Genomic DNA, 72,089 nt, shown 5'->3' on the forward strand with positions numbered 1-72,089 from the left:
GAGAAGGAGTTTAATTCTGATAAATCTGAGATGCTGCATTTTTGGAAAGCAAATCTTAGCAGGACTTATACACTTAATGGTAAGGTCCCAGGGAGTGTTGCTGAACAAAGAGACCTTGGGGTGCAGGTTAATAGCTCATTGAAAGTGGAGTCACAGATAGATAGGCTAGTGAAGAAGGCGTTCAGTATGCTTTCCTTTATTGGTCAGAGTATTGAGTACAGGAGTTGGGAAGTCATGTTGCGGCTGTACAGGACATTGGTTAGGCCACTGTGGAATATTGTGTGCAATTCTGGTCTCCTTCCTATCAGAAAGATGTTCTGAAACTTGAAAGGGTTCAGAAAAGACTTACAAAGATGTTGCCAGGGTTGAAGGATTTGAGCTACCAGGAGAGGCTGAACAGGCTGGGGCTGTTTTCCCTGGAGGCTAAGGGGTGACCTTATAGAGGTTTACAAAATTATGAGGGGCATGGATAGGATAAATAGACAAAGTCTTTTCCCTGGGATCGGGGAGTCAAGAACTAGAGGGCATAGGTTTAAGGTGAGAGGGAAAAGATATAAAGAGACCTAAGGGGCAACTTTTTTCACGCAGAGGGTGGTACGTGTATGGAATGCCAGAGGATGTGGTAGAGGCTGGTACAATTGTAACATTTAAGAGGCATTTGGATGGATATATGAATAGGAAGGGTTTGGAGAGATATGGGCCGGGCGCTGGCAGGTGGGACTAGATTGAGTTGGGATATCTGGTCGTTGTGGACAGGTTGGACCAAAGGGTCTGTTTCCATGCTGTACATCTCTATGACTCTATGACTCTATCCATCTACACATCCCTCCCTTCAGTGCCTTTTCATTATTTTTATATTTGTGTTCATTTTTCCTCTGAAAATGCAACAACCACTCAAATTCAATCTCACCACCGTCTTCTCAAGGGCAACTAGGATGGGCAAAAAATGTTGGCCGAGCCAACATCACACAAGTGATGAAATAAAAAACTCCTTTAAGCCTGACAAAATGTCTTGTTGGGATTATTTGTTGAGGACTGACAGCAGCAAAGTATTCAGGCTGAATGGGGAGGTGGTGCCGGATGGGTAGGGGGGCAGCTGAGCAAGATGTCAGTTCTCTTTTCAGCAGCTTCAGTACTGTACTATTGCATAAGCAAGCCCTAATTGATCCCATGATCACTCTCAGCTCACTGACACTGCCATAAAGATTTTCATTAAGACTGGAGGCTACTTGATTTCAAGGAAAAATGTACCGGCATCACTTGTCATCATAGGATTTATGTACTCTAACACACGAATGTGCATTCACTTTCCGAAAGCAATGCTTTCTCATCTCCCATAGAGAAAGATGGCAGGCATCCGCTGCTGGAATATTCAGACTAAAATGTTTGAACTTGCTTGAAAAGCAAGCTCTGCAATTCATAGGCAGGTGAGTCAAAGAAAAGATATCAAAGCGCAAACTTGGTGTTTGCTTCTCCTGGCTTCCATCCTGGACACCAGTCACCAACATCTCAGGGCATGCTCCAAGGGCAGGTATGTCATAAACCCCACCTCCGCGTGCCTTGATATTGGACACATGTGAGCTTCCTTGCGTTCTCATGCCACATCTCCAATCTACTTACAACAAAATGTTATATTTCAATGCTGTACTTTGCAATGCAGTGGCACCTATTTCATTGCAAAGCTACTGTCAAGACCCTTTGGGCATCAGGACCAGATTGCAACTGAAAGATTGAACCATGCTACATCTCAGGGAGCCTCACTTGCTTTCTTGGTGCTCACTTACTGTCCACCTGTTCAGATACTCACAGCATCTCTACCTTGTCCTGCCTTGTCTTGCCTCAACCACTGTTTAAAGGCTCAGAGGGTGTCTGTCTTGTCTTTAAGGGCAGACACCCCATGAGGCAGCTTGTCATGGGGTCAGCAGTGATCAGTCAAAGCAGTGGACATGTTGTTGTCCAACATTGTGCTACATTAATCTCATTTTTACACCATGTGGGTAGAAGCCTTTGCAGCAAACACATTCCATTTGCTTCAACCAAATGTCCATGCCCCAGTGTTTAAGGGGAGCAGTTCTCAGGCAGCGTAGGGGCTGCGCAGGGTTACTGTTTTTGCTGGGGGAAAGTGGTGTTGGTTGTTGGGGTGGCTGAGAGTGGGTGAGGGAAGATGTTGCAATTGAGACCAGTAGAACATAAGCCTTGGTGGGAGGTGTGTGTGTAGTAGAAGATTTAGAGTAAGCGCGAGGTGACAGAAAACAAGGATAGTATTACCTTCCCTTGCAGAGCAAGGAAGGTCATTGACCTTCTCCCTATATTGCTGGGCATTCCTCCTAACCAAGGAAACAACACCTGTTTGGGTGGCAAGTTCATACCAGGCTGGCATCACCTGGTGACATGGTCTCCTCTGCCAGTCCTGAGGCAAGAGGTCAGCATCCTCTGCACCTTCCCAACTATCTTGACATCCTGGTCCTTTTCAACAAAGCTGAGTGCCAACCTCCTTATGTCTGATGCATCGAGGTCAGTTGACAGGAATCATGCAGGGCAACTCTGGCCTGACAGCAGCTAACCTGGTGGACAGTTGGGCTTTACAAAAGCACTCCGAAGCCAAGGAGGTCCTGGCAGTGGCAAGTATCCTCACCTGCAATGGGTGAGAGGATATAACATGTGGACATCTTGGAGTGTGGTGCCTTGGTAATGAGGCAAGTCTAGGCTGGTAACATGAGGTAACCTCTTAGAGTTTCAACACAGAGAAATTCACTAAAATTGACAGTTAGCCACATTCTGATACAATTCAACCTTCAGTTTCCAGCTTTCTTGAACAGAGGAGTTACACTTGTTGCCTTGTAGTCTGCTGCAACATTTCCAGAATTGAACAAACATTGAAAAAGTCAACTTCAACATGTCTACTACTTTATTAGTAATCTGTTTCAAGGCCTTGGGATGGAGACCATCAGAGTCCAGAGACTTGATAGACCACAGCTGTACCAATTTTTCAATACCACTACCCTAGTAACTGTAATTTCACCAGTTCCTTTCTCCCTTCAACTTCCTCATTTACAATGGTTACCGGGTACTTTTTGTGTCCATCTGAATTTCACAGCCATGTGAAGATGGAAACAATTTACTTTTGTCCCACTTTCCAGCACTTGACCCATAGCTTTAAATATTTTACACACTCATCCAAGGACTTTTTAAAGATTGTGAGGTTTCTCGCCTTAATACACTCCCAGGTTCCCACACACGCTTGGCGAATTTTCGTTTCTTCGAATCCCTTCTAAATCTCCTCCCTTTCTCCTGAATATTTTGTCTGCTTGTTATTGAGCCTTCAGCTAAGGGGAACAGCTGCTTTCTTTCACCATGTCCATGTCCCTTATAATCTTATACACCTCCATCTGGTCCACACTCAGCTTTCTCTGTGCTAAAAAAAACCCCAAGCTTATCCATAATCTCTTCATAGCTAAACTGCTCCATCTCAGGTAACATCCTGGTGACTCTCCTCTGCACCCTCTCCAGTGCAATCACATCCTTTCTCTATTGCAGTGTTCAGAACTGCACACTGTACTCCAGCTGAGGCTTAACCAGTTTCAGCAGAACCTCCCTGCTCTTAAAATCTGATAAAGACAGGAATCTTGTATGCCTTCTTAACTACCCTACTAACCTGTCCTGCTCAAGTCAGGAATTTGCAGACAAGCCCCTGAAAATCCCTTTGCTCTTCCAAGCTTCCTTGCGTGCTCTCATTTATTGAATACTCCCTTGCCTTGTTGCTTCTTCCAAAGTGCATCATCTCACATTTTTAAGGTTTAAATTTCAACTACCACTGACATGCCTCTCTGACCAATCCATTTATATCCTCCTGTAATCTAAGACCTTCTTCCTCCACATCAATCACATGGCCAATCTTCATGTTATCTGCAGACTAACTCATCATTCCCCACACATTTCCTACTATATAGTTTCTAGAAATCACAAACAACAAGGGACCCAACACTGGTCCCTATAGTACACCAATGAAAACCAGCCTCCAGTCACACTTTTCTTAACTTCTTTAATTTAAGCATGGGTAGTGTAGTAATTAGATTGAGTTCTAACATGTGGATCTCATTGAATATGGGCTCTTTGAATGACTCTGTTAACCTGGTCCAATCAGGGAGTCCTGGCTGACAGATATAAACAGAAGCGTCAAGGGTTCTGCTCACTCTAGGAGCCAGCACTGTGCCAGCTGGGTCTATATCATGTACTATGTATATATAAATAAAAGGTGACTTAGTGATGGGATACTGACTTTCATGGAGTTATTTCATGTAATGTGTGCTCCTCTTAAAACCTTTCTTTATATAGATATATCTATTTCAAATAGTTTGAAATATCCCCTTACATGCTCCTCTGTTGATCTATTCTCTAGCTTGTTAAGCCAATTAATTCAGCCAGCTCACTTTTCATGCTCACACAATTACCGTTATTTAGGTTTAAAATGCTAACTTTAGGCACACTCTTCTCTCTTTAAAACTAAATGTAGAACATGATACAAAGAACAAAGAAGAACAAAGAAAATTACAGTCCAGGAACAAGCCCTTCGGCCCTCCAAGCCTGAGCCGATCCAAATCTACTGTCTAAACTTGTCACCCAATTCCTATCCATCTGTATCCATCTGCTCCCCACCTACTCATCCATCTGTCCAGACACATCTTAAATGAATTGACTGGAGGGCGCAGCAATGATAACTAATGGTGCTTTAGAATGGCAGCTAATGGTGGGCTGGTCGGTGAAGATGAGGCAAAAAATTATCGCTGTTGTGGGAGGGAAGAGAGGAGATGAAGGCAGGAAATGGGTCAGACATTGTTGAGGTACTTAGTTAGAGCTGCTGAATTTAATTTTTTTCTTTGTAGAGTTAAAGTTGACTGTTAATTATGCATATCAAATCAAAACAGATACAATTCTTTGACACAGGTTTTCCAGCAGTTTTATATATCCTTCAGGTCATTAAAATCATTTTGCTGTAAGCAGCAGACTTAAGTTTTTATCATCTCATCAACAGAAACTCAAACTAAACTGTTTAAAAGGATGGATAAGACAAATCTCTGAACAGTTATTTCAGCAGTAGTTTCCGTGATGAGGTGGGGTCCTCAGGTGGCTGTGTGGTGTCTTTGGCAGCGTGGTGGTCCGGCCCAGGATTCCAATGGCCCGAGATACAGCAGGCTTCGATATTGGCTCTCTGCAGTGTTGTAAAATTGTGGGTCCTTGACCTTAGCAACCCATGAGCCATGATTTAAATAAAGATGGACATTGTCTTAATTTTTTTAATATATGACTTCTGTTATCAATATAGATGCCAGAGCATGAAAACTTAAACACTTTTCATGATATTTTTGTAAAAAATACAAGTGAAAGTAATTTACTGTTCTGCATTCTATTCTATTCTAAAACTAAAACAAAACCTAAAAGTTAGTCAATTATCAAAACTTTGGGCATGAATCTAGTAACCATGGATCCCACAAGAGAATGGCTGCAGGAAACTGATATGACAGCTGTATCCTTTGATAAGAATTGTTTCTGGTCTCTAAATCTCTAGGGGACATGTAACAATCTCATATTATTACAGATTAAAAGTGCAGTCAAATAAACAATACGTATGATGGGTGATAAACAAATAAAGTTTAGCCACAGAGAGCTGAGGAGAAAGTGAGGACTGCAGATGCTGGAGATCAGAGCTGAAAATGTGTTGCTGGAAAAGCGCAGCAGGTCAGGCAGCATCCAAGGAACAGGAGAATCGACGTTTCGGGCATAAGCCCTTCTTCAGAGAGCTGAGTTTTACTTTCTTTAAACCATAACACGTAGGAGCAAAATTAGGTCATTTGGCCCACCAAGTCTGCTCCCCCATTCAATCATGGCTTCTCAATGTCATTCTACTGCCTTTATGGAGAAATCCCCTTACCAATCAAGAGTCTATATATCTCTGTCTTAAATACAGTCAATGACTTGGCTTCCAGAGCCTTCTGTGGCAATAATTTCCGCAGATTCGCCACCCTCTGGCTGAAGAAATTCCTCTCCTCTCAGTTCGAAAGGGTCATCCCTTCAATCTGATTTTGTGCCTTCAAGTTTAGTCTCTCTGAATAGTGGAAACATCTTCTCCACATCCACTCCATCCAGGCCTCTCGGCATTCTGTAAGTTTCAATAAGATCTCCCTTCATCCTTCCAAACTCAATTGAGCATAAACCCAGAGTCCTCCTCTGCTCCTCATATGACAAACACTTCAAGCCTAGGATCATTCTTGCAAACCTCTTATGGACCTCCTCCAGGGCCAATGCATTCTTTCTTAGATCCAGGATCCAAAATTGCTGACTATATTCCAAATGGGGCCTGAAGAAAGTTTTGTACAGTCTCAGCAATACATCGCTGCTCTTCTAGACTAGCTTTCTGGAAATGATTGTTAACATTGCATTCGCCTTCCTGACTGTCAACTAAATCTGCATGTTAGCTTTAAAAGAATCCTAAACCCAGACTCTCGATTCCCTTCTGTTTCAGATTTCTTAAGACTTTCCCCGTTTAGAAAACAGTCTATTTTCTGCTGCCTCGTGAGGGAAGTTGGCAGTTTATTTGACTGCGCTGATTCACAAGGCAAGGCAGGGATGCCAGAAGCATGCAGGTAGGCAGTAGATGGGTGAGCACAAAGAAATCAAATGAGCAGCCCTGAGATGCAGCCTGGTCTAAAAGGTGAGCTGGGTACCTGTCCCTATGAGCAAAGTGTCACGGCATCAGCCATTCATGCTAGTTGCTGCTACCCTTCACAATGCAGTTCTATGTTTTCTAATGGAGCAGAGATGTGCCATGATGACCCTGGGAGGTTCTCAACTACTGGATGCTAAAGCAAATGCAGCTCCACCTACATCCACCCCCAGTCCCGAAGAAGGGCTAAACGCGAAACATTGACTTCTCCACCTTTTGATATTGCCTGGCTTGTTGTGTTCTCCCAGCCTCCTGCCTGTCTAGTTTAAAGTCCATGAATGAGACATGCGTGTGATTGGTGCCCATGGAATGTGCTCTGAGATATTGATTCATGCTGAGCATCTTGAAGACTAAGTCACAGCCAATGGAAAATTGAAGTTGCCATGTACCCATTCTGACTTCTTATCAAGAAATCTCGATGTTTAGTGTGTTGGATATGTTTGGAAGGTAGCAAGCTGAATGTTATAGAAGCAAGCTGTGCAATTGATAAGGCCTTTAACAAACAATAATCCTCCTAAATAGACAATTTGCTACTGCCTAATGAAAAGTCTAATCTGATATCTGGCAGAGGCATGAAAGATGCAATAAGTTGCTTTGAGTATTGAGAAGGTCTCTGTAGTGATTGGAATGAGTGGCAGGTGGATCTCTTTGACTATGGGATCCTTGATTGGATTGTTAAACTGGATCAAATAGGGAGCCCTGGCTGATAGATTGAGATTGAAATGGTCTCCTCATTATAGGGATTGGCTTTGAGCTGGTTGGTCAGCATGTATGTACTGTGTACATGTATATAGGGGATTAAAATGGAGTTGGATGTTGACAGTGATAATGAAGGAACAAATCCTTTGCAATATAGGAATTTATAAATGTGTGGAGAGGCAGGACAGTTAAGTATTAAGTGACTAAATTTGAAGTGCCAATTTTCATGTCACAAATATAAAATTAGAAATATGACTTCAGTCAATTTTAAAATATTCATGCCTCATTGTTGACTTCATTTTATTGCTGTTGGCTGCAGAAATGATTAAACCAATATGACACTAATAACATTATGAAAAGATTCTGGCTGATATGACTTGAATTGTAGCCAATAACATTGCCATTTGATGCAAAAATATCTGTCTTGTTTTAATCCAGTTTATCACGTAATAATCAGCTTTGTTCACAAATTATTTCACAGTAATTCCACTTGCATTAGTTAATGTGTTCATGTAATGTTACTTTGTATGTTTAGTGATGCAATCATCAAATTGTCTCGAATTAAACTGACTAACGATTGTTAAGGAGATATTCAACAATAATCTTATTTCAACTAATTATCAAATATCCCATTTTCCCCCAAAGATATAAATCCCTTAAATTAATGATGTAATGTTTGTGAATTTGTAATTCAAGACACGAGAGATAAAATATATTAGAATTTCCCATGCTATGAATCAACAGTAATGTTATTGCACAAATGTTTGTGGCATCTTTGTTTTTTGAAGTTAAGATTCACAGTGAGCCTCCAAAAGGAAATGGCTGGTGTACGTGATCGTATGAACAGTTTGTCAATTAGAGTGTTACCACATGTTCTCCTTTCCAGATTGTTAGCACATGGAGACAGACAGCCAAACCAAATCAGGACAGTAAAATTAAAACTTCAAAAACCCCCAAAACTGACCCCAAGAGTTCATTCCCAGGCTTTTGAATAACCAACCCTAGACTTTGTGAATAATCAATTTTAGATACTGGTTAATACCTTAAACAAAATATTTAGCAATTTATTAGCAATACAATAGCAGACCAAAGTGAAATGACAAAGTAAGCTAATTGATCTATACTATAAGAACAGAAACCTTTGTTTTCAGGTCCACTCACATATTTGACATACAAACAAACATAACTAAAGGATAAATAAAAGAAAATAACAAAGCTGATTGCACAATGGGTTGTTCTACAGGCAAAGTTGATAGTTTCTTGGTTGATTTACTGAAGATGTTGACTCAGGTCACCTTTGATGTTCAATCAAATAAAGGCAGTAGTACTTTTATTTAGTTTTAAATTCTCTGTTAGAAGGTTAGGCAGCAAACTTCATGCTGTAAAACCAACAGCCAAATTCCTTTTTTCTGGAAACACAGTCCAAAACCCAGTTCAAACTCTGACCACTCCCTGGCAAAGTGACCATGTCTTCCAGAGGTCCCCAGTTATCATTCAACATCTGCCATCTGCTTGAGCACAAGGGCGTCTCCAGACTTGTTGGAACTAATTCCCTTGTACTGACGGCTTTAATAGTCAACTTCTGACATCATGCTCTTCCCCAGTGACAATGTGCCTGAAGAACCTTTTGATCAGTAGGCAATGTACAATTAAGTTCTAGCCTGGCATCATGAATGGGTGATCCGCTGATGGGTGAGTCCCGAATCAGAGGACACAGTTTAAAAATAAGGGGTAGACCATTTAGAACAGAGTTGAGGAAAACTTCTTCACCCAGAGAGTGGTGGGTGTATGGAATGCTCTGCCCAGAAGGCTGTGGAGGCCAAGTCTCTGAATACTTTCAAGAAAGAGTTGGATAGAGCTCTTAAGGATAGTGGAATCAAGGGTTATGGAGAAAAGGCAGGAACAGGATGATCAGCTATGATCATAATGAATGGTGGTGCTGGCTCAAAGGGCAGAATGGCTTACTCCTGCACCTATTGTCTATTGTCTATAAACAAAAGCTTGTCTGTTCTGTTATTATTTTATTACAAACTGTTACCCACAGTTTGAAAGTCATCTTTAGCTCAGTTCCTAGTTCAAAGCTCCAAATCAAAATTGATGAAAGAATAAAATAAAACTAATGAAAAATTAATCAGGGCTTCAATAATATTGAATCTAAGGACCTGTTTGCTTATCAGCTGTAGAGGATGACACAATTGTGAATCTTAACAAGTCGAGACATTTGCCTGTTCAATATAATATAGACTATTATATATTAGCAATCAGAATGGTTAGACTGGGATCTTTAGCTCGACTCCTTGATTCTCTACCCAGCAGCATGTGACATTAATAAATTGGTTGAGCCCAATACAATCTCGAGCATTAATCATTCTAGACTCATGACCTAGTACAAACACAGCACGTGAAAATACTTCAGGTACAAACTTTGGATGTGTAATGTCTCCTTTCTGGGTGCTGTTGGTACTTCAAAAGATCCAAAGTGGTGCCCATGTAACACACTTCTGGTGTGAGTCACTGTGGACACTGCATTAATGAAGGTGTTATCAGGCTTTGTAAAAACCCAGCAGCATGCAATTCTGATTTTGAATTTGGTGCTGGTAGTTTAGAATTCTGTTAATGCTCTCTCTTAAATTCAGGCAGAGGACAACCACTTCAACTGCAAGTTGTAACATTTCCACTTAAACCTCTGTCTCCAGCACTATTTAAACATATCTTCAGCCACCTCCAATTTACTTGCTGATTGATTGCTATTCAATGTTGCAATGAGTGAGTAAGTAAGTACAATGAGTAGAATGGCAGGTATTGTAACACTAGGTGCTGACTTTAAGGTTTCTGCACAATTGAGTTCTTCCAGGTCTGAATGCAGAAGTAAATGTTTGCCTGGAATACAGCATGACTGAGACCATCAGCATGATGAGGAGAACTCATGCAGAGCAGAACAATCTGCTAAAAATAAACATGGGGAGACAAAGGAAGAGTATTAGAGAAGGGCTCTCTCCAGGACACCATATTCAGCTGGGCATTCAAGAAGGAATTCATCTAACTGAACCTGACAAAACTCCACAGAGGCCAGTATCCCATCACCAAGTCACTATTTATTTACACATGGAAGTCCTTGACAGCCAGCTCTCTCAGAGTGAAAAGGATGTTTGATACTCCTGTTCTTTTCTTTTCTTTTTTTTAATATTAACCCCCACACTCCTGCCTAATTGCGGTAGTGCTTATTTTTTCCCCAGCACCCATGTTGTGTGTGTGCAAGTGTGAGACACAGTGAAAGACACAAGGTGCACGAATCTTTATTCAGTTTCCACCACCAGGAAGATAGGAAAACACCCGAGTGGTCAGTGACAAGCAGTGCCCTTCACAAAAGGCAATGCTGTGTGATCATTTTATATACATTTTTTCATATTCCCTACAGTATGGAAACAGGCCATTTGGCCCAACAAGGCCACACTGACCCTCCGTACAGTAACCCACCAAATCCCATTCCCCCACCCTATATTTACCCCTCACTAATGTACATAACACTATAGGTAACTTAGCGTGGCCAATTCACCTGACCTCTACATCTTTGGATTGTGGGAGGAAAATGGAACACCCAGAAGAAACCCATACAGACACAGGGAGAATGTGCAAGCTACACACGGAGAGTCACCCGAGGCTGGAATCAAACCTGGATCCGTGGCACTATGAGGCAGCAGTGCTAACCACTAAGCCACCATGCCAGCCTGACACTCCTGTTCTTATCTGTCAGCCAGGGCTCCCTGATTGGACCAGATTAACAGTCCCAATCAGGGAACTCATATTCTATGAAGTCCACCTGGCTGACCTCATCACAATCACTACAGAACTCCAGTGACAAACCATGTGTGGGCTTTTACTTTTAGCATTTTTGCACTTCAGTAAATAAGCCCTCACTGAAATCAATCACATACTGCAAACAAACAGGAAAACTCAGAACAGAGGGACAACCGCTTTGTTGAAGTCACAGAGGCCATTTTTTTTATGTATTGGCCTTTTCCAGTGCAGGACCAGTACAGAGTTGCAACAATGTCACAGTTTGCTGTCCACTGTTATGTAAGGAAAGTTACTATCTGAAGAGGGCAAACAAGATTTCATTCCATTATGATAGGGTTTTAAAAGAATTGCCAGCTTCCTTACACTGGCAGAATTTCAGTGTCTGCTCACATTTTACTTTGTATATGTTGCATGTACCATAACTGAATGAGATTCCAAAGCCCGGCCAGCGATGGACCATACTCAGTGCATCAGACACCATGTCATCTCGATTTGAGCCACCATTGCAAATTGATAAGTGGTAATTTGGTAGAAAGATCTATTCACAGATGGCATTACTGATGATTCCAATGTGAAACCCATGCACATGTAGGCAGAGAGCATTCAATGAAACATATATTGTCACATGAGATGTGATAGAGCAGAGAGAACATTGGCATGCTGAAATGAAACATCCACTGCCTGAACCTCTCTAGCGGAGCCCTGCAATATCTGATGTCAGGATATGCTGCACACTGCATAGAAAGGCTGAGAGACTTGGGTCTGTTCTCATTGGAAAGAAGAAGGCTAAGAGGGGATTTGATAGAGACATACAAGATGATCAGAGGATTAGATAGTGAAAGTTTTCTTCCTAGGATGACAATGTCAGCTTGTATGAGGGGGCATAACTACAAATTGAGGAGTTAAGACAGATGTCAGAGGTGTGTTCTTTACTCAAAGAGTGGTAAGGGTGTGGAATGCCCTACCTGCCAATGTAGTTAACTCAGCCTCATTGGGGAGATTTAAACAATCCTTGGATTAGCACATGGATGATGATGGGGTAGTGTAGGGGGACGAGCTGAGAATAGTTCACAGGTCGGTGCAACACTGAGGGCCGAAGGGTTTGTTCTGCGCTGCATTGTTCTATGTTCTAACCTCACCCTCATTGTGCCATTGTCCTGACAAGCAGCTATACGATAATCGGTTGACAGGCAGAGAGAGGAGGGACCAGAGGATAAAGGAAGTAAGTAGTCTAGACACTGTCTTTCTGACACATCCAACCGTGAAGAACTTATCAAACCGTGAAAGCAATGAACTCAATCTGAATTCCCTCTTCCCATATGCAACCTTCCCTTTCTGTCACTGACCATCACAGAATCTGCGTGGCCACAATGCAAGACTAAAATACACCTCAAAATAGACACTCCTAATTAAATTTATAAACTTCAACATGCCATATTCCTTACAAACAGAACTTAATCACTCCTGTGTGTTCAGTGGCTATCTTCCATTTGCCTTTGTGGGTCTTAGTGCTCCAGTGCCAAGCTAACCCAAAGACTGCAGCATGGTTGGTGACAGGCTGCCAGCTTTAATTGGGGGGAGATTACATTTAGCTCTGGAGAATGCCCCTGAGTAGCTGTGGGTTCAGCAGGGCGAGCTTCAGACTGACCATTTTGATGCAGGTGTCTGCAGTCTGACTGCTATCTATGTCACCCACCAATTCAGTATCTGAGCTGGTGGATGGGTGCGCTTTTTAACATCAATTCTTTTTTATGGCTTTTCTACCACTGTCCCGCCAGTTGTCAGCTCTAGAGAAACAAAAATGAGCAAGGCCTGGTAGAAGTGTTGTAGTGAGAGAAGGAAATGGTACAAGTGGAAGCTTGTAAATCAGAAATAATGGTGGAATGAGGAGGATGGATCTTACTTATAAGCACATTGTCATGTTCAGTGCTTTCAGTCCTGCTGCAGGCTATGACTACCTCCTTGATCACCAAGTCCCATCGCATCGTATCAACAGGGCTTAGCACATGCAAGTGTACCTGTCCCTTACAGGTAGCTCCTGGTCTTGCCTGAGATGAGCATGTCCTATAAGTGAGAAGAAAGTATGTCAGTCAATACAATGCCACACATTCAGTTGATAAGGCTGTCAACATGGCTCAAGATGGAGTCATATCAGGCCTTTATTACTTGGACCATTGGGCTTTGGGGGTCGGTCTTCTCATTTTGGGGTGGGACCTCTCTGCTCAAGTCGGGGAACATAGCCATTGGTGTACGTCTGGAAAAGGGCCACTGTGCTCAGCTTGGGAGCTGAGGAGCAGGGGCCTGTGTCAGGAGTAGCATGAGTCTTCGCGATTTCCATCCTGACTGTCAAAAGGAATGATTTTTGAGGTGAGCAGGCTGGTGTGGTTGGAATGCTTGCAATGGTGCTAAGTATGTATAGGTGAAGTATACCCATAATTGCGAGTGACAGAGATCTTTGACTGTCTGAAGTGTGTTGCATTGAATAATGCCTGAAGCTAGTCATGCTTTTCGTGGGATTTGGAATTTTAAGTTGAATTCCCTATCCTTAACTACTTGTGGGATGCTATTAAACTTTTGTAGCATCATATTTAGCTCTTTAGGTTTGTTGAAACATATGGCAGCCTCTCATGGTTTTACAGCATCTGTGCAGTTACTCAACAGGCTGAGTAGCATTACTGTATGATGCAAGCTTGGTAATAATTAGGTTCAGGAAGGAATCTCCAAGCTGCCTGTATCAGTGAATAGAGTGGAGTATTCACACCCTTCACCTGCTTCCGGGAGCTATTAGATTTAGTTGCTTTTCTTGCTGATATTACACAACTTATTAAACTTTCAAATCTTAATTTTCCAAGATAATCTACCCATTCAAATTGACTCTAAAAGCTACAGGGACTTTCCATGTTTTGGAGATATATTTAGACTAAACTGTTTATATCATTGATCAAAAAAAGCATCTTACTCTTTACCACTGTACAAATATTCATTTATCTGGACTTTCCCAGATTATCCAGTTAAACTTGCAGATCCAGTCTTACTTTGAAGCTGTTTTGGGCTGATTAAATTACCTTTTCATTCTTTCATCTCAGGCAAGGCCAGTATTTATTGCCCAGCCTATTGCCCTTGGGTATTAAGACGAGTAATCATAGAGCACCAGGACCCAATGACTGAAAATGAAAGAAATGGAACAAACAGCCAATTACTTTCCCTGCTAAACTTTGACTTCTAAAGTGTTCCTCTGGTCAATAATTGATTAAAATTTCAGCTTATCTCTTAAGGTGCTGTTCATACAGCAAGCTGTCAAAAAACGTTTTGAAATAAAAACTGAAATAGAAAGTGTGAGTAGGATTGATGTGGGTGAGGTGCGGCTGAGGTGAAGAATTAGTATTTGACTTAAGTTTCGATCAAAGAGATTTTTATGTGAGATATATGGTGAAGCATAAAGGGCCTATTATTTACTGGGGTATGATTTCCAAATGGGATGGATGGGTCTGAGTTATGGTCAACAGTCCAGATTTTTGGGCTCCCCTGAATTTTTCCTGTGCGTTGTGTGTGTTTTCAAGAAAGGTTAACAGCACCTTTCTCCCCAGAAGCTAGTTTGATTGTCAGAGGATAGGAGTAAATTACTGCAGATGCTAGAATCTCTACCAAAAACATAAAATGCTGGAAATCACAGCAGGTCAGGTAGCACCCACAGAGAGAGGGCTCTGATAAATGAGTCATCCGGACTTGAAACATTAGTTTGAACGATAGACTTGGCTCCCTATTGCTGTAGTCGAAGAGTGTGGTGCTGGAAAAGCACAGCAGGTCAGGTAGCATCTGAGGAGCAGGAGAGTCAACATTTTGGGCATAAGCCCTTCATCAGGAATATTGCTGCAGAGGAGTCTCCTGCCAAGGAGCAATTATGTTTGATAGTGCTGGGGGGACGAAACCACCAGAGTAAAGGTGGATATCAGTGCAGTTAGATGGACTGGTGGTGTTCTGAGAGAGATCAGATGCACAGATGGTATTCATGGAGAGATCAGTGGATCAGATGCAGGGTTTAGGATGTATGCTGAGGTCAGATTTATAGGTCAGTGATCAACATAGATGGGCTCAATGACCAGGAATGTGTAGGGAAGTCAGAAATTTATTGGAAGGGTAATTCTGTTTATGTGTGAATCCAACCTCAGCAAGAGTTCCAACAAAAGATCTTCTTCAGTTGGAATCTAACATTATCAGATGGTAAGATTCCCAATTATATAGCACAATGTTAGTTCTCAGAGGAATCATCTACATGTCAACACTGCATCATTGGAACGGTCAAGCTCTGCTTAGTATTTAAGAAACCAACACTTTAGCGTGTTCAGCTGGCTGCTAACATTCATCATTCTCCTCCTATGAAACAGTGCTGAAATTGACCTTTCAGATAGAATCATCCCTTCTCACCCATTCAGCTGATTGAGCCCTGGGACACAGAAATATCTGCACAGCAGTTATATCCTATCACCTAGTCACCTTTTATTTACACATGAGCAGTCCTTCACAATAGCACTGCCTCGTACAGAGCCATGTGCCAGAGTGACAGCATCTCTGACACTGACCTTTTTATCTGTCAGTGAGGGCTTCCTGATTGGACCAGATTAACAGCCCCAGTTAGGGAACTCATATTCCAAGATCCAGTTGGCTGACCTTGTTAAAAAGCACTACAGTCACCAAGATAAAGTGATTCAAAAGCAGGAACACTGTTAGTGAAGGCACATAGTTTCCTTAAAAGATTCAAATTGCCAAACCATGCCACTTGTCTGGTTCTCATGACACCTCTGCTAAAACTTGAACTGAAAAATTTCACTTCCTGCTTCAATGTTATTTGATACTGAAATAACTCCACAGAGACTGGTATCTGGTCACCAAGGCACCATTTATTTACATGTTAATAGTACCTGACACTGGTCTGGTTTTCTCAAAACTGACCTCAGACTGAACAGAACCTCTGACAATCCTGCTTATTTTGTCAGCCAGGGCTCCCTGACTGGATCAGGTTAATAGCCTCAACCATGGAACTCATATTCTATGACCTGTCTGACCTTGTTAAAATGACTACAAATATTTTAACTTACCTCCCCTTTTTGATGGGTTCACATTGTCCCAAAGTACTTTTGCTTCATTATTAACAGTCATGACTTTACCTGCTTTGCCTACATGCATCAACATTCTCTGCATCGTCCCTCTGCCTCATCACTGTTCACTCCTTCCATAAAAAACACCTCTTAAAACCTACCTGTCTGCTTTCTATTCTATTTTCATATAACAGCACAGTTTTCCTGTAAATGTTCCTTGCGTTATAAAGAAATATCACTTTTGTTTTAATGTCATGCAGACAGTTAATTATTCACATTGTCAATTATGTCCATGACCTTGTGTCCTTCCCTTCTGGATGCATGCCAAAGAATACAATTTTACTTCTCCTGTATTTGAACTTTTAGACAATCTTAAGTGAGTGCTTTCTAAGGTCTCAATATATTCCTCTTAATGTTCAAATCCTGACAAGAATTACTACCACAGAATCATATAATGACTTTCTCCAGATCCTTCTAATCTTTCTTCAGTGCTCAAATATCCAGTGGCTACTAGCTCCATCCACCAGACCTATCTTTCCAGAATACACAGCTGTCTAATTTCTCTCTGGACTTACAGCCTGCAGATTTGTTCAATCTGTCCTTTGGTTGCCCAGTTACTTTTTTCTGTGATACATTTCTCCTATGCATAACAAAGCAATTTCTGGAAATATTATTTTTCATTCCTACATGAGCATCACTGACAAGGCCAGAATTTATTATCTATCTATAACTCCCCTTGAACTCACAAGCATGCAAGACCATTTCAGAGGATGGCTCCAATAAAATAAAAGTGCAGAAAACAGATAATAAGATATTGGAGCAGAATTAGGCCATGCAGCTTATTGAAGCTGCTCTCCATTCAATCATTGCTGATATGTTTCTCAATCCCATTCTCCTGCCATCTCCCGTTACTGTTGATCCCCTCACTAATCAAGAACCTAGCTGTCCCTGTCTTAAGTATACTCAATAACTTGGTCTCCTCAACCATCTACGCCAATAAATTCCAGATTCATCACCCCCTGGCTGAAGAAATTCCTCCTCATCTCAGTTCTCAAGAGTTGTGCCTTCACTGAGGTTGGGCCCTCATGTCCTAGTCTGTCATACTAGTGGAAACACCTTCTCCATACCCACTCTATCCAGACCTCTCATATTCTGTAAATTTCAGAGATCTGTTTTTGGTGGCACAGTGGCTCAGTGGTTAGCACTGCTGCCTCACAGCACCAGGGTCCCAGGTTCAATTCCAGCTTCGGACGACTGTCTGTGTGGAGTTTGCACATTCTCCCTGTGTCTGCGTGGGTTTCCTCCGGGTGCTCCGGTTTCCTCCCACAGTCCAAAGATGTGCAGGTCAGGTGAATTGGCAATGCTAAATTGCCCATAGTGTTAGGTGCATTAGTCAGAGGGGAATGGGTCTGGGTGGGTTACTCTTTGGACTTGTTGGGCCAAAGACCCTGTTTCCACACTGTAGACAATCTAATCTAATCTCCCCTCATCCCTCTAAGCTTCATCGTCATCATTCTCTCATCACATGACAAACCCTTTATCCCAAGATGAAGCAGCCTCTCACTGTTACAGCTAAAACAAACTGAACTGGGAGAACTGGCTCCTCCACTGCCATTGTTAAATCCATCTCTTTACAGATCTCTCAGCACCTCTGCCTTGATGACCTCACTTAAAAAGTCCCAAGGACAAAATAATCTTGTTAAAGTGACAGCATTGTCACATTATTTAATGAAACAAAGAGCAGAAGATTCAATGGGAAATGTTATGATGGACTATGGCGAATCTGATGCCATGAATCTGACTTGAAAAAACCACTTTGCCAAAAGATGGGAAAATTCATCTCATCGTATTTGAATAGGTTCTAAATGCTGCAACCCTGATGAAGTGTCAAATTTTGGTACGGTGGACTGTAAAAGATAAATTTATATTTTGCTCAATTACATTTTGGATTAGTGAAAGATCCTATTCCATCAAAAAGCTCCAAGTGTGTATGGCCAGTAAGTGTGTGTGAATTCGGAAAGTAGCTCATTCTCTTGGTTGAGATGTCATGAAAACAAGTTTGCATTCGCCTGAAGAAGTAAAACTACAATTTTATTATTTCATTCTCTCATACTATGGGAAAGGCAGTAGAGGTATTTGACTGGTTATTGGAACCGCAGCTGTTGGAGCATAGCCAAGTAATGCTTACTGTTTATGTCAGTCACAAGTTCCATTCCCCGAGAGACTACTTAATGACCGACATTGTCTCTGGACCAAGCAATATTTTGTTTTTAAGATTCTGTTCCCTGTTTTCAAACCTTTTCGTGATCTTGAACTTTCATATTTACAATCATTTTGAAGTCTACAAGCCAGTTTGAAGTCTACAATCATTTTGAAGTCTACAGCCCCCGTGTCTAGGAGCTGAGAGTTCGCCTCCTAAGCATCTCTGCCTCTCGTGAAACCCTAACTCTTTGATTCAGTCTTCAATCATTTGATACATTACCTTACAGGACTGCTTGTCAAATATTGTTTAATAATTCTCCTTTCAAGTGATTTGGCATGTTTTATTACCTTTAGGATGCTGAATAAAATTTAACCTATGTTTGTTAATTGTGAATGTACATTGTAACCATGACCTTGGAAGAGCACTTTCCACCCCAATGCTCTACCCCCATCAATGCTGCTGGTATTTTCAGAACTGAATTTCTGAAGAAGGGTCACTGAACTTGAAACATTAAGCCTGCTTTCTCTTCACAAATGCTGCCAGACCTGTTGAGTTTCAGAAGCAATTTCAATTTTTGTTTCAGATTTCCAAAATCCGCAGTTCTTCCTTTCACATTACATTAATGGATTTTCTGACACCAAATTCAATTCAAAAGGGCTTATGTGAGAAAATACTGGAGGATGGGATAAACTGAATTGTTCAGAAAGGGCCGACACGCAGTTGATAAGACAGAGAGCATTGTCTGTACCATTCTGCTATCTGTAGGCTGACTCCACCACCAAAGTGATATTTCCCTCCCCATCTCTGCTGCTTTTTGCAAGGACCATTCCCCCCCGTGACTCCTCTGCTAGGTCCATACTCCCCACCAACCCCCTCCTCCACGTCTGGCACTTTCCCCGGTGGCTGCAGGAAGTACAAAACCTGCCCCCACAGCTCCCCCCTCACCTCCATCCAAGACCCCAAAGAATCATTCCAAGTCTGGCAGAGATTCACAAGCATATCCTTTAACCTGATTTATTGCATCTGTTGCTCCCAATGTGGTTTCCTCCACATGGGAGAGACAGAGTGCAAAGTCGGGAACCGGTTCAGGGAACATTTATGGTCTGTATGCTCCAATTGACCCCACCTTCCAACGGCCATACATTTCAACTCCCCCTCCCACTCCCTGATGTTAAGTCTATCCTGGGCCTCCTCCATCATCAACACAAGGTCGCATGCAAACTGGAGAAAGAACACTTCATCTTCTGCCATGGGAGCTTATTACCATACGGCCTTAACATAGAATTCAACAGCTTCCAAATCTCCCCACCACCCCTCACCTCATCCCAGGCCCAACTCTCCCTGATTCAGTTTCTGGGCCTGATAATGCAGCATGGAAGCGTGACAAGATAATCTTTCAGTCTCGACATCACATCTTGTACCTTCACAGCCAAACACAGTTCCTATTTTTTTTTAAACAGCTAATACAGTTTGGAATTTTGCTACTGACATTTACTTTATCACTGGACATCCTTTTGTCCCATGGCCCCTTTCGCTTATTTTCAGAATCACACTTTGTCTTTTAACGACTCCTGCCTTCCATATTATCACTGCTGCCTCACAGTGCCAGGGACCTGGGTTCAATTCCATCTTCTGCTGACTGTCTGTGTGGAGTTTGCACATGCTGCTGTGTCTGCGTGGATTTCCTCTGGGTGCTCCGGTTTCCTCCCACTGTCCAAAGATGTGTAGGTCAGGTGAATAGGCCATGCTAAATTGCCCAGTGTGCAGGGATGTGCAGGTTAGGTGGATCAGCCTTGGGGAATGCAGAGGTAGCAGGATAGGATAGGGAGGTGAGTTTGGGTGGGAAGCTGTTCTGAGAATTGGTGTGGACTTATTGGGCCGAATGTCCTGTGTCCACACTGTAGAGATTTTATGATTCAAGCAATCTTTATTATTTCTTCACTATGACCCACATGCTTTCCTTGCAGCATTTTTACTTGATTTTTAAACCCTGCTAGGGTCCGTAACCCTTAAATAGCTTTGAGCTTCTTTTAGTACTTATCAGTGTAAACATCTTTCAACAAAGCTACCTGACTGGTTGAATTTTCCATCATTTGTTTATTTTCATTTTTGGCGAGAGAAAGGATGATTTCTAGCCAAACCAGTATTTTCTTAACATATGAAAGCTATTAGTTTGTGTGCACTTCTTATGCAAACGTATTATTTGGCAACCTTTTGTGCCAATGACTGCTTACGGGGATTGGTGCAAGTATTTAGAACAGCATCATTAAACTGGGATAATCTGTTGGGTTTTCAGACAGGTTAGGTTAATCTATATTCTGTTCTCTTTTTTTGTGTTTCTTTCAGTAATCTGCTAAAAACAAACAAACCAAACCAAAGAAAAGCTGGCCACTCCCCTTTCATTGTACAAGTGTTTTTTTTTAATTTGAAAGCATTCTCAAGTACATCAAACCCAGACATTTCAGAGTCTGGGTCTTTAGGACCTCTTGAAAAAACAAACTAAGCACAACCTAAACTTGTTAAAGGAGCAGCAGCGTCATTCTTTTGACAACTGCCTTCTAGTTTTCTGTATCAATGTCCAGCATCTTAATATCTCACTTGCAGGTTTTCTTGTAGGAATGTTTGCTGAGCTGGTTGTGACCTAGTGTTCTGTTCATTGTACAGAAGGCGTTTGGTTATATGGCTATCATCATGAATGTGGCTGAGTCAATCATTGGTTGAGTAATTCATCTACCCTGATGAAATTGGCATGCTCCATGACCTCTGAGTTGATGATCTTGTACTGTCAAGATATACTGAGGATACAGTTGAGACTGTGCAGGAGAATACAATGCAACTTTTCTCTCACCACCAAGTGTTGTCTCAATAATGCCATTGTGAGGGTAACACTGAGGATAATGGTCCGGTAAACCCATATTCTGATCTCAGTCAGTTTGTCATTGTTTCACTATTAGGCAGCTTGAACATAACTACAGATTTTGCAATGTAAATATTGGTTTCAGCATCAAATGTCAGATTGCTGGTGATTACAGAGTCCCAACATGTGACACTATCAACAACCAGTGTGACCTTGTGAATCCCCCTCTATCAACATCCTGTAGAGTAGTCATTGAAACTGAAACTGAACTGGGTCGGCAGAATTAGACAGGGCTAAATGATCCCACAACCAGCCATGAATAGTGGCGGAACATTAAACCCAAAGAGAAGATAGAGGATTGGAGAAACCAGGCCATACATTCCAAAGACAAGGCTGGAATATTTTCATCCGTCTGCAGCCAGTAGTGCTGAGTGGGATTTTGGGATTCCTTCTGAGGTCCAACATCATAGATGCTGGGTCTTTAACCCATTTAATTCCCTTCATAAGACATGAAGAAAAAGGTGAAGGAACTGGATACTGCAAAGTCTATGGCCCTGACAATACTCTGGCAATAGCACTGAATACTTGCCCTCCAGAACTAGACACACCCCTAGCCAACTTGTTCCACTGAAACTATAATACTGGCATCTACCTGATAATGTGGAAAAGTGCCTAGGTATGTCATATTCCAAAACAACATGACAGATCGAATGTGTTCTACTGACCACGACTCTTGATCATCAGCAAAGTGATGGAAGAATCATAGAGTCATAGAGATGTACAGCATGGAAACAGACCCTTTGGTCCAACCCCTCCATGCCGACCATATATCCCAGCCCAATCTAGTCCCACCTGCCAGCACCCAACCCATATCCCTCCAAGCCCTTCCTATTCATATACCCATCCAAATGCCTATTAAATGTTGCAATTGTACCAGCCTCCACCACTTCCTCTGGCAGCTCGTTCCATACACGTACCTCTGCATGAAAAAGTTGCCCCTTAGGTCTCTTTTATATCTTTCCCCTCTCATCCTAAACCTATGCCCTCTAGTTCTGGACTCCCCAATCCCAGGGAAAAGACTTTGTCTATTTATCCTATCCATGCCCCTCATAATTTTGTAAAACTCTATAAGGTCACCCCTCAGCTTCCGATGCTCCAGGGATCACAATACTGCTGTCAAGCTGAGCTTGCAAAGAAACAAACTACTCATGGACATTCAGTTTGCATTTACCTCTTGACTACATTAGAGGCTTGATTCAAACATGGACAAAGGAGTTGAACTCAAGAGATGAAGTGAGAGTTTCTGTCTTTGACATAAACATAACATTCATCTAAGTGACTGAATGGACCCCTGACAAAACTGGAATCAGGCAGAATTGAAGGAAATCTCTCCATTGGTTGGAATTGTATCTAGCATAAAGGAAAATAGTTGTGGTTGTTGGATATTAATCAGCATTACACCAAATATCACTGCAGGAGTGCATCAGGATAATATCCTAAGCCCAAGCATCTTTAACTGCTTCATAAATTACTTTCAGTCCATCATGAGCCCATCATGAGTTCTGAAGTAGGGATGTTCATTGATCTTTGCTCAATGTTCAGTATCATTCGCAACTCCTCAGGCACTGTAGCAGTCCATGACCAGAAACAGCAAGAGCTGGAGAACACCAACATTTGTGGTTACAGATGGCAAGGAACACAATTGCCAGGCAATGATCATCTCCAACAAGACAATATCTGATCATTACCTTTTGATGTTCAATGCCATTACCATAGCTGAAACCCACACTAACAACATCCAGGAGTTACCATTTATCACAAACTGAACTGAACCAGCATATACATGCTGTAGTTTAGAGGGCTCTTGCAGAGCAGTGGCTGTGTCCCTAAGTCCCACTTGCTCTGTAGGTATGTCATAACATCTCTGAAAATATGAATGCACCTTTGTTTCAAAGATGGGTCAGAGGCAGGAATTCTGTGACAAATAACTCACTTTTTGACACCCCAATGCCTGTCTACTCCTTACAAGACACAAATCAGGTGTGTGATGGTATACCCTGTAATGCTTGGATGGTTGCAACTCCTGCAATCCTCAAGAAGATTGCACCATCACACAGAAAGTAGCCCAATTAATTTGTATCCATTCACCACCTTCAAAGTTCACTCCCTTCATGACTGACATACTGTGGCAACATTGTGCACCAACTACAAGATGCATTTTGGTAACACACCAATGCTCCTTTGACAGGACCTTCCAAAGTCATGACAATTACTTCTTAGACAAGGGCAACTGATGCACATGGAAACACCACCACCTGAAATTCCCTTTCAAGTCATTCTGACCTAGAATGTTATTCCTTCACCATCACTGGGCTTGTTTCCCTACAGAACTGTCGGCGTCTCTACACCCTAAGGACGACAGTGGTTTCAACTGGCTACTCACTAGTATCTCTTCAAGTACAATTATGATGGGCAACAAAGTGCTGCCTTAGCCTTTGTACATTCCATTTAAGAATAATAGAAAAGTAGGTCACATTGCAACATTCAAAAGAGACAAATTTCAGTTTTGACAGCATGTAACTGGTACATGTTTTGCTCACAAAATGCTTGAATAAACTAGAAAAAACTAGAAAGTGAACCTGGATAATCAGAAAGGTCAGATCGTCATAGAGTCATAGAGATGTACAGCATGGAAATAGATCTTCGGTCCAACCCGACCATGCCAACCAGATATCCCAATCCAATCTAGTCCCAGCTGCCAGCACCTGGCCTATATCCCTCCAAGTCCTTCCTACTCATATACCCATCCAACTGCCTCTTAAATGTTGCAGTTGTACCAGCCTCCACCACTTCCTCTGGCAGCTCATTCCATACCCATACCACCCTCTGTGTGAAAAAGTTGCCCCTTAGGTCTCTTTTATATCTTTCCCTCTCACCCTAAACCTATGCCCTCTAGTTCTGGACTCCCCAACCTCAGGGAAAAGATTTTGCCTATTTACCCTATCCATGCCTCTCATAATTTTGTAAACCTCTATAAGGTCACCCCTCAGCCTCTGACACTCCAGCGAAAAAAGCCCCAGCCTGTTCAGCCTCTCCGTCCTTCAATCCAGGGTTGGAGCTCAAATCCTCCAACCCTGGCAACATCCTTGTATATCTTTTCTGAACCCTTTCAAGTTTCACAACATCTTTCCGATAGAAAGGAGACCAGTGTTGCATGCAATTTTCCAACAGTGGCCTAACCAATGTCCTGATGCATTTCTTATTTCTTTTCTTCTTTTACATGAGTCCTTTGTACTGTAGCATAGTCAACAGAATATGCGAAGTGGCAAAAGCTCTCATGCTGTAATTAAGTAGCTGCCATTTTCTTTGGGAACATAAGCTAAATGGATCAAACCAAACCTGTTTGCCATTGTCATTTCTATAAAATTTGACAAACTTATGTTTATAATTCAATAATTTAAATGCATTTAATTAGATAGGTTTATGATTGCTTTTTCAGTGAAAACACTTTCTGGGCTTTTTGCTTTCTGCCCAAGACAAGTTAAATTGACAACACTGAGTTCTCTGGAATCGTTAAGGTTTATTTTGGCACAAATCTATAGCCTCAGCTTACACTGAGGAAAAATATTTAATTGATGTATTTGTTTGTGTAATACAACTTTCGCTGCCAAAGTGCAGGAAACAAAATAGCTTATTCTGTTTGTTCATATAATATGGGAAATGCCATCAGCTATTAATATTTGGGTATGAACACCACACATATGTATTCACTGTCAGACGTGTAAATGAAAAGGTTGCAAAATTAACAGCAATGGGCAGAATCTTACTTTTTTTTTGGCCAACTCTGGGTTGTATTGAGTTTTTGGAGGGATTTCAGTCACAACACCTTGAACATTTTCTTGCTGAGTCTTACCAAATTCACGTCATTAACATTCCACCCCATCCCTATGGCATTCATCATGTCCAGATCTGGCTCCACCTTACCGCATGACAATCCCAAACAACTCATCACTCAGCAGACATCCCAGAATTCACCAACATCCTTGGCGCACATGGCATCTTTAAAAGCCCATTGTGCACCCAGACAAGGACTGCCCATTTGGAACTGCCTTGTATGGTTCCTTACATTTACTGCAAACACGTGGTCGGGGGAAATCAGCAACCTGTTTTCCAGTCAGCATCCTGTACGTCACACTGGGCAGAAATGTGATGTCATCTTCTCCAGGGCCAGCAGTGGAGGCCAAGACACCAGCCCATGCCAGCTTTATCTGAGGGTTACCACCTGGCTTGAAGCAATCTTGGACATCAGGAAGAATGCAGAGCAGAATCGGAAGAACCTCAATAACCTTTTTCAGTCCATCAACATAAATGCCATCATTTTCTCTCTGATACCTCACACTCTCTCTATCCCTGCCACTGTACCCATCTCCCTCCAAGCCTCATGCTCTACCACTCTCACTATTGCCTGCATTATCTTCGCTCACTTGCTGTCACCCAGCCCAAACCCTGACACCCCTAACCCTGCATGATCTCTGCACTGCCAAATCACTTGGAACCTTCTCACCTATACTAATAGTAATAGCTGTGCCACCAAGCTTCATCTTCATTAATACTTGTCTATCGCTCATTCCAGGAGGAATATAGGCCCATGGGGCAGAAAGACACAAAACGGTTGTGGGCTGTCCAACAAGCATCCCTTCACACATTACGTAGACAGCATTTGGAATCTGTCTGCCCTGAGCAGCTGGCCAACTGTGTCCAAGACTTTGGATTGAAGTCACAGACATATTCTGTTAGAACCAAAGACTATGACAAGCTTAAGTTCCTGCTTGACTTTACTGGTGTCTGATGACAACTCCAAAAATCTTCCTTCCTTTGCACCTATGTTAAAAGGCAAGGCAAGTCAGAACTAATATGAGCTTTGTGTCTCAGACTGAGGGCTAAAAGTGCAAAATGACAGGGCAAGGTAATGCAAGTCAGGGATGCTATGAGAATCCAGGTAGGCTCAAAATGAATAAGTGCAATGATAGTGAGTGAAGAACTTGTAACTTGGTCCAATCCACAAACTGGGTGCATGCTGCTGTGTCCCTGAATGCAGCTGTATTACAATGAAAGTTGCTTTTACAGCATGGAAGTACAGAAGCATTTTGTACTTAGAAGTGCCATGATGGTCTGAGAAGCTGGAATATCTGATGCCAATATCTGTGGATGCAGGGTGTGCATGGAGCATATCTTGAGATGTTGGTGTCTATGTGCAACACTGAGCTCCTTTTGAGTATGCAGCAAGCTGCATTTGCCAGCTATATGCTCTGGTTTCCACGTTGCTTTTTTTTTGACATCTCATTTGTTTCATAATTTTGGGAAGGTAGAAAGCTAAATATTAATGAGGCATCTGGGCCACCAAAAGGTGTTTAACAACCTAAAATCCCTCCAGTTGGCAAAATTCATGAGGAATTTATCACACCACTTGTGGAAAGCATAAGAAGATGCAGTGAGATATCCTTATGTAGAGATTAACCTTGCCAGACATCTCATCTGAATCTGCCAAAAATCTCACCATCACAAATTGTTCAGACTTGACATAGTTTCTGCCCTGATGGCATTTATGTTGATAGATTGAAAAAGGTGATTGAGGTTCTTCCGATTCTGCTCTGCATTCTTCCTGATGTCCAAGATTGCTTCAAGCCAGGTGGTAACCCTCAGGGCGGTATTTATAAACAGCATGCAAGACAGTAAACGTAATGCCTAGATATTTTTTTTAAATCACTGTGATAGTAAGAGAAGATAGTGAAATACTTTTTATTTTCTATTGAAAAAGTTATTTTTTTCTTCACAAAAGGAAAGTGAAGATTTTCTGTTATATGCAAGAGTTAAGCTCATGAAACAATATTTACAGATTCAGAACAACATTGAAAATGGGAAGTCAAGGGAAATATTTTTACTAAAATACTGGTAATTTTTCATAGCTCTCCATCCCATACAACATCCTAGTAAACCAAAACCAAAAAAACTGTGGTTACTGAAAACCTGAAACTAGAAGAGAAATTACTGGAGAAACTCAGCAGGTCTGGCAGCACCTGTGGAGAGAAAGCAGAGTTCGAGTTTCAGGTCCAGTGAGCCTTCTTCAGAACCTGGTAAATCTTCTCTGCACCCTCTCCAGTGCCATCATATCCTTTCTATAATGAGGATTCTAGAACTGCACACAATACTCCAGCTGTGTTTTAACCCACATTTTATACAGTTCCAGCATAACCTCTTTGCTTTTAAACTCCATGCCTCATCTAACAAAGGCAAGTATACCATATGCCCTCTTCACCATATTATTCACCTGTCCTGCTACCATAAGGCATTGGTATAGATGCACACACCAAGGTCCCTCTGGTACTTCTCAGGGCCCTCCCGTTTACTCCCTTGCCTTCGCCCTGCCCAAGTGCATCACCTCACATTGATCCAGACTGATGTCCATTTGCTTTGGATTGAATTCCACTTGCAAAGGGATCTGAGTGGTGACAGTCTTTATGGAGGCAATTCATTTTTTTTTCTCTTTCAACTGTGTCAGCCAGTGTTTGTGCAACTACCAATCTTTCCAGGAATATAACTAATATGTTTTGATGTACATTACAATTGATTTTCACAGTGAGAATAACCATTTATCTTTGCATTATTTCCAAATATTGGTTAAACATGAGCACTGATTTCCAGCATCTGCAGTCCTCACTTTCTCCTAAACACGTGTATTGCTTCTTTTTTGTTGTTTTATCAGTTTACACACAGATGTGCATTGATAAACTTTGATAAACTTAAAGAAGTAATAACACATATTCATGTCAACAAATGGTTTGCATGTAGTTACAAATTCACCATAGGAAAATAGCTGATCGGTGAATTAGCGAGACCAAAGATTGGCTCCTTTGAACAAGCTTTTACCACATTATTACATGTCATAGAGCTGCAAGCCTGACTTTTATAAGTACCTGATTCAACTATAACACAATAAATGGGAAATCACTCTTCAATCACCATCCAATCGCCTTTTACCATTGACAAGCCTGTTTTTATGGTCTTGTATTCCACTCAAGTAGAATGAGAATTGCATTGTCACATATGGAGTTCCACAAAATCAGGTTATGATTGCTGCTCCCATACCTTTTAAACAGCAGACGCTCATGATAGTCGGACTGTTGACATTTACACCTCCACTCAATGCATTTTTGTTTCTATATTGCATCAGCACCACCCTCCTTTTGCCTTGTAACTCCACTCCTTTCATCATTGAATTGCTCTGACCACTCATCCTATCACAAATTCAGTTGTGAAATATCTTTTACCTTGTGATTTTAAGACTATACCAAGCTGTCAAGCTCCCAGGTGAGGAGGGATGAATTGGTACGCATTCATTAATCACACATTCCCTCCGTTGGTTGTAATAAGGTTAATAAAAAAGGATCCCTTCCTTTGGGGATATATACCTCCCAGACCCAAATGAACTTAAGAAGAGTCTTTGGATTCAAAACATTAACTTGCAAAGAAAATGCTAGACCAGCTGAGATTCACCAGCATTTACTGTTCTTATTCAAATTGAATGTATACTTTAAAAAGAGCCAATTTAACTGGATTTTCTTGAGTAAACAAATAGAGTGAATTTATTCATTACTCGCTGAGTAAAGAATTAGTAACATAATACACATAGACGAATGAGAAAACTTGAACCTGGAAAATGAAAAAAGGATCAGTCTCTGAATTGGTTCCTGAAAGTATTGAAAGTTGGGCAGCACGGTGGCACAGTGGTTAGCACTGCTACCTCACAGCGCCGGAGACCTGGGTTCAATTCCCACCTCAGGCGACTGACTGTGTGGAGTTTGCGCGTTCTCCCCGTGTCTGCGTGGGTTTCCTCCAGGTGCTCCGGTTTCCTCCCACAGTCCAAAGATGTACAGGTCAGGTGAATTGGCCATGCTAAATTGCCCGTAGTGTTAGGTAAGGGGTCGATGTAGGGGTATGGGTGGGTACGCTTCGGCGGGGCGGTGTGGACTTGTTGGGCCGAAGGGCCTGTTTCCACACTGTATCTAATCTAATCTTGAGGTCTATGCAGTATATCAATAGCATTGACCTCAGCAGTTGAATAGTCAGTTTTGGAAATTCTCATTTTTCTGTGCTGTTTGAAGTTCCTTTGTCCAAATTCCATTTTTTTTCAGCTTGCATGGTGCATGTGGAGTGAGACAGGGTCTTCCTTTTGTCTGGCTGGAAGTTAGTTGACTTCCAATACTGAGAGTGAGAAAGTGTCTTTTCCTGTAACACAGGAGTGACTCAGGAACAGTCCTTCAACCGAGTCCTTCTTAGCAAGCTGACATTCAAAACTAAGAGCATTCAGTCCCACTTGTACCCTCCGGTAAACTTCAGACTCAATTTTTTAACCAAATCCTTATTTATTTTCCAAAGAGAGATACACAACATATGCCTGCAGTTGAGGACATAATTTGCAATGGGTATCCTGCTGGTGAACAGAGTGTTGTCAGCTTCTCATTACCTTTGCAATCACAAGGGATCACAATTCAGTCTGTTTTGACTTGTCTTCTTCCCTTTTCAAAGTCAGTTTTTGAAGTTTCCTTATATGCATAAGTGTGAAACTCCAAGAGTCTCTCTCTTGATGTCCACTAAGTTTATATCTGCAGCTGATTTTGGAATTACAAGTTACAAATGTCCACATTATTTCAGGGTTCTGAACCTGTAGTCGTGATGGAAATAGTAAAGGAAATAAATCACTGGTTGGAGTAATTTATAGACTCCTTTTCAGTGACTCACCATTGGGTAGAGTATAAATAAAGCAATAATTAGGGTTATAAGGAAGATATTGCAATAATCAAGGAGGATTTTACTTTTCATATGTAATGGATGAATCAAAATGGCAAAGAAAGTCTGGGAAATTATGTCATAGCATTCATTTGGGACATTTTCTTGGAACAATACATTCGAGAATGGTAGAGCCATAGAGATGTACAGCATGGAAACAGATCCTTCAGTCCAACTTCTCCATGCTGACAAGTTATCCTAAATTAATCTAGTCCTATTTGGCAGCACTAGGCCCATATCCCTCTCAACCCTCCCTATTCATGTATCCATCCAGATGATTTTTAAATATTATAACTGTATCAGCCTCCACCACTTCCTCTGACAGCTCATTCCATACATGCACCACCCTTTGCGTGAAAACGTTGCCCCTTAGGGTCCTCTTAAATCTTTCCCCTCTTACCCTAAACCTATGCCCTCTAGTTCTGGACTCTCTCACCCATGGAAGAGACTATGTCTATTTATCCTATCAGTATCCCTCATGATTTTATAAACCTCTGTGATGGTCAACCCTTTGCCTCTAGTGCTCCAGGGAAAACAGCCTCAATCTATTCGACCAACCAACTAAAGAACTGGCTATTTTAGACCTAGTAATATGCACTAAAGTTGAAATAAATAACTATCTCTTAATAAATGATCTTCTAAATGAGAATGATCACAAACTGATGGAATCTCATGACACCAGGTTATAGTCCAACAGGTTTAATTGGAAGCACTAGCTTTCGGAGCACCGCTCCTTCATCAGGTGTTCGTGCAGCCACCTAATGAAGGAGCAGCACTCCGAAAGTTAGTGCTTCCAATTAAACTTGTTGGACTGTAACCTGGAGTCATGTGATTTTTAATTTTGTACACCCCAGTCCAACACTGGCATCTCCAAATAATGATAGAATTTCAGAATCTTATGTGAAGTACGTTGGATGCAACCGATTTGTAATAAAGATCTGAAACATTTCTCCACAGATGCTGTCTGAAATACCGAGTCTTTCCAACATAGCGTTTTTATTTTCAGATAAGTACAGATGGACCTCCGAAACCAAAAAAAGAAATTGATTTTGTTTTGACATTTGACAGCTACTTATTCATGTATGCTTCATCTGGCACAGACGGAGGCCAACTGACCTATCCAGTTTGTGCTAAATCTTTGCAAGAGGATTTAAATATTAAAAGACCTCTGTTCAACGAGTAAAAAGAAACACAGTAGGGAAGGAGAGGTAGAATGAGCTGTTTTGCATTATTTTCAGTCCCTATATTTAACAGTATAACCCCTGTATCTGTTGATTTGGTTTCCATGGTTTCAGTTAACCGCAGTTTACCATGGCCCAAAAATATTACATAGAACATTCCAGAAGTAATTCCAGGGAGCTATTGGGGAGGTATATTTCCTACTTAAATGATAGGGTTTGCTACTATCCGTGGTTTTGGGCTTCTGTGGTAGATCTTGGAATGTATCACCCGTGGAGACGGGCATGAGGGTTGGGGGGGGACACCTATATAGTGTGCTGGATCATACAGCCTAAAGAATACACTCTGGAGTTGTACAAGCCACATGAGAAAAAAAATAGTAATGTACAATAGATTTCTCTGTAGTACTAAACTGAAAGGGTGAAATGTGTTTGTAATTTTCACAAAACTCTACAAACTATGCATTTGTGCAAGGTATATAATATATGTAATTATTGGAGTTCAATTGAAGCGATGGTCTGATGCTGTTTGCATTATGCCTGAAAGATATATTTTAAATTTGCAATGCTCAATTTATTGTTTAACTTTTTGTTACTCAGAGCTTTTGACAAGCTACTTGAAAAACAAGCTTGTTGCAATAGTCGCAATTGAAATACATACTTTGATAATTAGATGCAATAATCAAGAACATTCTCAAGTGGATAATATGCAAGTGAATCTATTGAAGTTCAGCCAGTACATTTCTAGATTAACACAACCCAATCCAGTTCTGATGAGACAAAGAACTAGTATTCTTTCATTTCTCTGTGGCCTAAAATCAGCTTCCTCATTCTGTGTGGAGTCAAATAATTCTGATGTTAGAGAACATGAGAGTATTCTGAAAACTACTGAAGTCTGGAATTGTGAAACTATAAACACATTCCTGCTTTAGAGAGAGATGTTGACATAGCAGTAACGTTACAGGGCTAGGTAATCTAGAAGCACAGAGGCTCAAATCCCACCACTGCAGTTATTGGCACTTAAATTCAATAAATAAATGTGGGATATAAAGCTGGTCCCAGCAGTGGTGGTGTTGACAACTATTCATTCTTGTGAAAGGTTAAGGGAAGGAAAGCAACCATCCTTACCAATGTGACTCCAGACCTATAACATTGCACATGACTTTTAACTGGCCGCTGAAGTTCAGGAACGGTAAAACAATGGGAAATAAATGCTGAGCTTGTCATGTTGACCACTTCTCAAACAACAACAAGAAAAAGACAGGGAAGTCACATGAAATAGCCCTCTCCAACTGATTCAAGAGAATAAGAAGATGAGAAGAAATTAATTCAAAGGAAATAAGCACAAATATGAAATTCATTATCAAATAACTCCACAGAGACTAGTATCCTTTTACCAAGTCACCTTTTATTAACATGTGCATAGTAATTAACACTGGTCCAGCTTGCTTAGAGCCAGCTCTCAGGAAACAGAACCTCTGACACTCCTGTTTATATCTGTCATCAAGGGCTCCCTGATTATGGCTATTAACCGGGGCCAACCAGGTAACTCATATTCTATGAGGACCACCCTGCTGATTTTGTTACCATCACGACATATCTCTCCCTCCAAGTCCAGGATGTAAACTCTTCTTTTTCTTGTAGCCTCTCTAGGGAACTTTCAGCACCAGGGTCCGGTTCCTCAAACTCAGTCCCTGATATGGGTAATGTGTACCAGACCTTAGCCTGCCTCTTGGATCATCTTGGATGAAATTCATCATCTTCCAGGTGGTAAAAGCATTGGAGCTGACACATCTGCCACGTCCATCCTAGACTCCGAGATTTCTATGAAGCAAAGTAAAGAGGGAGAGAGCAGAGGTTCCAACAACCTTTCTGACTGTTCTGAGGAAATGGGTATGTTTTACTCCTGCCCTGTTTGAGAGTTTGAAGCTTTTATAGGGCCCACATGCCTGTTCAGGACCACCTCACCTACCCAAACTTTGTGTATCATGGGACCTGACATTGACCATACCCCATAATGATGCAGGGCTATTTCCGTGGTTTTGGCGCAAGACTTCATCCTGAAGTAAACTTCATCTCTCACTTATTGCATCCCACATTGGTGTTCCTGATACTGTTTCACCCTTGCCCAGGAAGATCAGCTTTAACCTGGTGCGGAGTCTTCTCCCCATTAGCAATTCTGCGAGAGCTATCCCTGCAGTTGCATGAAGGATAGTCCGATTACCAAATAGGAACTAGGAAGTTTGGCATCAAGTGAAGTTGTAGGCAGTTTCTTTAAACCTGCCTTCAAAGTTTGGACTGCTCTTTCTGCCAGACCATTGGATGATGGTTGGAATGGAGCTGTCCTTATATGCTGAATGTCATTTGACTTTAGAAAATACCCAAATTCCCCACTGGTAAAATAACATGCCATTGTCTGTGACCAACACTACTGGAAGACTGTGTATTATGAAAGATGCTCGCAGCTTTTCTACCATTGTCCCCATGTTTGACAAATGAACTCGATGCACACCCAACCACTTAGAGTGGACATCCATAATGACTGAAAGCGTTGATCCCATCTTTGTGACCACTGAAATAACTCCAGAGAAGCCGGCATCCCATCACCAAGTCACCTTTTATGGTTAAAAATCACACAACACCAGGTTATAGTCCAACAGGTTTAATTGGAAGCACACTAGCTTTTGGAGCGACACTCCTTCATCAGGTGGTAGTGGAGGGCTCAATCCTAACACAGAATTTATAGCAAAAATTTACAGTGTGGTGTAACTGAAATTATACATTGAAAAATTGATTGTCTGTTAAGCCTTTCATCTGTTAGAATACAGTGATAGTTTCACTTCTTTCACGTGTAAATCACAAAACCTTTTTTTTTAAAAAGTTGCATTCTCGGGTTAGCTGTTAACAATGGTGATAGCTAGACAATATGTTGAAGGTGTTAGCCCCCTGTGTTCTCTGTCTATGACCTGATGTTTAGATTGATTCTAATCTAAAAAGTGAGACAACAGAGTTTTACATAAATTCATGCAGTTTTTGAGCTCAGAGTTCCACATGAATGCATGCAGTTTTTGAGCAAAGTACAATGCAACCCTGAAAGTACAAATTCACCACACAAAATATATGTGTGCATGTGGGTCTTTGTCTGTCTGTGTGTGTGTGTCTGTCTGGGTTGGGGTTTGTAAGTGTGAGAAAGTGTATGTGTGTGTGTCGTGAGTGCAGAATGTCTTAAGTCTGTGAGGGGGTGCATGCGTGAGTGTGGGAGTGTGTATGTCTGTAAGGGTGTGTGTGGGTGTCTGTGTGCGTGTCTGTGTGCCTGTGTGTATGTGTGTATAGGAGTGCCTGTGTGCGTGTAAGACTGTGTGTGTGTATGAGTGTGTGTGTGTGTGTGTGTGCGCGCGTGTGTGTATAGTGCAATGGTGGTCACCTGTAGTGTGACATGAACCCAAGGTCCCGGTTGAGGCCCTCCCTATGGGTACTGAACTTAGCTATCAGGCTCTGCTCGGCTACTTTTCTCTGCTGCCTGTCCTGAAGCCCACCTTGGAGGATGGTCATCCGAAGGTCCAAGGCTGAATGTCCTGAACCACTGAAGTGTTCCCCAACTGGGAGGGAACACTCCTGTCTGTTGATTGTTGTGCGGTGCCCATTCATCCGTTGTCGTAGCCTTTGCTCGGTTTCCCCAATGTACCATGCCTCCGGGCATCCTTGCCTGCAAAGTATAAGGTAGACAAAGTTGGCTGAGTCACATGAGTACCTGCCATGTACAAGGTGGGAGGTGTCCCCACACGTAATAGTGGTATCTATATTCACACTCTGACACATCTTGCAGTGCCTACCATGACAGGGTTGTGTGGAGTTGTCCTGAGAGCCGGGCAGCTTGCTATGAACAACGATCTGTTTGAGGTTTGGCAGTTGTTTAAAGGCAAGTAGTGGAGGTGTGGGGAAGGTCTTGGTGAGGTGCTCATCCTCATTGATAATGTGTTGTAGGTCACGAAGAACATGGCATAATCTTTCAGCTCCTGGAAAATACTGAACAACGAAGGGTACCCTGTCGGTTGCAACACGTGTCTGTCTCCTGAGGAGGTCATCACAGTTCCTTGCTGTGGCACGTCGGAATATGTGCATTGTAATTGACACTGGTCCAGTTTGCTCAGAGCCAGCTTTCAGAGTATGCAGAACCTCTGATACTCCAGTTTATATCTGTCAGCCCTGATTGGGGTTCCTGTTTGGACCAGATGAACAGCTGCAATCTATGTGGTTCACCCTGCTGATCCTGTTACAATCACCACAGTTACTGAATGTGGAGCTAATTATATCAGTCCACATAAACACGTGAAAAGGAATGAACTTTATAGATTGATGTTGTTTAACCATGTCTCAGACTGTTTATCTGTTTCATAGTTAAAGATAATCATTCATTGGCCAGATATCAAAAAGTTAGAAAATAGACATTTTGTGCAAGTTCAAGCATGCTTTCTAAAAGTTGCTATGTGTGAATATATGATCAGGTGAAGGTTTTTGTCTTGCTGAAATATTTCAGTCAATTGGAATATGCTTTTGTTTTTTTCCAGGCATCTACATCTGCCGTCTGCCGCCAGTACCTATCTTGATCTTCAAAGAACCCTCAGATGACTGATCAGTAAATAGATCGTTCTTCAAACTGCTATTTTGTAACTGTATGTTTAAGAACATGAAAACAACAAACCTTAACTCTAAAACAGCTTTGTAAGGAATGCAGTCATGGTGACTAAATTCTCCTGAGACAGGCTGTATTGAAACAGGCTCCTGAATACACACACACACACAAACAAATAGAGTATGTACAAAGGTGAGCAAGTTTGGAAAATATGGAAAAGAAAGAAAGATCAAAATCTCAATGACAATAAAAGGTTTTATAAATGTCATCTTAATCCTTAGTGACTTCAGAATCTCACTATTGAGCATTGATGACCTATTTTCATACATTTTTATCTTACTAGTATTTCAACTTGCCTTTTTTATGTGCCACTTCCAATTCTGCTCTTCTTCCCTGAGAAATGAGATGGCACATATTCCAGACATATAAAATGGCATCGAGTACCTGGTGGCTGCAGCTTGCTGAATGCTTGTCCACGCCACCGTTCTGAGCAAAGGTCACTCGATCTGGAACGTTAACACTGATTTCTCTCCACAGATGCTGCCAGACCTGCTGAACTTTTCTGGCAATTTCTGCTTTTCTTTGTGACTTACAGCATCTGCAGTTCTTTCAGATTGTATCACTGTCTAATTGTGTCCTCACAAGAAAGTCTACACATTCCATGGTCACCATCCTCAACAGTTCTTTCCCCACATATGTTTGCATTTGTGAACCCCCAGTTTCACTGCATTATCGTGCCTGCTCTCAAATCAACTCACACGGCACTTCAACCATGTACGTTGGATCTCAGGAACACCTATGACCTACATGCTTCTATCAGGTTGCTTTGTGCGCAGGGGCACACAAACAAGCATCTCATGCAACTACACAGGATGCACCTTATGGTTCTTTGCTTACTTTTTTGGCACTTGCCTACTTTACCCATACTGCCAGTCACTGCCTGTGCACGCACGCACACACACATACGCACACACTCAGACTAACTTCAGCACTGACTTACAGGCTGCCAACATCTGTGTGACTGACATTGTTTTCTTGCACACAGTCAGAATAAAGCAACTGGTCACGGTAGCAAGTACTGAACAGTCAATGGGGTGGGCATGTTGTTGTGTGGCACTGAGCTACATCAATGTCAGAGCTATGCCAGGCTCCAAAAGCAAACACAAAGCATGTACTTCAAACAAATAGCAATATGTGAAAGCCAAAGGGGAGCATTCCTTCATGACATTAAGGGGATGTGTGCTCAGTCAGCAGGTGCCATTACATTCAGTCAAGTGGCACATTCACTTTCAGCCAAGGAGATTGGCTATAGTTAGTCAAGCACTTGGGCTTACGAGATACACATGTCCTTGTAAGGGTGGGGTGTGGGCTGGGGAGGAGGGGGTGGTAGTCCTAACTGGGTATTCTGCAGCCCGTGGCATAGTTCCCTGCCATATCTGCCAGTAATGGTTGCACCCACAGTAAGCCCTATCCTCAGTGTCTTTATCAACCTTTCCCTCCCCTTTCCCAGAAACCTCTCTGACAAGGACTAATGACCTAGACCTCACGTAACACATTGTGTGGATGACCTTTTGACGTGGCGTCCATTCAAATCCTGTTAGAACTGTTGGGAATTTTGAGTTGCCCATCCTTTGATTAGTAGGCAGCCTAAAAGGAGCAGGAGACCTAACAAGGTGATTGGCTGGAAGTTGGAAAACATAGCTGGATCTGGAGAGATCGGGAGGAGTTCTTTCAATTGCCCAATGTGGAGTTGTTTGGATTCATTATCAGATCAAATCTATGTAAATCCCAGCTGCTGTAGTTGTTCAGAAGTGTACAAAATGATCCACATCTGACAGCAAGCTGGACACCAGATCTGCAGAATGTGGTTTGTAGCTCCATGATTGAAGATGTCCTGAGAGAGGGAGAGGGTGCTCTCAGGTGAAAAGGTGAAATTGTCCTGGGAGATGGAGAGAACTCTGGGGGTTTGGTACATGGAGATGATTCTCAGGTGAGGAGGAGCTGGAGGAAGATAATCCTTGACTGGCGGGTAACATGATGCTTTGTGAAGGTCAGGAGATGAACTGGAATGATGACTTGGGACAGGGAGGGGAGGATCTGTGGGACATCATCCACAGGAGGCTGTGATTTTCCAAAGATGCTCCTGTGATCAGGGGAGATTCTCTGGAAGAGGTAATCCTGGAGGCAGTCTGAAAATCCACTCCCTACTTTACTCAGCAGCAGTAGAAACTAAATACTGTATTTGGGTCTTTCATTTGTGGACATGCAAGCTTAAATTATTCATTGCTAAATTTTGCTTTTGGGCTCCTACCATTGGTATAGCATATCGTCCTTCTACACTTTGCCAACGTCAGGCATCCTGAATGACTATAGCTACTTAAATAAACTGCCTGGTACACCTCTAATCAAAAAGAACCTAGCCAGTCGCAACAGAAAATGTCCTAGTCTAATCACCATATTGTGAGTGCACAACAGGCAGTCTCCCCCAATTAATTAAAAATTCTTCCTGATGTTTGGAGTTGGGCTGGAATGAAATTCTAGTTAGCAGCTTATACAATTTTTCAACTTAAATGGCTTTATACCAATACAATTTTCTGTCATTCTGAAAGCCCAGTATTGGAAAATGTAATGATAATTCAATTGTGTTATACTGCAACCAAAATGTATAAACTTCATGACTAAATTGTATTAAACTGCACTTCAAAAGTAGTGTATACCATAATTGTCTGATCCATAAATTTTAGAAATAATTTCAAAACTGTTAGAAACACTCCTGTACAAAGCTGTTTTGCTCATATGTAATCATATATGAATAGCAGTAAGAGATATTTCCATAAAATTTGAGCTTGCTTTTAGTTGAAGACCAACAAAATGGTAGAGTAATAAAAGGATAAAATGTTCAGATGTGTGTCTTAATGCTAAGTACAGGACTTGCTCAATGAGCATAGAAACAAATGTTTGATATCAAGGTTCTACAAGACATTAGTTGAGACAACCCGTGGTCATTGTACTGCAGAAAGCTATGAAAATGAATAAGTAAATTAATTCAAATTATATTCAGGAATAAAATGACAATACTTTGATTTTCTTTTCCATGGAAACATATTTGATAAAAGGGGAATCAATAACATCTTTCGAAATCATGAAAAATCTCAAATAATTTCAATATGGGAACAAATTGATTTCACTTGATGAATTAGTCAAAAGATAGAACAAACTGAAGATCATGGTTGGAAGACAGAGGAGAAGGTTGAAAAACAATGGCAGATAGAAGGTGATCATCACGTGATGATCACGTAACGTTTGACCACAAACATTTATTTGAAGCAAAGACTGTAAATGCAATTACAACAGAATTGCAAAAAAAGAATCAGGAAAGGCCAGGGAAAAGGGACTAGAGTAAACAAAGCATAAATATTCCATTCTCTTTGTTATATCGTTATAAATATTCCCCTGGATTTGATCCTTTTCCTCTATTTTTAGCAAAACGACGGCAACACCCTCTTCCTGAATAAACACAGAATAAATTGTAGATTAAGTATCCCTGGCTTGCCCTTCTGAGGTATGGGGATATATAAAAGTGCACAGGATGAATAATAGCTGAAATCCTGCCAGTGACAGCAATCTCAAACAGAAGCAAAACTGCTGAAGTGACTAAGCTGGTCAGGACCACATCTATCAGGGCAACACAAGTCAGTTTTTGTTTTAAATACAGGATTCTCCCTTCTGTAAATTAAAATAACTTTTCATTAAACATGACTAATGTGGGCAAGAAACATCACTAATATCTAGGGAACCCCTTTGAATTTGAGGCTAATTCTTCAGGAGATATGATTTATCTCTATTTCTCAGCTCTGATAAGATTAGCTTGAGAAAACAAAATAGAGGAAAATTCAAGTCAGCAAAATCCGTGGATTTACTGATATAAAAAAACAATAAATTTGGCAACACTATTAAACACTGGAGAAGTGAAAACCTCAATGTGGATCTGAGAATTCTTTTACAGGGTTCATCAGCAATCTAGGCCGAGAAGTATGAAAAATGCACAATTACGACAACATAATGGAAATGTATAGACAATTCATAAACCTCATAGAGAAGTTAAGGTACAATTAGTTCAAAAGAATCTTAACTGCAAATTTCAATAATCATTACAATAAAATGTTTGCAAACAGAAATAACAGCATCTGAATTTGATTAAATGAATGCACATTTGGAATGAAACAAGGGATGGATTAAACAGAAAAATGAATGGTGCAATCAACAATAATACTCCTGTCTAACTAATACACACTAACTAATGACGGTCAGAATTACACAACAAGCCATACTTGCACATAATCACATCTAGTTTTCTCTCTATGAAACATGCTTTCTCTAATACATGTTTGATTGCTTGCTTTAAGGGATATGCCTTGAACAGGTTAACTAAGAGCATTTTGTGTCAAAATTCTTGTGCTGACTGAATACAACACAAAAAAAATGTTTCACTTAGACTTACAATTGACAATTTGATCCAGGTTTTATAAGACAATGAAGAGACTAGACAGTATTTAAGTGAACAATTGTTTCTTTAGAAATTAGAGGAGAAACTTAACATATAGTTAAAATTATGTTAGATGTTACAAGGTTCGTGTTTTTCTCTAGAATAGAGTAATATTGATTCCCTAAATACCTCTGAGAATGATCAAGCGGAATTTATTTGTCTGGAGTGGAAATCACCCAAAAACAAGCAGGAGGTGTTTCATATATGGAGCAAAGTCAATTTAATCTTGCAAAGTGGTTTTGATTTCTTAAAGGAATATTTCTCAAATAATTGATCAAGATTTCTTTAGGTTGGCTTTCAACTCTTCCCAAAAATAATATATTGAATGTAGAGAATGCCTGTCTTGTGATGCCGAAGAACATGAGAAAAGCAGCTGAAGTAGACACCACATCCCATTGAACTTGTTCCACCATTCAATGTGTTTGTGACATGCAATTTGGATTTAACTCCACTTTCCTGTCCAGTTTCCATATCTCATGATTCCTCAAGAGACCAAAGATCTATCTCAACCTTACGTAATGCACATTCAATGAAAAGGCAGCAGACCTGTGTGGGACAAATGAAATAACCATTGTATCGCTTTCTTGTCAGTCATGTTCATTTGGTGAATATTTAATAGTATTCATTGCTGCAAGAAAGGCACCAGGTTATATGCTTCGATTTCTATACTAATTTACTGATATTGCCCATTGATAAACTGATAAACTGATAAACTGTTTAATTTCAAACTTTTTTGAAGTCAGTTTCATAGCTTCTCTGGACTTGTTGGAATACAAATCCTACTTTGCTGGATCAAAAATGAGACAAAAGATGAGACGTGAGAAATAAAAAGGCAGGTCGCAAAACCATCTCAGCTGTTGTGGATCTATGACTATGCCATTGAATGGCAGGTTCACAGTTTGTGGAAGGTGGAATCATAGGTAGATAGGATACTGAAGAAGGCCTTTGGTACGCTTGCCTCTATTGGTCAGTGCATTGAGTATAGGAGTCAGAAGATGTGAAGCTGGTAAAGCACAGCAGGTCAGACAGCATCCGAGGAGCAGAGAAGTCAGCATTTCCACTGGAACCCTTTGTCAAGACTGGGGAAGGGGAAGAGAGCCCAGCAGTAAATAGAGTGAGGGGGTGTGACTGGGGGAAGCATAGGTGGGATGGTGATAAGTGGATGCGGGTAGAGGGTTATTGCTATTGATCAGTGGGAAGAGTGGAGTGGATAAGTGAGAAGAAAGATGGACAGGTTCGGGAGATGAGGAGTAGGACTGGTGGTGGAGGGATTTCAAAGCTGGGAACGTCAATATTGAGGCCATTGGGTTGTAAGCACCTCAGGTGAAATATAAGGTGTTGCTCCTCCAGTTTGTGTTTGGCTTCACCCTGACAGTAGAGGAGGCCAAGGATGGGCATGTCACCAGGGCAGTGGGAGGGAGAATTAAAATGGATGGCAGCCAGAAGATCAGGTTGGATAGTTATTGTAGAGTGCAGATCTCCATGAACGGTCCCTGAGTGCATGGTCTCCCTCACATGGAAGAGACAACATCAGGCGCAGTGGATACAATAAATCAGGTTGGATGAAGCGCAGGTGAATCTCTGCTGGATCTGGAAAGATTGTTTGGGGCCTTGGGTAGAGTTGAGAAGGAAGGTGTGGAGGCAGGTTCTGCATCTCTTCCTGTTGCAGGGAAAGGTACTGGGTGTGGTAAAAAATTTAGTGGGGACTGTAGAGTTGACAAATGAGTCACCGAGTGAATGGTCCCTGCAGAAAGGCAAGGGAAATTCTTTTTTGTGATGGGGTCTGATTGTAGGTGGCCGAAATGTCAGAGGATGATGTGCTGGATTTGGAGGTTGGTGGGGGTGGTATGTGAGATCCAAGGGGACTTTATCCTGATTGTTGTTGGGGGAAGGAGGTTTGATGGCAGAAGTGTAGGAAATGGAGGAAATGTGGTTGAGACCATCCTTAATTACTAAGGAGGGGAAACTACAGTCCCTAAAGTAGGAGGATATCTGGGATGTCCTGAAGTGGAACGCCTTATCCTGGGAGCAGATGTGGCAGAGGTGAAGGAATTGGGAATAAGAGAAAACATTTTTGCAAGAGGATTGGTGAGAAGAGGTGTTGTCAAGGTAGCTGTGGGAGTCAGTAGGTTTGAAATGGGTATCAGTGATGAGTTGATTTCCAGAGATGGGGATGGTGAGGGTGAGGGTGGGGGAGGGGGTGGGAATTGCCAGATATGGTCCAGGTGAATTTCAGGGTGGGGTGTAAGGCATTGGTGAAGTTGATGAACTGATCAAGCTCCTCATGGGAGCATGAGGCAGCACCAATACAGCAGCAAAAGAGGTAAGGGATGGTGCCAGTGTAGTTGTGGAAGAGGGACTATTCCATGAATCCCACAAAGAAGCAGACATAGCTCAGGCCCATGTGGGTGCCACAGCTAACCCTTTGGTTTGTAGGAAGTGGGAGGAATCAAAGTAAAAATTGTTGAGGGTGAAGACCAGTTCTGCCTTGCAAATGAGAGTGTTAGTGGAGGGGACTAGTTGGGCCTATAGGAGCGGAAGATGCTGAGGGCTTTTAGGCCTTCTATGTCAGGGAATGTAGGTGTAAAGGGCCTGTACGTCCATCAGGAAGATGAGATGTTGGCAGCCAGGGAAATTGGAAGTTTTGGAAGAGGTGGAGGGCATGGGTTGAGTATAGGAGTTGGGAGGTCAAATTACGATTGTACAGAACATTGGTTAGGCCACTTTTAGAAGACTACATTCAATTCTGGTCTCTCTGCTATTGGAACAATGTTGCTAAACTTGAAAGGGTGCAGAAAAGATTTACAAGTTTTCTGCTAGGGTTGGAGGGTTTCAGCTATAGGAAGAGGCTGAATAGCTGGGGTTATTTTCCCTGGAGCATCAGAGGCTGAGGGATGACCTTATCGGGGTTTATAAAATCGTGAGAGGCATGGATAGGGTGAATATCCAAAGTCTTTTTCGCAGGGTCAAGGATTCCAAAACTATAGGTCAGAGGTTTAAGGTGAGAGGGGAAAGATCTAAGGGGTGACCTTTCCACATAGAGGGTGGTACGTGTATGAAATGAGCTGCCAGAGGAAGTGGTGGAGGCTGGTAAAATGACAATATTTAAAACGCATCTGGATGGGTATATGAATAGGAAAGGTTTAGAGGGATATGGGCCAAGTGCTGGCAGTTGGGACTAGATTAGGTTAGGATATCTGGTCGGCATGGACGGTTGATCCACAGGGTCTGTTTCTATGCTGTACAACACCCTATCACACCACGGTAAATCGTGAAGATGAGAAATTGGTGTACTTTTGTTTTGAAGCAAAATCAAAGAAAAAAATCATAAAGGTACATGTAGATGAATGCTAGAAACACTTGTGACAAAACAGTAGAAATTCAATCCAGTTTAGCATTGAAAATATGAGTGACCCCCAAGTGAAGTGTGTTCTAATAAGACTTTTCATTTTAGTATGATTATGAGTTAGTGACATTCCCTAATAATGAGATTACTATTTTTACTTTAGTTTTTCCCACAGGGATTATAAAAAACACAAACTATTCCTCATAATTTCCTTCCTGAACCTCCCAGTGTTTTTTTTTTCCCTCCAAAGGTTCCTGTTTCACCAAGCCTCCCATTCCTCAATCATTCTGCTTCACGCTGACACTCCAGTTCCCTTTCTCCTACTCATAGCTTCTGCCCTGACCTTCCCACTTCCTGTTCCTCCTGCTCACCAGTCCTCCGACTCATTACTGCCTTTGTTCCCTCTCTCCTTCTTCCCACCCTTCTCCTGAGCACTTGTTCATAGTGAAGGTGCGAGAGATGGAAATGGTGAGCAAGAAGGACCACCAAAGGTAAAAGCGAAGCAGGAGGGTTGATGACAGACAGTGCTAGGGAGGAATGCAGCCAGTGGGAGAGTCAAGGAGAAAGTGGGTTAGGGGAAGAACAAATAAATAAGAGGGTCAGGGAAACATGAGTAAAAGAATTAGTATGTGGTAAGAGTTGTGGATCAGGCAGGTCAGGAATGGGAGAAGCTATAGGCTGGAGGGAGGAAGCAAGTGAGCAGTAGTAAGTTGAAGAAGATAATACTGTAAGTTATTAAGAGTTGTTAAGTTATTTACTGTTAGGAAGAGGATATTTAAACAAATTAGGTTCAAAGCAGCTAATAGGTTCTTAATGTGAAAATTACAGGGCATGACTATATTCCACTTTTTATATATTGTCTTATAGGAAAGTGATTTTTGATTATCATGTGGTTATTTCACACCCTTTTTTTGTTACGTACTAATTAAGAAAGCTAAATGAAGGATAGTTGTAACACAATTGTGGTTTACTTCAGTGAATGAATACAAAATAGAATGGTGAGACTATTCAAAAAAATAGAACAGTTCAGAAGAGATGGAATGATTTATTTTAGGAAAGGATGTAGATACTGGAAAGTGTGAAAAACTTGCAAAACTCCCTGCCATGGGGGAGTCCAGAACTAGAGGGCATAGAGTCATAGAATCAGAGAGATGTACAGCATGGAAACAGACCCTTCGGTCCAACCCGTCCATGCCGACCAGATATCCCAACCCAATCTAGTCCCACCTGCCAGCACCCGGCCCATATCTCTCCAAACCCTTCCTATTCATATACCCATCCAAATGCCTCTTAAATGTTGCATTTGTACCAGCCTCCACCACATCCTCTGGCAGCTCATTCCATACACGTACCACCCTCTGTGTGAAAAGGTTGCCCCTTAGGTCTCTTTTATATCTTTCCCTCACCCTAAAACTATGCCCTCTCGTTCTGGTCTCCCTGACCCCAGGGAAAAGACTTTGCCTATTGGTTTAGTGAGAGGGGAAAAATTTAAAAAGGACCTAAGGGACAATTTTTTCATGCAGAGATTGATGCGCGTATGGAATGAGCTGCCAGAGGAAGTGGTGGAAACTGGTACAACTACAACATTTAAAAGGCATCTGGATGAAGGGTTTTAGAGGGACATGGGCTAAGCGCTGGCAAACGGGACTAGATCAGTTTAGGATATCTGGTCGGCCTAAGTGAGTTAGCGCTGTTTCCGTGATATACATTTGTATGATTCTATGACTATAAATCATGCAAATACATTAGAACAAGGAGACCTGCCAAATTTATGAAAAGCAAATGTGTACAAAAAGAGAAAAGTTTGCTGACAATTTGGGGATTTATAGAAATGAAGTAGGAATTCCCAAGGCCTGAATTTGAGAGTGTACTGCATGATTGTTTCAGTGTACAGCAGATCATGGGAAACTAAGGGAGGCATGAGTCCCTGGATACTCTGTAAACAAGTCATGACACATCTTGTGATTTGAAGCCAGAACATAATTCAGTTCAATATGATCTGGGATTCAACATTGTCTGCAACCCAGAAATCTGCACTTTAAAGAAACATCAACCACGATCAGAAGACCTATAGCAGATTGACTAAGCTAAGTGTTCATTCATACCTTCATTAATCAAATACCTTCACAGCATAACAAGAATATTGCAGGTTAAATATACATTTACAAGCACAGGTTGAAAAAAAACATCATTTTAAATGAACAAATGGAACAATTTCATGTAAAGAAAAGCTCTCCACAAAACTGGCAGTTGAAATAACAAGAGATCCATTGGAAACATGGGCAACGAAGGAAAGGGAACTTGTCAGCATGCCCTTGTCCCAAAAAAGAATAAATACAATGATAACTGACAGCGCAGCAATGTCTGACAGGATATGTCAAAAGATTATATCACAGAGTCAAAATATACATCTGAACCGTCAATCAGATTGAGATAAACAGATCTGCCAGCAAAGACACAAGGGCCAGACATTCATTTATGTTAAAGTTCGACCTGGCTGGCTATAGACAAATCAGCTAATATGATGCCAGGATCGCAAATCTGGCAAAGCAAACCCAGGCATTCCCTGCATTGTCCAAAAAAGAAAAGCAACAAGGTAGGCACTGTCTTAGAGTTACTTAAAGGGCCAGGCTCTCTGTTTCTACTTCGCTTTTGAATCTTCTATCAATGTTAACATACACAAGGGCTTACTTTTTCCATTGCTTTGATGTAGCATCTTCCAATGACTCCTTGAAATTCAAGTATATCAAAACCATATGAAACCTTGACCTTTAGCACGAAGAGGAACTTGCGTGTGTCAGTGTGCCTGTGTATCTGCTGCCTTTGTCATTCTGGACAGTAGTGGTCATGTGTTTGTAAGGTGCTGTCTAAGGAGCCTGGGTAAATGTCTGTAATGTATCTTGCAGATTGTACAGAATGCTGCTGCTGCCCAGTGTGATGTAAGGATTTTGTGGATGTAGTGCCAGTCAAGCACATAGGTTTGTCCTGGATGATGTCAAATTTCTAGAATGTTATTGGAGCTGCACTTTATCCAAGCAAGAATTGGGTAATGTAATTGGTGAACAAGCTTTGGGAAGACAGGATTTTGGATTAGTGGTGCTGGAAGAGCACAGCAGTTCAGGCAGCATCCGAGGAGTAGCAAAATCGACGTTTCGGGCCCAAAACGTCGATTTTGCTGCTCCTCAGATGCTGCCTGAACTGCTGTGCTCTTCCAGCACTACTAATCCAAAATCTGGTTTCCAGCATCTGCGGTCATTGTTTTTACCTTTGGGAAGACAGGAGTGCAGTTACTGTCCTGCAGGATTCCTAATCTCTGACGTGCTCTTGTAGCTATTCAAATGGTCAGTTCAATTCAGTTTCTGGTCACTGGTAACTTACAGGACCTTAATAGTTGCATGTGCAATGATGGTAATGCCATTGAATGTCAAAGGAGTGGATTCTCTCTTGTTGGAGATTATCGTTACTTGGCATCTATGTGGTGCAAATGGCCACATTGGTAGATGTGTGAGGATTAGATGGAATATCTGGATGTTAGCGATAAATCCTGAGTGCCACGGAGTGTCATTGCTTGAGTAATTGATTAACGTGAGAAGCTTGTGAGTGGGGTGAGCAAGTAATGGCATGCGTCGGTGCATTCACTGATGTTGACAATTTGTGTGAGATCAACTAACTCCTGTGGCACTGTTGCTTGTTCTTTGAATCCAGGTTCCAAAATTGCATGACCAACTAAATCAACTTCCTCATTATGACTGTCTTTGACTGCTGCTGGCTTCATTCATAATTCATCGTATCCCTCCTCCTGAGCACCATCACCACTAATGCCTTATTCATCACATTAGATCCATCTCTCTGCCTTATTGTTTACAACAATCAACATTAATGGAATATTTACATACAGCTTGCCATTGGGGAACAGCCTGCCTTTCAGACAGAGAATGTTACCTGTGCTATGTTAAAAATCACACAACACCAGGTTATAGTCCAACAGGTTTAATTGGAAGCACACTAGCTTTCGGAGCGACGCAACTTCATCAGGTGGTAGCGTTATTCCGAAAGCTAGTGTGCTTCCAATTAAACCTGTTGGACTATAACCTGGTGTTGTGTGATTTTTAACTTTGTACACCCCAGTCCAACAGTGGCACCTCCAAATCATACCTGTGCTATGTAATTGTTAAACAGCATTCTCAAGCTCTTCCGCTATGTTCAGGGCTATCGGTCAGCACTAGTCATTGCTGACAATCATTCAAGTTGGTGCACAACTATACCTGTTAAAAGCCATAATCAGAATAGGAATAGTAAAGTTAGGAATTGTGATCCCAGCACCCAGAATCATGGCAAGCAAATTTGTAGTCCAAAGATATTATTAATGGGCATATCAAATAATAGTTTTGCCAAGTTTGCAGATGACACAAAAATAAGTGGGAAAGCAAGTGGTGAGGATGACAGAAAATGTCTGTTGAGGGACATGACAGGTTAAGCAAATGGGCAAAGTCTTGGTGGATGGAATATTGTGTGTAAAAATGAGGTTATGCAATTTGGCAGAAAGAATAGAGGAGCTATTTATTAGTTAATGAAGAAAGACTGCAGAAAGCTGTAGAACATGCATTTTTGTGAGTCCTCATGCATGAGTCACTGAAAATTAACTGCCATGTTTAGTGGTAATACAAATGGAATGTTGGTTTTTATTTCAAAGGGAATGGGGAATGGAGTATAAACATAGGGAGGTTTCGCACCAATTATACAAGGCACTATTCAAATCATGCAGCATCCGAGGATCAGGAAAATTGACGTTTCGGGCTAAAGCCCTTCATCATTCCTAATGAAGGGCTTTTGCCCAAAACGTCAATTTTCCTGCTCCTCAGATGCTGCCTGATTTGTTGTGCTTTTCCAGCACCACACTCTTGACTCTAATCTCCAGCAACTGCAGTCCTCACTTTCGACTATTCAAATCATAGTGTTGACACTTTAGTTAAGGAAAGATAAACTGGTTTTGGAGGCAGTCTAGAGAAGGTTCACTTATTTAACATTAGGTATGGAGGGACTGTCTTATGAGGGGATGATGACTAGGTTGGGCCTGTATTCATTGGAATAAATAAGAAAAGCAAGTGACATCATTGAAACATTGCAGGAGAGTGAAGCTAACGATTATCAAATCAGTCATGATCTCATTAGCAGAGTAAGTGGGATGAATGATGTACTACTGCTTCTGTCTCCTATGGTTTTATAGTCTTAACAATCTAACTACACCCAAATGAGAGCCCATTGCTTTCTCAAACACACAATTACCCCTAACCACCTGTCTACACTCCAAACTACCCAACTATCACTCCAACCAGACACAACTCTCCCTCAACCAGCTGATTACCACCCTCAACCAAACATAAACTCCTGATCAACCCAAACAACACACATAACCAGATCCAACTACCAACCAGGACAAAAAGCCCCAAACAGATCCAAATTCATATGACCACTTGACTAGCTACTGACCGATCCCACTAACACTGGAACCACACAATCACCGTCCCAACCAAAGACAGTTACCCCAGAGCCCAGACTAAAGTAGAACAACTTGACCCCTCAACACCCCAAAGTGAAATGCTCCCAATCTGATCTGACTATCCACTGAAGCCCAGAATTATGCACCTGACGAACAACTACCCTCGACTATTTGACTATACTTTGATTACACCATGAATTGTCTATGCCCTCACCACCTATCTGCCTCCACTACATCACTGAGGTTAGCTCAGTTGGCTGGATGGCCTGTTGTCATGCCATCCATGTGGGTTCAAGTCCTGTAATGACTAAGTTTACTCATGAAGGGCTTACTTTCTCAATCTTTCCCTTTGCTTGAAAGTGTGGTAAACTTCAGGTGAAGCTGCCAACAATCCATTCTCTCAAATGGCTCCCATGGCACAGGGTTGCTATGGTGACTCTATCTTTTTTAGTCATGCATCCAACAACTCACCACTTCCACCCCTTTCATTTACCAATTCATTCACCCATCATTCATTCAATCAATCATTCATCCACTTACTCATTCATTGAAAGATTTGGACCTCAGTGTAGCAGGCACTATAGTAAAAAGAGGTCATGCCTTCTCCTTCACCTCCATCTAATACATTTGATGGACCTACACTGAAGACACTGTGTATGGCCATTTCTGTTTCAGGCTGGATCTGAAGAGTCTATAAGAAATTACATCAGATCAGCAAAAACCTTGAGGAAATTGGTAGTGTTTAGTGATCCCGACGATTGGAAGATCTATGCCTATAAATTTTAACAAAAACACTCAGGCCAATATATCATACTCAGGCCAAGATTATGAATGTGATGACAGTAAATACACAGTGTGGAAGGGCTGGCAAACCAAATGCAGATGTAAGATTCAGACAGCTGTATTTGAAGAGCTCTGCTTTAAATGCAAAACTTCATGTTTTGTTGTAAGATGCATGCCCACCACACCTCATTGTGGTGTAAAATCCAGCTGGCAAATTTGTTGGCACTATCACATTTCCTGGTATGGATCAACAGGCAGAGCATGGTAAAGGGAAACCAGCCCAGTATACTAAAGAGAAAAAGCTCTTGCTTAAACAAAATGTATTTTCTTGCATAATAGTAATTGGGTGCAAGTTATATTGGTGCAAATTAAGTTACTTAGACTTATGAGGGAGACCTCATTGTTACTGCTTTGAGATTCAAAACTGTTCACTTGCCCATGTCCAAAGACATCATCATGTTGGGTGTCGCTTAATGTCCTCCTCAGCATCAAACTTTTCAGAGCTTTACACCTTTATGCAACAATTTTATTTAAATCAAGTGGAGCTTATATCTTGTTAGCAGAAAGGGGATTTTTTGCTATAATTTTGGATTTCAGTTACCTGCAGAAACAGCTGTCAAATAGAACAATGTATACAATGTATAAAAGATATACATTTGGATAAGTTTATGAATAGGAAAGGTTTGGAGGGATTTGTGCCAGGAACAGGCGCGTGGGACTAGTTTAGTTTGGAATTATGGTCAGTATGGACTGGTTGGACTGAAGGGTCTGTTTCTGTGCCTATGACTCTCTAACTCTATGATTGAGCACCCTTTCATACTGCCTTCACAATTTACATGGAAATATATAGATCCCTATTCCTCTACTCTGTAAATGTAATGAGGAAAAAAAACTGAGGGGTACCTTTAATCAACTAAAAAAATAAGGGAAAATGCTGACTGCCCATATTTCTTCTGACTGGCACTCAGGCACTTGGGACTAATTGAGAGGGCAATTGTTTATGCTCCTGACTCATTTGCCTCTATTTTCTTTATACTCCCTGATATTTACCTTCAAATATTTATGTAACTCCTTCTTTAAATGTAATCATTGACATGGTCTCAATAGTCACATTACACCTTCTAATTACTGTTTCCTCGCTTCCGTAACATTTAACTTCTTTTAAGTCCTGTTAGTGAGTCACACTAATTGGAAATAATTTTGTACTATTCACATTCTAAAGAAGTTTGCATTTTGAGAAAAAGTTCATTGAGTAATTTAGGACTCTAAAGAATTCAGTCTTAATATTTCTTCATTACAGTCTTGGTCCAAACATGGACTAAAAAGCAGAAATCTGGATCTGAGGTGAGAGTGACTGTCCTTAACATCAAGACTGTGGCATTAAGGAGCCCTAGGCAAAAGGAAATAGGAAGAAAGCTCTCCACTGGTTGAAGTTTGGAGAAAGGAGGGTGGTTGTGGTTGTTGGAGATCAATAATCTCAGCCCCAGGAGATTACTGCAACAGTTTGTCAGTGAATTATCTTTTATAATCAACCTGTTACAGTATGTTATGGCACATCTGTGGAGCAGGTTGCCTCCTGGCTCAGAAATGAGGGCACTACTGCTGCAGTAGGAAAGGGTGCTGGATTATAGAGTCATAGAGTCTAAACTATCATCAGAGAATGACAGTTAGGGGTCTCCCAAATACCTGATGAGATAGTCAAACAGCACTGACATATATAGGCAAAAGTGAGGACTGCAGATGCCGGAAACCAGAGTTTCGATCAGAGTGGTGCTGGAAAAGCACAGCAGGTCAGACAACACCCGAGGAGCAGGAAAATCGACGTTTTGGGCAAAAGCCCTTCATCAGCCCTTCACTGACATTTATGTCATGTAACATTCACTCATACTGACAAGAAGCAAGTGAAAACCGATCATTTGTGCAAGTTTTACTTAATGCTTTCTTACCTTAGCCGTTCTAGTTCATGAATTAATCTCTTACAATCTATCCATATTCCTGACAAGAGATTCTGCTGGAGCAGAGGAAACCTCTGAGAGAAAATCAGTCTTCCTAAAGGTGCATTGTCTCAGTGACACCAGACCCTACAAGCCATAGGAACAGGAGACAACATTACTGAAAGACATGATTGTGCACTCTTTTTTTCACCTCTGGCAACAATTATATGTTTCTCCTTGTCATTCATTTTTACATCTGGACTTAGCATTGGCCAAGTCCAGGGTGATTAGCTAAAGAAATGATGTATCACAATGTGGGGAGGCTCAGGCTTTGGGTGTGTGCAATCTCGCAAAGAAAGGCATTAAATTTGCAGAGTAATTGGTTAGTCAAAATAAGGATGGTGATGCAGGCTCAGACACAGCTGGAGGTCCCTCTTCGAAAATGTGCGATAAATGGCTGGGGTAGTTGGAAGTCCACAGTCCTGCTGTGCACAGATACCCAAGACGGACTCAATCCTTTGCAGACACTTTGCAAAAGTAGCTGCTGGAATATTCACAAACAAAGGAACACGTGTAGGCCCTTCAGTTACTCATGTCTGTGCTTCCGTTCAATGAAAGCATGGCTCATTTACATTCTAACTCCATCTACATGCCTTTGGTTCATATCCATTAATAGTCTTGACTAATCAAAATCTACAGACATCCCCTTACTTTATGATATTCAGTTAACCTAATGTGCATGCAATGGGGAAAGGACTGTAAGCCTTTGTGGGGTTGTCAGGTGAAACTTGTACAGATCCATTTCTTACCAACCTGTTTAAGGGGTTTTTGTGGTGCATTGGTCTTGTCCCTACCTCTAAGCCAGGAGGCTTGGGTTCACATCCCAGCTACTTCAACTACAGGTTGATTAGAAAATACTCACAACCAGCAGCATAATAACAAAACTTGTGATTGTGTCCCATGGGCAGTCATATATTTGCAAAAGAACAGAGTCATAGAGTCATACAGCATGGAAACAAATAGTCCATGCCAACCACATTTTCAAAGAAAACTAGTCCACTTGTCTGAATTTGGCCCATATCCCTCCAAATCTCTCCTATTCATATTTTTATCTCAATGTCTTTTAACTGTTGTAACAGTACCTGCCCACACCACTTTCTCTAGTAGTCCATTCTGCATATGAACCACTCCCTATGTAAAAAAGTTGCCTCCTTTTAAAATTCTTCTGTTCTCACCTTAAAAGTATGCCCCTAGTTTTGAACTCTCCCACCCTAGGGAAAAGACCCTTGCTATTCACCTTATTTATATCACTCATGGCCTTATAAATCTTTATAGGGTCATCTCTCATACTCCTATGCTCCAGTGAAAATAGTCCCAGCCTATCTTAATAACTCAAATCCTCCATTCCCGGCAACACTTTGTCGTACAACAGAGATTAACAGTAATACAGATGTACCCAATTTAAGTTTTATTTATTGGCCCAATATTCAAAGCAACATAAGTACATTTAATAGTGCAATAAATGTATGTGGGTTAAACAACTATGTGTGGAACTGATAAAATCGGACAGATGCACTCTCATTATCAGTTGTCTAAACTGTTTCAAGTGGGAAATGCCATAAATTTTGTGAAATGTACGAAATGTGGGCAATACTATAGGGCGCTGTTCTCGAGTAATTACATTATATCCTCTATTTAGAAGATCAATGCAGAAATAAATGTGGGGCTTAAAAACATCAGGTGGTTTTAAAATAATCAGAAATTCAGATTGCCATTAAATTCAACTCAATATTATTACAAAGGCTTCCCTGCTGCTCAGTGTAAAACCTCAATTTATGATCATGGACTTTAGCAAGTCTGAGCCACGTACTCTTAAGTACTGAATCAGAAATAAACAATGAATAATTAATCAGTTATATTTAGTAAGATTAAACTGCTTATGTCTCGCTAATCAAAATCAGAACTACAGTTCAGTCACACAGTTTTCTCTGAAGTGAATAACTTCCTCACAAAGCTACCACATTTCCATACACTGAAGTAATGAATAGTTTGGTAGTGGAGTTGTAATTCTGCATGCTGTGCCAATTTCCTAATATGGTTGCAATTTCAGGGAACGTGGGCTCACCAGATCCCAAGACTTAACAACTTAACCAGCAGACAGAAGCATTGTACAGGGAAATAATTCCATTCATGTCAGAATTTATATTTATTTATTTTTAAGTTACCAACATTTTAAATAGTTTCCTTAATAATAATCATTCCATTTTTCCTAAGTAAATAATATATTTAAACAAGAACTACAGCCTCCCAAATGAAGTTGAATGTTAATTGTCTTATATGTTCATATACACGTTAATACATCTGACCTATTTTGCACAGGCTTATGGTCTGACTGATCTAAATTGACTCTAGTACAGCAATGACTCAATTTACAGAATTCACACATTGTTTTTAATTCCTCCATGACTTTGCACTTCATTATCTCTGTACTTTCTTTTAGACTAAGCCGCCCGGGTCAGTGTACTCCTCCAATTCAGGCTTTTCGTCCAACTTTGGTTTTAATCACAGCCATTGTTAGCTCTGTTACTCATGCCTTAGGCGCTGGAATTCTCTCCCGCAGCCTCCGCTTCTCATTTCTCCCTTAAGACATGCATTCAAACCCATCTAAAAAACTCCTCATAAGGCAAGGTAACCAATCTTGCTTGATAACACTTTTGCAACTTCTTTCTAAATTCTGTTATGTGAAAGCTATATAAATACAAATTGCACTTACAGTAATTGTATTTGACTGTCTGAGTCAAATCAAATTAATTCAGTGCCAGCACTAATATTAATACGTTATAACCTTCTTGAATGGAATGCTACAGTGAGGGTAGGTTTAATAATTGCTATAATTCTCGAATTAAAAGGTGTAGTCCTTGTATTTCTTTCTGGAAACTGTAAATCAATTTACCAGTATTGCATGACATAGGAATTAATATTGGAATAAATTCAAGTTCCTTGAATAGATAGTAACAGAAATACCTAGTACAAAGTGTAAAGGTAATAAATGACACATGTACAAACACATCCAGCTTGTGTTTACTGTGTCAATAGTTCATTACATATACTGATTCTAAAGGAACTTTCTAATTGTATATGGAATGACAGTATTAGTAGTCCAGTATTTTATATTTGAATTTAAGTATTGATTTGAATTAACTCAAATCAATTAATTTTTCACATTGTTAATTCAGTTCCTTTTACCTAAGCTAAGCAAATAATTGCTTTGTGACTGTGAGAAAAATGAAGACGAGAACAAGTTTGGTCTTAAATATTCAAAATACTCTTGATCTCTGCCCTGGGTATAGTACATTGCAAAATGGTCAAGTAAAGCTTGTTACACTATCCTTTAAGATGCTTCTTGGAACCCATCTCATGACCAAGTTTCTAGCTACCTGACCTACTTTTTTTGTGGTTTGGTTAGACTGCATTCCCGTGAAATGTTTTTCAATGTTACACCAAATTGAAGGTAAAATTTGGAGGACCCAGTGGAGACCCACATAGACACAGTGGTGGCACAGTGGCTAGCACTGTTGTCTCACAGCACCAGGGATCCACGTTCAATTCCAGCCTTGGGTGACGGTGCGGAGCTTGCATATTCTTCGTGTGGGTTTTCTCTTGACCTTGTGGTTTCCTCCAACAGTCCAAAAATGTGTTGTTTAGGTAGTTTGGTCATGCTAAATAGCCCAGGGATAAGCAGGCTAGGTGGGTTAGCCATGGGAAATGCAGAGATAAGATGGTGGGATGCTCTTCAGAGGGTCAGTGCTTATTTGATGGGCTGAATGACTTCTATCTGCACGATAAGAATTCTATAATTTTTATCAATCAAAACAGTCAATGCTCTGAGTGTAGAGCCATTATGGTTTCTCAGGAGCTTGACAGATACAACATTGATTTGCTGCTTTTAGTGAAACCCAGCTCCCTACAGATAGCTTGCATTGAAAGGAAGGAGACATTTCCTTCAAGAAGGGAAAACCAGAGTTCACTACCAAAACTACAATTGCTTTGCTGACAGAGCTTCCAATTGGCTCAGTGAATGGCTAATAACCCTACTCCTTCAGCTTAATGTCAACCAAAAGATCCCAACTATTAGTACTTAAACTCCCACATTCAATTCTTCTGATATAACCACATAGCTCTTCCATGCACTTTCCATGGATTCTGTATTGCAGCCATCCCAAAACAAGACAAACTGTTTCTGCTGAGGGATCCTAATGCCAGATTAATGTGCAACTACACCATCCACTTTACTTTCTTCTTACCTTCTGCTTATAGGCCGTAGTGATGTCAGTGTGCAAGGGCTTTCTGATTAATTAACACCACTGATCAAAGAGACTTACACCAAGATCATTGGGTTTGGAACACACAGGCACCAAGATTGGTTTGATAAAAATGGTGAAGAAATAGAATCACATTCACAAACTTTGCAATAAATAACATAAGGCACTGATTACTGATTACAGATCAAACTCACCCCACATCACAGCAGAAATGTGATGAATATTCACATCCAAAGCTCAGAGAATGCTGCATGAGATTAGAAATAGGTGCTGGGTAGAGAAGAACAATAAAATCCAACATTATACAGACATGTACGAACTTGCACAACCTTTGGGGCACCAAATCTACCTATGGATCAGAAACAAATGCTTTGCCATCAATATAAGTTCATTATGCAACTGGAAGGCTTGGGTTGTAAGGATAGGCTGGGATTATACTCCCTGGGAGCGTTGGAGGCTAAGAGGTAACCTTGTAGAGGTTCACAAGATCGCATTGGAAGCCTGTGACCAGTGGAGCGCCACAAGGATCGGTGCTAGGTCAACTACTTTCTGTCATTTATATAAATGATTTGGATGTGAGCATAAGAGGTACAGTTAGTAAGTTTGCAGATGACACTAAAATTGGAGGTGGAGCGGACAGCAACGAAGGTTATCTCAGATTACAATGGGATCTTGATCAGATGGGCCAACAGGCTGAGGAGTGGCAGATGGAGTTTAATATAGATAAATGTGAGGTGTTGAATTTTGGGAAAGCAAATTTTAGCAGGACTTACATACTTAATAGTAAGGTCCCAGAGAGTGTTGCTGAATAAAGAGATCTTGGAGTGCAGGTCATAGCTCCTTGAAAGTAGAGTCACAGATAGATAGGATAGTGAGGAAGGCGTTTGGTATGCTTTCGTTTATTGGTCAGAGTATTGAGTACAGGAGTTGGGAGGTCATGTTGCGGCTGTACAGGACATTGGTTAGGCCACTTTTGGGATAGTGCGTGCAATTCTGGTTTCCTTCCTATTGGGAAGATGTTGTGAAACTTGAAAGAGTTCAGAAAAGATTTGCAAAGATGTTGCCAGGATTGGAGGATTTGAGCTATGGGGAGAGGTTGAACAGGCTGGGGCTGTTTTCCCTGGAGACTGAGGGGTGACCTTATAGAGGTTTACAAAATTATGAGGGGCATGGATAGGGTAAATAGATAAGGTCTTTTCCCTTGGGTGGAGGAGTCGAGACTAGAAGGCATAGGTTTAGGGTGAGAGGGGAAAGATATAAAAGAGACCTAAGGGACAGAGGGTCATGTGTGTGTGGAATGAGCTGCCAGAGGAAGTGGTGGAGGCTGGTACAATTGCAACATTTAAAAAGGCATCTGGATGAATAGGAAGGGTTTGGAGGGATATGGGCCGGGTGCAAGCAGGTGGGATGAGATTGGGTTGGGATATCTGGTTGGCATGGATGAGTTGGACTGAAGGGTCTGTTCTGTGCTGTACATCTCAATGACTCTATGACTCGATATCTTTATGAGGGACATAGGTAAAGTAAATTGCTAAAGTATTTTCCCAGGGTAGGGAAACCCAAAATTAGAGGGTATAAAGTTAAGGTCAGAGGGGAAAGATTTAATTGGGGCAATGAGGGGCAACATTTTCAGAGGGTGGTGTGTATATGGAACAAGCTGCCAAAGGAAGTGATAGAGGTGGGGACAATTCAGAAATGAGAAAACTAGAATCCAGAGAAAGTATATTCCTGTCAGGGTGAAAGGGAAGGCTGGTAGGTATAGGGAATGCTGGATGACTAAAAAAATTGAGGGTTTGGTTAAGAAAAAGAAGGAAGCATATGTCAGGTACAGACAGGATAGATTGAGTGAATCCTTAGAAGAGAATAAAGGAAGTAGGAGTATACTTAAGAGGGAAATCAGGAGGGCAAAACGGGGACATGAGATAGCTTTGGCAAATAGAATTAAGGAGAATCCAAAGGGGTTTTACAAATATATTAAGGACAAGAGGTTAACTAGAGAGAGAATAGGGCCCCTCAAAGTTCAGCAAGGCGGCCTTTGTGTGGAGCCACAGAAAATGGGGGAGAAACTAAATGAATGTTTTGCATCAGTATTTACTGTGGAAAAGGATATGGAAGATATAGACTGTAGGGAAATAGATGGTGATATCTTGCAAAATGACCAGATTAGAGAGGAGGAAGTGCTGGATGTCTTGAAACAGTTAAAGGTGGATAAATCCCGAGGACCTGATCAGGTGTACCCAAGAACACTGTGGGAAGCTAGAGAAATGATTGCTGGGCCTCTTGCTGAGATATTTGTATCATCAATAGTCACGGTGACGTGCTGGAAGACTGGAGGTTGGCAAATGTGGTGCCACTGTTTAAGAAGGATGGTAAAGACAAGCCAGGGAACTATAGACTGGTGAGCCTGACCTCTGGAGGCTGGTACAATTGCAACATTTAAGAGGCATTTGGATGGGTATATGAATAGGAAGGGTTTGGAGGGATATGGGCCGGGTGCTGGCAGGTGGGACTAGATTGGGTTGGGATATCTGGTTGGCATGGACAGGTTGGACCAAAGGGTTTGTTTCCATGCTGTACATCTCCATGACTCTATGACTCTAATTCCAACATCGAAAAGACATTTGGACAGGTACATGGAAAAGAAAGGTTTCGAGGGACATGAACCAAACACAGGAAAGTGGAACTACTTCAGTTTAGGAAATGTGGTTTAGATTTAGATTAGATTCCCCGCAGAGTGGAAACAGGCCCTTTGGCCCATCCAGTCCACACCGACCCTCCGAAATGTAACCCATCCAGATCCTTTTCCCTCTAACTAATGCACCTAACACACTGGTCAATTTAGCATGGCCAACTCACCTGACCTGCATATTATTGGACTGTGGGAGGAAACCAATGCAGGCACAGGGCAAACATGCAAGGTCCACGCCGACAGTTGCCCAAGGCTAGAATTGAACCTGGGACCCTGGTGCTGTGAGGCAGCAGTGCTAACCACTGAGGCAAATGGCATATTGCAGTGCTTGTATAACTATGACTCTATGCCAATGCTTTTCTCCGATGATAATATATTATCTGAGATCTTTGGAAAGAACGCAAGTGGAATTTTTATTAATCTGGAGGCAAGCTTATTAATCTAAACAATCAAAACAAATTCTTTAGTAACTTTAGAAATCATTTTTAGTCATGCTGCCAATTCTACTTAGATAAAAATCCAAGAGGTTAAAAAATAAGAGTTCTGGATAACATTCCTATCTGGATAGATCCGATAACTGCAGTATAGAAACAGGCCCTTCGTCCCAACAAGTCCACACCGACCCACTGATCTACAATGCTGGTAGACATGACCTCTCAGAAGCTGTAATGAAAAATCTCAGACTGAGGGCTACTTCCTCCCAACTTTCAAAATATAATCACTATTTCAGTTTTCAAGACAAGTGATGATTCATTCTATGGTAATTGCTTATAAATTATATCCTCCTGTCCACAAAGAGGGCAGCTCTCAGATGACTCCTCCTAAACCACTCCTTATCTGTCAGTGATTTCATCCTTCCAGAAACCCAGTGTGGTTCTTGTTATCTGGGTGGAGCACCAATATGATCTTTCCTGCTTGACAAATCCAAGAAAAGGGCTTGAAATGATGCAAACAGCTCTTCATGGCCTTCATTGGTCTGGCAAAGCCCTTTGATCCCATCAACCACAAAGCCACTATTAGCCTCAAGAAACGTGTGCAGGATGGTAACAGCAAAACTTGTTACCATCCTGCAACTCCAACCTGTTGGTAATGATAACAATTGTTCTTAGTAATGAGTTGGTGACTGAGTCCTTGCATATCTGAATAGGTATCAAACAAGGCTGTGTGATTGCTCAGGTCCCTTTCCTATTTACCTCGATTTGGTCAGGCAATCATTCATGATCAACTCGCACAAATGAGATTCGACAATTTAAAAAATTTTTCAATCTCCACAGACTGACAGCTAAGGTGACTCTTCAATACATCCTTATACTACACAGTTGTGATCACATTACTAACATTATTCACACTACACTTCAGATCATCAGCTGGCGATGTAAGAGTTATTGTTCTTCATTCAACCTAGTGCATTGTATTCACTGTTCACAGTGTGCTGTCCTCTAAAGTAGGAAGATGAAACACAGACTGGGTGATTGCTTTGGTGAACATTTATGTTCTGTCCATAACTATGACCTTGGGTTTCCTGTTGCCTTCTTCTTCAACAAACCACCATGTTTCCATTCCAACATTTCTGTTTCACACCTGCTGCAGTGCTCCAGCGAGACTCAGTGTAAACCTGAAGAACAGTATCTCATTTTCTGCTTAGGGTCCTTGCAGCCTATAGGACTCAACATTGAGTTCAATAGCATTCCTTCCTGTTTCCATCCTTCCATTTTTTAAAATCTATAATCGCATCCTGGTTTTTTTACAATTTGAGTTGGTTTCAGCACAGACTACCCATTCTCTCTTACTCTCAATTTTCATAATCACTTTTAAAATGAAAATCATTCACAGGATGAGAGCATCACTGGCTGGGCTAGTGTTTATAACTATCAGTAATTATACAGAGGCAAGTTCGGAGTCAATCACACTGCTGTGTTGGAGCAACCACATTGCTGGAGTCAAAGGTGGGCAACAGCAGGTAAGGATAGCAGTTTCCTTCCCTAAAGGACATTAATGAACCATATGAGACTTTCCCAACAATTGACAATGATTTATTCAGTTTCCCCCCTGTCCTGGTCTACTATCAAAACTCTCATTGTCTGCTTACTCATTTTCTTAACTCTCTTGCTCTCTGGATTTCATCTGCATCTATCTGCTCACTTCTCTCCTCCTCCTAACCTCATTTTCCAGCATAAATGCCATTTTTTTCTAACTGCTATCAGTTCTGATGGAGAGTGGTGGCACTCAAAATGTTAACTCTGCTCTCTTTCCACAGATGCTGCTGAGTTCTTCAGTAATTTCTGTTTCTGGTTCAGACCTCTAGAATCTGCAGTTCTTTGCTTTATTTTTATTATCAGCATGCAAGTATGTTGGTTTTCCATTCAACATCTGCAAGATCAGCTCCCTCTGGAAGATCACCAACTATTGTTATTGATGGAGAGACGGTAGATGTCATTGAAGATTTCTCAGATCTCAGCAGATAGCTTTCCAAAAAGGTCACTGTCCAAGAGGAGATGGATGTAATTGAATGTGTCAGTGCAGACTTCCAAACGTTGTGCAACTGGGTCTTCGACATTAGTGATTGTCATAACATTATTACTATAACCACCTTTTATGAGTCAGTGATTCTTGGGTCACCACAGAGTCATACAGTCATACAGTATGGAAACAGAACTGAAGACTCCTCTCGGTCCTGAAGAATTTTCTCCAGTAGTGTCTTTGCAGGATACTCAAAGTAAAGTGGTAAGGCAAGTGATCAAACTTCAGCATGCTGAATGAAGCCAATTCCACCCACATCACAACCACAGTCATGGGAAATTAGTTTTCTAGGTCTGGACACAGGATTTGTATGGCAGATAATCAATTTCTAAAGCAAATCATCTTTTCACAGTTTAAGGATGGCACACAATCTCAAGGAGTTCAGTCCTTTTTTAAGGATAATCTGAAAACTCAGTTGAAAAGGAGAAAAGAATTAACATTGATTTATGGGAGGACTTTGCTGCTTGTCATGCCATATGGTAACACCAAAATCCAACTAGTCATAACACAGTGGAAACAGATTGTATAAAATCTGCTGTGGAGAAGTGGAAGGAGGGACAGTAGACCCCAAACTTAGGAACTCTTTCCACCCTTCTTCTGCAGAGCAACTCTTACCCTCTCTACCCAAAGACCTGTGGCTTCAGGGTTGGCATGTCGAGCCATGTGAGGACACACAGATCATGATGTGTGTCAGATGCCTTCCTCATTTCACTGTACTGATGACAGCGATAAGTTGTTGTTGTAGAGTCTCTCAGGAAAAAGCAAATAAATTCAATGTCAGCACTGCTCACTAACTTATAATTCCTAAGTCATAAATTGATTCCTTATTGGTTCCTTCTGGAAAAACTTCTTTTTTTCCATCCTCTTTCAGAGGGTTAAACAGTAATTTGCTAGCTGCAAATTTCATATTTTGGCAATTCAATAAACTATTACCAACAATGGACTCTAAGTCTTCATGACATCTTTCAAGTAAATCTACATTTCTTACTTGAATTTTGAACTTATCAGTTAATGTAAAGAATTTCAGCAGACTCTTCAAAATATTTACTTATTTCTAACAGACTGGGATTCTTTTCTCAAAAAATCAACAATTCACTAGATAGAAAATTGGATAGAAAATAAAATAAAGAGAAAGAGCAATCCCCAGAAGTTTAAAAAAAACCGCCTCATGTTAAAAACCCAGTTAGAACTGGTTCTCCCTCATTTTTTTCTTTTCAATCAATGGTGGTTTGCATTAGTTCCCCCTTGATTCAATTTCAATTCAGTTCGAAATCCAACCAGGTGCCTGCCCTGAAAATGGCAAAAACTTAGAATATGGCAGCATGGTAGTTAGTACCACTGCCTCACAGCACCAGGAATCTTGCTTCAATTACAGCCTTGAGTGACTATTTGCATGCTTCCATGTGTCTGCATCACTTTCCTCCCACAATATAAAAGATGTGCAGCTTAGCTGGATTGATCATGCCAAATGACCTTGTAGTGTTCAGGAATGTGCAGGCTAGGTGGGTTAATTATGATAAATGTGGGTTTCAGGGATAGGTTGGCGTAGGTCCGAAACCCCCAACTGAGAACAAAGACTCAGGAGACAGACAAAATTCGGGCACGTGGCAGTCTTTATTCAAGCAGTCACCAGATCATGCAGATAGAAGGCCACAGACTCCCCTCAAGCTGGCCTCAATGTAAGAGTGTAGTTATCCCCTTAATCATGAGCTCAGATTGGAGAAAGATCAATGATGCTCTGATTTTCACAGTGGGCTACAGCATTTTTGTACACTTTACTGTTACAAAAATCACATACAACATGATCAATGTGCTCTTCCGCTATGCTGTACATCCAATCCTGTGAAACATCTAATCAATGATGGATGCTCCAACGGATGGCACTAGGTTCCCCATAATCTCATGATTTTTAACACCAGACCTAGAGATCTTATAATGCATCCTATTAATTCATATTCTAAAGTTACTGGCTATACTCTTTCAGACATGTCACAGACTTGATTATCTCTAAGGACCTACTTGAATTTTGATGTTCAATGTATTCATTTGCTATCTCTATCAAAGTTTCTTACTCCTCTAATATTTTCCCACTGTCCTAATTATATACATAAAAATACAAAAAGATAGTTGATTCTTACTAACTGCTGTATGATTCATAATATTAATTCTATTAAAAGGCAAGTTATATGTAAAGTGTTTAAAATCTACCCCTACTGTTAACACTCTTTAGCTAATGTGCCATGAGAAATTTGTTTCTTCCAGGGTGCACCAGGCATTTCCTTTAGTGATAAAGGAAAACTTCTTGAGACTAATTAACTTTCATCTCTATATTTGAATCTTTACCCCTAGTGCTTTTAGTGATCATTGTATTGTTTTATCTATGTTTTCATAATTATTTTGAAATCTATTTCTGTGATTATCTGAAGAATCTTTGACTAGAACTTATTTCTTAATAATATGAATAATTTCAAAGAAACAACTAACTACTGCAAAATGCCATTAGCTGCTGTTTTCATAGCTGCATGATAAGCTAGGCTGATTGTCTTCTGGGATGATTTACACCCCTTGTCCTAACTAACTCTCTTCACCTAATGGGATAACACTCTGTCATTAATGCGAATAGAATCAATCACTATTCATAACTTGCTTGATCTTCTCATTTTTTTATGAACCATAATCCCATTAGTTCATCTGTGTTTGTTATTGCAAGAGTTTACTTTGTCCTTCAATGTTTGTTGTAAACCTTTAAGCTGTCTGTCCTTAGACCTTTCTTATCAAACTGTCTCTAATAAATCTTGTAGCTGTCATTTGTATAAGGCACCCTTTTGCTGCAGAATAACCTGTTCTTAAAGGGACCATTGTGCTCTACTTTAATGCAGTAGCAGGCTTGTAATTCTGTTTATTCATTCGTCAGCCATTTTCTGCAGGGCTAATAGGACAGCTTAGCTGCCAGCCATCTTGCGTCTCTCAAATATGGGTATCTCTAACAGGTGGGATGTTCTTCGGAGGGTCGGTGCAAACCGATGGGCCAAATGGCCTCTGTAAGGATTCTATGATTTACCTATAACAGCAATTAAGTAGCAAAATCTTCCAGCCTAGTACTAACAATTCACCTTTGTTATCTCCTCTGAAAAAGAAAGCAGCTGTTCAAAGTTCAATTCCTAATCTCAGTTCACAGTTCCAAATCACAAAAAGGGAGAAAAACAGCAGAAAAATGCTCCAGAGGACTGAAGTGTTTTAAACAGAATAAAACAACTTACAATAGTACCCTTAACATGGTGAAACATGAAACGTGAGTGTTGTTTGAACACCAAGGCCACAGGAGGGAATACTAAGGTAACGGGAATCACTGGATTCTCAAGAAGGTTGTTTTTATGGAGCATTTGAAAGAGAAAAGAAAAGTAGCTTTGTCAATGCAATGCTCCACCTGCCCTTTCAGGTACAAGATCCCATAGCAATATCTAAAGAAGCAGGAAGGAATTAACCTCAGTCTCCCAGCCAATACATTTTTCCCTCAACCAACATTTCAAAAACAGACTAACGAGTCATGAACCCACCGCTGTTTGTGGAAGTTTATTTTGCACAAATTGTCTGCAGCGTTTTCTACGTCAGAATAACGACCACACATCAAATGAATTGGGAAGTCCTGAGATCATAAAATGTGTTACATAAATGTCTCTTTCTCCTTAGAGAGAGTTAGGGAGGAAATTACAGTATTTAGGGCCTAAACAATGAAACAGAACAATTAAAATTAGTGATAAAAAGACGTAATTACAGATGCTCAGCTATTTCAAATGTTTATAGGTCTGAAAAAGGCTCCGATCATAAGAAAAGGTTAGACTATGGTCAGATTTGATAATAAAGGTCATAATTATCATACTTAGGTATTACTGAACCTGGAGTGATAGGTGAATGTGACTTTGGTCCGATTGTGGACATGGATAAAGGAGCTTTGGATCATCTCAAGTTTCTGGAGAATAGAATGTTGTGGGGGCAGCTAATTATGAGTAATTATGTCTCAAATTGACAAAGGATGAGGTTTTCAGCAGCAGCTGAGCTGAGATGAGGCAGGGGTAGGGTTGAGCAATGGAAATCGAAGTGAAAACAGATCATCAAGTTTGGTAGATATAGCAATAACTTTTTTCTCATTGCTATAATACTTCACCAAAAATGTTGACAACAAGAAGGGCTTCCAACAGATAAGCTGCACATTTAGTAATAAATGCAACACTGTTGTCCTTGAGCATATTCATCACATGTGTTATGGACGAAGCCAGACCAATCAAAACATTCTGAAGCAGTCAGCTCAGACTATAACTGTGCAATTTGCTTTGGTAAGTGTATAGTGAAATTTACCTGGATTACGTTAGCTAGGTTGGCTACTAGATTTTAAAACAGACAAAAATTTATTCTCAAAATTACACAATGAAACACAAAGAACAGAATAAAGAACCCCTACAGAACTCAGCCTATCCAACTAGAGTTAATTATGTTGTTCTGAATATACACAACAGTCCAAATTAACAAACTCCTTTTAAAAACTAGTATAAATGGAACACATGCTTACAGATTGAAGTTGAAGGGCAGAAAGAGAGAGAGAGAGACAGACAGACAGAGACAGAGAGTTTCCACACAACTCCCTGTTGAACTTCCAATCAGTTCAAGACTGAACTAAAACTGCTCAGCTCAGCTAGAGAGTTGACCCCTCCCCTTTCCTCATACAGGTCACTTCTAAGGCATGACCACTTTGGCCTGAAGTCTCTTCTGTTTACATAAAAACAAAATGCCTCTCAAAATCCTTTTAATCTCTGTACTAAACCAGACTGAGCTGAGCCTGGCTGAATCTATTACCCCTCTGAAGGAAAATCAAGGACAGAGTGTCCTTGAGCCAAGGAACAGCTTTTAGGAAAAAAAAGGGACTAGCTTTGTGACACATGTCAAGCCTTAATCATTAATTGAACTGGTGTTTTTAAACTCATGTTTACCACTAAGCTACGTCCACATCAGAAAATAAAATGCTAATGTAACATCATCTAAATTAATACTAACATGGTATCATCTATTTTCTAATTGGGATTACATCTACATTTATTGTTTGTATGTAGGGTAGAAGCTATGTCAGAATAATGATCCCATTTAGTATGGTGCAGTTTGTAAAAAGTTACATGTTTTATTTGGTTTAAGAATCAAGCGATTATTTTATTTGTTTTTAAAACTAAATTAAGTAACATAATAATTCTATCTATTGCATCATATTAAATTAGTGAGCCTTTAACTTGTCTGTTCATAATTGTCATATAATGAGCTTACTTTACTGATATGGAAAATAAACAAGTTGACAAAGAAGCTGTTCACACCTATTAGCTATAACGCTCGAATTTCAGTTTAGGATTTTAGGTTCTTTGTTCCACCTGCATGTTTCTATAAGATAATACCACCTTTAAAACCATTCAAAAGTTGTAGTTTATTCCCTGTATGGCTTTGGGCAGTCTGACATTTGGTAATTATAGATGCTAATCATTTATAATAGACGTACTTTCCCCTTATCAGATAATCTGTTCTTGGTCTGTTTTTATATTTAGCTTATTTAACTTGTGTTTTTCCAGTTCTTGAGATAGTGGTTTGCGCCTGAAACTATTTTTACATTTGGTTTTTTTCATGTTTTTGTTCCATTGCATGTAGTTTAAATCATCTTATAAATATTTCAGAGATATTGAGAAGAAATCAGTGTATTTCCATTGACACCAGTGTTGCTTGCAAATGTCAATAACTTACTTCTGAAGATGTTGGATAGCCAAAATCATTGATTCCTTTTAATATCCAAAAAAGAAATCATAAGCTTGGTCGGGAATTTATCACTTTTTACATGTACCTTCATCACTGAGTTAAAAGGTAACTTAAGTGTTTTGCTTTAGCTATATGCCACCTGTCATTTTGGGGAAGCTTCCATAAATACATTGGAACAGTAAAGATTGTCACATGTGGCTTCTGTGCCAGAGGATCATGATTTAAGTCCTCTCCAGAGACTTAAGCACATGACCTAGGCTGATACTTCAGCGGAGTGCTGTGACAGTGAAAGTGAACATGGTCCCAGAGGCTGCTTTTTCATTAGGCAGAGATGACTGGTGGTGAGTTTAATCTGAGGGTCACCACACCTTAGGCAAGATTGAAAAGGTAGGGTCTTCATGATGACTGGAACTAGATCCAGCACTGGAACCTCTCGTACTGGTTTCACTCCATATTGCAGAGTAGTTTGTGCCAAAATTGTGCCAAAATTTCTTGGCAACAAGAAATGCTGAGTAGCTCATCAAACTTGGTCTCCTCTGGAGTTTCCCAACATCACGATGTCAGCCTTCAGCCGATTCAAATCATTTTGTGTGAGATCAAAAAACAGATGAAGACACAGGATACTGTGAAGGCTAAGGGCCCTTATAATCTTCCAGCAATAGTACTGAAGACATGTTCTCCAAAAATAGCTGTACCCTTAGCCGAGCTGTTTGAATACAACTGCAACATGATATCTACCCAACCACAAGGAAAGTTGTTGTGATACGAGCTGTCTACAAAAAGCAGAACAAATCAAACTGAGTCAATTTTTGCCCACCAGTCTATTCTTGATCTATAGTAAAGTGGTGGATCAGGCCATCAAATGGCTATCATGTGACACTCATAAATGAATAATCTTCTCAATGACACTCAGTTTGGATTTTGCCAGGGCCACTCAGCATCTGACCTCAATACAGGCTTGGATCTGAACAAAACATGAACAAGAGAGCTGGATTCCAATGGTGAGATGACAGCCTTTCACATTAAGGAACAGATGGCTAAGTATGGTATTAAGTGAGTATGGATTCTATGGGAATGAATTGGAAAATTCTGTGCTGATTGGCATCATGCCCAGCACAAGAGAAGCTGGTTGGGGATTGTTGGAAGTCAATTGTCTCAGTCTAATGATGACCCTGCATGACTTCCTTAAGGTAGTGACCTTGGCCCAACCATTTTCAGCTACTTCATCAATTACCTTCTCTCCTTCTTCTGGTCAGCTGTGGAGAGGTTCACTGATGATTACACAGTGTTCAGCACCAATTATGGCCCCTGAGATACTGATGAAGTCCATCACCATGAGCAACATCCAGGTTTGGGGTTGATGAGGTGAAAGTAGCATTTGATCTATTATTGCAACCCCCAATACCTACATTCTGAGAGCACCATTCCTGTAATTTTCTTTCCAAATGCATGTCCCATTGAGCTCCATGACTGACAGTAACTTCTAGAACTGGAAGCCAGTGCCACAATTGATGTGTTGACACACTGACTGCCATGCAAGGAACCTTAGACAGGCTACACATGCACAGTCATGTAACTTAGAGGCATAATTGTCTGGGAACTGCCACTGAACAGAAATTGAACTATACCAGGTACATTGACACTGTGGCTACAAAAGCACATCAGAGCCTAGGAATCCTGCACAGAGTCGTTCACCTCCTGTTTCTCCATTTCTTATCCACCATCTATAAGGCAGGAGTCAGGGGTGTGATGGCATACTCTCCACAGGGGACTTCTTCAACACTGAAGAAGCTTGACCACATTGAGAACAAAACAGTCCATTTGACCCAATGACCAACTTTAACCATGACTCCCTTTTCCAATAACACCCAGTAGCAGCAAAGTATATCATCAAAAGTATGCATTGCATTGACTCACCAGGTTTCTTTCTCCCATACTTTTCAAATTCATGACCCTGTCTCTAAGAAAGACAAGGGCAACATAAGTATGGGAACATTATTACCTGTTAATTTCCCAATAAGGCACAAACCATCATGACTTAGAACTATATTGCTGGTCCTACGTTGTTGCTATGTCATAATCCTGGAACTCCCTTCCTAATAGCACTGTGGGTGTCACAACACCACAAGGACTGCAGTGATTCAAAAGGATAGCTCACAATAACTCTCTCAAGGGCAACTAGAGTTGGGTAATAAATGCTGGGCTAGCCATCATAACCACGTGCCTTTGAATAAATAAATTAGAAACCTGGCAAACAGGTGAGTCATGCTTTTCTCTTCACTACCATGAGAAATTGTAGTTTGCAACCCAATATATCCATTCTCAAGATCAGCAAATTCTTCAAAATGTTTGTTCTATCTATATGATAAAAGGTGTCCAAATTCACAGTCTTCATTAATTTGTACCTTGCTTGCTTAAACAAACAATTTTGAAGGCTAATAAATCCATATTCAATAACAATTGCTTCAGAGCAAGAAAATTCATAGTCTAAAGAATTTTGTACTTTGATTTATTAATTCATTTGTTCATGTGTCAGAAGTTAAATCGGAAAAAAACATTAAAAATGGAATATTTTGCCCTTTCATTGGGTCACTATTGGAAGTTTCATAAAGTCACCAGCAGATTTCTCATAGTATTACTTACAGGGGTCCAGGAGATAAAATATGCTTCTTGATGTTGAACAAATATGTTACTGCCACTTTTCTACACTTGCAATGTATAGGAAACAAAGAATCATCATTGTTACAATTATGTTTTACTGTTCAACCAGCAAATTTACTAAATTATGCTGGAAGTAACTAAATTCATACTGTAAATCTATTGTTCTCAGTAGTTGCATTAAATAAAGAAACTGTCTTCAGTTTCTCAGTACAAAAGTATTTTCTCCTCATTCATTAGCTGATGATTTGATGGTGTGGTATTTAATACAATAAATTGTACAATTGTCCCACCATCAGGTCTTCAGAAACCAGAATCTGAAGAAATCAGCTAATAGTCTGTGTGTGAGTGACAAACTGGTTTCAACTGCACCGTATGAGGTCAACTGCTCATCAACATCCTGCAATCTCATGGTACACCCAAGTCGCCATCAGCAGAACTAAAAGCATTTCATCCTACACAAAACTATTGGAGTAGGGGTTTATTTATTGGTATAAACTGTTCAAAATATTGATTGGAAATGAATCCTTCTTTCCCACCCCTCAAATGTGTGTATAGTGTATACTCTTACTGTTATGATATAATGGATGTTATTACTGGATAAGTCAGATTCCAAAATAAAATCTGGCTTGATAGACCATATGCTGTTCTTTTTTAACAAGGCAGTCTTTCATTGAAGTGCAAGCAAAGTTGCAGGTTTGATTATAAAAATAAACGTAATGTATTGCATTAAAGGAATAAATATGAAATTTTAAAAGTATGTTATCTAAATATTGAACATATCTAAAGATTTCAAAATACACAGCCAAATAAAATCCCATCTATTGCCCAATATCATCACTTTACAGTTACTCAAAACCAGAGAAACTTTCCTTCTCAATTGAATCTGTAAATTTGATGTTACTGCTTTTTTCCCCGACCTGTGAAACATTTTCCCTAGTATATTCTTGCAAACATGCAGAGTTCCAACCAAATAATCCTGGACTGGAAGATTCACTTGCTAAACTCAATCCATTGGTAATATTCTCTTAACTGTTATGAACAATCTCCCTTGTAGGAGAAACTATTCTTGCATCTGATCAAATCAGGTCTCTTTAAAATTACCTAAAAGCTTTTCAATCTCTGGGCTTCCCTAAACTAAAATTAATTCATAAACTACCACAACATAAGCAAACTTCCATGAATGCTCCAGGACGCACATATTGATATAAAATCATAGCTCTGGAAAGACTACCACTCAAAATAAAGGCCAACACACACATGCCACTAGTTTGAAGTCCAAACTCAAAAACAATACACATATATATAAATAAATCATACACCTCTCACTGCAGTACATTATTATTTAGCTGTTAATGTATGCTCTGGTATGGTAGTTAACAGAACTAGAATAAAGCAATAATTTCTAATGTTTCAGAATTCCAATCTCTGCCCACATAATTACTCCTCCAAATTTGGCTGGTGCTGTTCAATCACTTTAAGAGCTCTTGCTCCTGGGGCCAATGTTTGAAACTGTTTCCAATACTTGGAGGGATAGGTGCATGGGCTAATCTGTAAAGTGCTGAGTTGGTGGACTGTGTGCCCCTAGATTGCAATAAATATTTTGAGGGTGCTGTTGTTGATGTCAGCAATTAGAGAGCATCCCATTATATCCTTGGGCTTGTGCCTTGTGGATAGCAGAACATTTTTGTGGTGTTGGAAGGAGAGAAAAAATTCCTGTAACAATCCAGTCTTTGACATTTGATCTGTTTTGCCATTTATGTGGCTGAATAAAGTTGAAGGTGAAGCAAGAATTGAAAACATTGGAAAGACTCAACAAGTCAGGCAGCAACTCTAGGGAGAGACAAAGTTCACATTCCAGATCGATGATCTTGTGTTGGTTCTGATAATAGAGGTGCCTCAACGCTCCCCTTTCAAGAGCTCATGCCCACCCATGGAAAGTGTATCTTTAATGACGTTTAAAGTAGACTAG

The sequence above is a fragment of the Chiloscyllium punctatum genome, chromosome 39 (assembly GCF_047496795.1).
Source record: "Chiloscyllium punctatum isolate Juve2018m chromosome 39, sChiPun1.3, whole genome shotgun sequence".
In the NCBI taxonomy this organism is placed as follows: Eukaryota; Metazoa; Chordata; class Chondrichthyes; order Orectolobiformes; family Hemiscylliidae; genus Chiloscyllium; species Chiloscyllium punctatum.